The following is a 72089-nucleotide window of genomic DNA, read 5'->3' as shown; positions in this document are numbered from 1 at the left end:
GGATAATCAAGGATGTCTCGCCTTTGTTCGGACCGAGAGATCGAGCCGCAGATCCAAACATATCGATACTTGGGAGAAATTCGTGCAGGAACTCTGCCTTAAGAAGCAAATTACGCTGGAATACTGTACTACCGAGTTGATGACTGCAGATATATTGACGAAGCCGCTAGGTCCAATGAAGCATGACCGCTTCTGTGGCCTACTGGGATTGGAATGACAGTGGTGTGATGAAGGTTGCTCATCGAGGAGGAGTGTGGAAAGCGATGATTACCTTCACTATTTGTGCGCGCATCCACGCACCCCTCAGTTAGGTCAATTCAACAGGCAACACTGCTACACAGAATATTATAGTTTCGCGCTTCACGTTTAAACAAAAGCAAGCATAAAAGTCCTGTTCGTATAAATTCAGGTCCGCGTGTTTATTAGTCTGCCGGTTTTTAATCCGAATTCCCATACGTTGCATATTCCGCTAGTTGCTACTCTGCATTAGTGTCCGCCATCAGGTGCTACACCGGTGTAGTGCAAAAAAAGAGACTGATTCCCCTCAGGTTTGAATGAGTGTAGCACAGACTACACTGGTGTAGTGCAGAGTCAAAAACGAAAACGCCATTAGTTTATCTTCCAGTGTATCCACAAGTAATAGTGAATAAATGTCGTTTCCACGCCCACGATAACAACTTATATTACATGCAAAACTGTTCTTATTTACTTACCAAATATTTTGAGGAGAAAAATTTCTTCAACTATTTAGCTAAAAGCAACAAACTGCAGAGCGAAAATACACATCTCTGATCTCTCAGAAAAAAACGGGTGATGGAGCAAATGCAGCAGCTGGTCGCTGTTTTCCGTGACCACAATCTCACTCACTTTTCTCAGAGATGGCTGAACCGATTTTCATAAACTTAGTCTCAAATGAAAGGTACAACATTCCTATAGGCTGCTGTTGAACTTATAATGGATCCGACTTCCGGTTCCGGAATTGCAGAGTGAAGAGTACGATTACGCAGACAATGTCGATTTTCAAAATTCTGTAATGAATGTATAATGGTGAAAACTTTTTCAAAATGTTGCCACATCTACTTAGATTTGTAGTACTAGGCCACTAAAGCCATCTCTTTGGTCACATTGGCCACCATCGTCGGTTCCGGAAGCCCCGGCGAAAGTATCCAAATTTTAGAATTACAGTCTCATTGGTTTCCCGTAGATTCGACCAAACTTGGTCTCAAATGAAAGGTGTTTTATCCCCGTAAATGGCTATTAAATTTCATCTCGATCCGATTTCCGATTCCAGAGTTATGGGTTGTGGGGTGCGGTCACTAAGCAAAATCTGTTTCAAATCGAATATTCTAGAGAAATTGACCATTAGAAGGTAGAAATTGAGCAGCTTCTAGCGCTGCGAGGGAAGCTCCTATCTTTATGAAAAAAGATTTCGTGTTTCTTAACCTTACTGTTTTCAAGGAAAAATAATTCTGTCACCTCTCGCATGAAAATTCGTTTGATGGGCTCTGTCAAACAAACCAAGTCAATCGTCTTAGATTTCAGAATGGCGCCAATCGTCGATTTTTGGCTTCTACTAATCAATACCTTTCAAATGACAACCATATTGATAATGGTTTTTGATGTTTTGTGGTAACCGGAAGCCGCCATCTTGGATTTCAAATGGCTCCAATCGTCAATTTTCGCCTTCTACTAATTCGGAAGCCGCCATCTTGGATTTCGGAATGGCGCCAATCATTAATTTTTGCCTTCTACTAAACACTACCTTTTAATTGACACCCATATTGATAATGGTTTTCAATGTTTTGTAGTAACCGGAAGCCGCCATCATGGAACTCAAAATGGCGCCAATTATCAATTTTTGCCATCTACTAATTACTACCTTTCAAATGACACCCATGCTGAGGGTGGTTTTCAGTGTTTTGTGATAATCGGAATCCACCATCTTGGATTTTTAAATGGCTCCAATCATCATTTTTTGCCTTCTACTAAACACTACCTTTCAAATGACACTTATATTAACGGTGGTTTTATGTGTTTTGTTGTAACCAGAAGTCGCCATCTTGAATTTCAAAAAAAAACGCCTATCATCAATTGACGTCATTCAGAAATTTCCCAATTGCCATTATCCAAAAGGAAATGTTACCCGAAAATTCAAAAAAAAAATCTGAAAGTAAACGCAACACTTTTTGGTTCTAATCACCTACATTTTTTAGGTGAGAATTTAGTCACTTTTTTCCATCTTACGGTGACCGTCGTCACTCAAAATGATTATTGGAATCGCTCTGCCAGGTGACTTCTGTCACCTTGGGTGATTATAGTCAGCTAAGTGACTGCGCTGATCGCTTTTTCGCTCTCACCTCACCAAACTAGGTGAGGTGACGCGTCATAACGGTGAGAATACATTATTCTTTTTGTTTAAATTTTAAACTTTTGTTTCATTAAACCTTTAGTAACATTGGAACCTTTGTTATTTTCAATCATTTGCTATATTCGACCTTTTATCATTCAACATTTCGTCGCATCTTTTAGAATTACCCCGTTTACTAAATTCACACCGCTTGAGGTTTTTGCCTGCTTTTGATCAATAGACTCGAAACAATAGAGTAGAATTGTTGCAGCCTAGAACATTTGGTATATAATTGCCAAACTGTATCACTTTGTAGCTGCTATTGTTACTCATTACTTTAACCTGCGTGTGTCAGGGGCAACAAATCTCAATCTAATGGGCCCATCATATGTAAGAGCGAGAAAATATTTAATCACCGCTAGTCGCTGCCATTGCCCTCTAGTAGTTATATTCTATTTTAACTCTAGCGATATGCATTTCAGACATTTCCAAAAAATATGAACCATCAACGTCCCATCATGAGTTCAGTGTGTCTTTCGAGGTCCGATCGGGTTTCGGAATGATGCGGTAGCCGCTATTTAAATGATATGAGCAACTCAACATGAACCCACAATCAAAAAATAAACAACGTTTCAGTACTCACCGACTCATGTTTTGGATCCAGCGCTAATTGCTTTATCCTAAGTTTCTAGGCTGAAATGAATTAACCATTAATTTTAATTGAAATTATTGCATTATGCATTATAATTACTATTCTTTTCCAGAGCCACTTCATGCAATTTTATTCACAACAATAACAATGGCTGTCAAAAACATGACCTACTACTTTGTTTGAAATGGGCTACCCAAAATATAAGTACGAAGCGATGAACTTGAATTTGAGTAGACGTCATTATTCAATTCCTACCCAACACGAAGTTCACAGCGACCAACTCAAATTATGGGTAATCGCCATGTTCAAATTTCTACCTAATTTTGGGTTGCCCATGTATAAACTTCGCAGTGAGCAAATTTAACCCAAAAAATAGGTAACTTTGATTTTCTGTGATAGAGTCGTGCAAGTCGCATGGGTTTGGATGTGTTATTGTCCTAAAAGGAAACAAAATAAATTTTTTTTTTTCAGTAGTTTCGGGCCAAAAAATTGGAAAAGGATTGAGATATAAACTCACGGTATTAATCTTCATCAGAATATGCCTTAACCCGCACATCCCTAAAGATCCCTATTGGGTGCTGCAGCAAATTCTTTATTTTAATTCGGAATAAATTCCAGTTTAGCACAATGCAAATGATTTCAAATGTGACCGAATCGAAAGCGAAGAATGTCGTTCGATGGAAGTGGGAACGAGTAGTACGTTTGAAAAGATCAAATCAATAAAAAAAAGTTAAACTTTTCTGGGGAATGACTTTCTGGGAGATGGGGCATTCTGGGATATGGAATTCTGGGGAATGGTACATTCTGGGAAATGACTTTTCGGGGAATGAAGGGCGAACACGGAATTATTGCGACACATGCAACATAGCATAACTTTTTTACCATTGGGTAAAAATCAACTAAATTTTGCACACTTTCTCATTGATGTGTATTGTTTATATGCGGTGAACCAACGCGAGTCGAGAGAACAAATTCTTTCCAAACACCTGGAATTTCCTGACCTGTCGCACCGGCAGTTGGGAAAAATGTTGAACATTCACCATTCAACCGTCTCCAGAGTGTTGAATTGTTAATTTGACAGACTGCAAGTGCTATTAGTAACACAAACAGCTAGTAGCCTAGCTAGCATTGTTCTTTCTGCTTGCAACCAACCTGATTATATTGATGTCAATGCTGAATTCGCTATTACAACTGTATGCTCGCTATGCTATCCCATTTGTTATGGGATTCGCTATTAACATGGGACAGCTATGCTTGGAGCACCAGATTCTAAAAGCTACCAATTTTGGCCAATCACTGGAGACAAAATCACGCGTAACAATTAATAATAAATTAAATTATTGCTGAGTAATTTTTGTTGTACATGAATAAAACATATCTATTTTCTCGTTACCTATGGCTAAATAACCATTAGAAAGGTTATGAGTTTATGTTGTCGCATTTTATAATCATTTATACTACTTTCAAGCGATCGATTTTCAAGATACGACTCGCACTTTAACCACCCCTTCACCGCGCCATCAAAATATAAATAAGTCATACTCCTAATGAACTAATATTTATTAAAACATTTACTAAATAAAAACATAGACCTGATAGTTCGTTTGCAAAAAAACACCGAAGCACAGTGAATTGGTGTTAAAACTCTATCTTTGATCCTAGTGCTGGTAATTGTTACGAATCACACTCGGCCTGGCGTTGGGTACAAGATAATAACTGCTTGATCTCCCACGAGCATGGTCCTGCCGGAGTGTCTGCCTTGCCCGATACCGGGGCAGCCTGTCCTCTTGTGAATCGGAACCGCTGATCGTTCCGATGAGGGTATGTCCAACGGTATTACCGACGGAGCCGATCGCTACACTACCAGCAGTAGCTGCGATTTGAGCAATTAATCCAGATGCCTGGTGGGGAGCTACCATTGGTGCAGCAGTTAAATTGATCGCAACAAATAAAATCGCTTTCTTCAATCATGGACAAGAAAAATCCAAATGCCAAATTTAACGGAACATTGCCTAATGACCATAGGCGTGCGCAGCCTTTTCCATTAGGGGGGGCTAACAGCTTAAAATATTCCAGTTATGTTAAGCCTTCATTATCAGTTGGATTTCTGGTAGAGATTCGACTGTAAAACAGTTATTTTATTTTGTAATTGAATTTTACGTTGCTTCATTTATTTCTTAAATCTAGCAGAAATTAACATTAAACATTTTCAACTTCCTTGAAAAACATTTCTCGTGGTCTTTAGCGTAAAATAATCGTCAGATTTTTTGCAATATGATTTTTTGAAGTTTATAAAATGGAACATTTTTCAATCGCAGATAGCATGTGCACTATTGATGCAAGGAATTTTTCTACAAATAATTAAAGTTGTGTTTTGGTATGAGTAGTCTGAAAAAAATTTAAAAGCATTTTTTATCATTTGACTTATGTATCCTGCAATAAGCAAGGCCAATTTAAAATTTAAAAAGGTAGCGATTTTTGGAAGTATGATTTAGCATGATACGAAGTATGATTTAGCATAATACGTTATCAGAAAAAAATGATGCGTATTTATTGTGGTAGACACAATGTGGGTTTTTGCGGTTTTTATTCCTCTCGAATGAAAATTTGAACTTTGGGCACGAACCTGCCATTAATTTTTGCACAAGCTGCTGGTCAACATCGCCGGCTGCTTTTTTCCAGTGTCTAGTCATTGAAATAACATCCTTAGCCATGTTTCCATTCAATATATTTAGAGTACATAGAATTGGTTTGGGTGGAATTCCTATATACTTCGATTGTGTGGAATTCCGGGAGGTTAGGGGGTTCAACCCATTTTCATGTACGTTGACGTCATTATCCCAGTACAGCTATTGCACATTCTTACTGTAGTGGTAACTCTCCAAATCTGGCAAAAACTGGGGAGAGCACCGGTGATACCTAATTAGCCGCTAGACGCTTTTCAGACCATTGATGAATAACTCGTTGTTGGTTGTGATGAAAATTGGAGTCTATAACTGCAAATTTACTGCCAGATGATACACTTTTTCCGGCAAACTTGTTCGCAACAACAATTTCATACTTCTTGCCCACTGAGACGTCCAAAAAATTGTTTCAAAATCGTTCAACACAGGTCCAACGATGGACGTTCGTTGAACGGTTATTTGGACGTTGTCCGCATTGGTCCAACGAACGTCCTTCATTGGACGATTTTGAAACCAACCGTTCTTAGAGGGTGGGAACATCTCAGTGATCTTTCAGTCGATCCACAACACCCGAAGCGGTTAGTTCAGTTCCTCATTTGCTTAGGCCTTACTCTGCTATTCAATTGTAAAACAATAGCGTATAGATCATACCATCTCTGATTAGAAATGTCGAGCAACTGTGTTGATAAGCATCGTATGAACGTGTTTTCTGAAGTGAAAAATGATTCTCCAGCAATCACGCTCTCCACAGCAAATATAAGTCTATTGTGGAGATAGAGAAAATGAACAATGCGAAAATGAAGATTACAATGAACAGTCGCAAAGAAGCAAACGATTTGTTGAAAAATTCAAATAGGTTACTCTCGCTTCGAACATTTCCTCCGTGCGATCGAGTAGAAACCGATGGTGTTGTATCAGATCCGTTCCTCAGCACAGCAGATGTAATGCGCCAAGGTATAGGAGTATTTAAGAAACGAAATATTCCCACTGTTGCCGTATTGGAAGCTCGACGTCTAGCGCAGTATTCACTAGAAGACCAACAGTTTTTACCATCGACCAGCATTCGTGTAACGTTAGCGGGTACGGTGCTACCGGACTACTTACAAATACAGCGTGTCATCTTACCCATTCGGATGTTTCACCACAAACCGATGATTTGACAACGTTGTAGGCAAATCGGCCACACAATGAAATACTGTTCCAATCTTATTCGATGTAATAAATGCAACATGAGCCATGAAAATATGGAGTGTCAGATCACGTATAACATTTGTTTCCGATGCGATTCTTCTCACAACAACAATAAAGTATGCCCAGTTTATATTAAAAAAGCCAAAAAACTACGGGACAAACAAAAGAAAATGCTTAAATGGTCCTACGCCAACGCTCAGAACTTGATAGTCGATGATACTAACTCACGTGTTTTGAATGCTGCAACGAAACACCCACGAGAAAAAAGTTTCAGCAAAAAGTGTTCCTCCCATAATCACAAGGAAGAGGCGAAACAACCGAACGCAGAAAAGAAGAAAACCACAAACAACCTTCAAAATCGAACCCACGAAACTCCCACAGCATTGGTCACAATACATCAACTAATCATAAGTGTGTGTGATTCGTTGTATGTGAATGAAAACCTAAAAACTATAATAGTTGCTTTAAATCCATTGATAACTCACTTATGGAAAGAAGTTATAGAACAATTCCCATTACTAGGAGCATTTGTTTCAGCTTAGTTTACCTTAGACAGTAAATGATGTTATGTAACACGTAAACTAAATGACATGTAATTTCACATAGATGCATCGGCTCCGTTAAGTTTTCAACTCCGAGCCGTGTCAAATAAACAAATTAAAAAAAAATCTCAGTGATCTTTGGCAACATTAAACTTATGTCCCGGAAGTTGTTTAAAGTCAAATTTGACATACGTTTCATCAACCTTTTATTGCATTTATTGAGTTTTGAAGTAGAATACTTCTAACGTTTCAACATGGGGTCCCGTTTCAAAAATTTCAGTTGAGAAATTTTCCCAGGTTTAAAATGCGAATATCTTCCGTTCTACTGGACGAAATCGCAATATTTTTGCACTATCTGATCGGAAATTTGTACACGTATTTCGTATTAAATTTTGGAATTACTGCGACTAATATAAATAAACCAAAACAAGGATTTTCAGAAAATCCTTCGGAAACAGCGAGGAAAATGCGCAATTTGCCAGAATATCCCACGCCGAGCCGTCAAAAAGGAGCATGTAAGCGTTTCATTACATACGGGAATGTTATATATACAGGTCACGCGAGCTTGTTTTGTATCAGTGGGTGCTCGCTTACCACACGAGCAACATGCTCGTCCGGACGGTACAATGAGCGGTATCATGTTTGCGTTCCCGTACCAAGCGTCATCGCAAAGTTCTTCGTGATAAAATCCAGGGAATCACCAAATCTGCCATTCGGTGTCTGGCTCGTCGTGGTGGTGTAAAATGCATCTCCGATTTAATCTACGAATGCTGATGGTGTGCAGGAAAATGTCATCCAAGATGCCGTGACCTACACTGAACACGCCAAGCGCAAAACCGCAATGAATGTCGTCTATACTCTGAAGCGGCAGGGACGCACTTTGTATGGATTTGGAAGTTGAAAAGGTAGAACTCACTTGTATCATTATAAAAAAAGGCCCTTTTCATGGCCACCAAAATCATTTCAAAGAATAAGTTTGCATTTTCTGTTTCATGGACTGTTTCTCCCCGGAGAGCAATTTGGGTTAAACCCTAAATTATGATTTATTTCAGTACGCAAATTGCAAATATGGTCAGAAACAAACTGGAGTGAAGTGGAAAACATTTTTAATAAGGCGCACTAAAAAAGGTTTCAATTCTCATTTTACCAAGGTGCCGTATTACATTACTCTCTTTACCCTGAGTGTTCGATAATCTCCGTATTGGAAACACAATTTCAATTTTGTTCTTTATCAAAAATATGTGGTCGACCAACGAAGGGGTGGAGCTACGAAGAACACATATTGAGGAAAACACAAAAAAGGACGAGCTTACATTGTGCTGTAGTCAGGTATAAAAACTCAGCATGCTGTTGCTCACGCTCAGTTCGTTTCCAGCATCAGCATGCAGCAGTTCGTTTGCAGCATCTCCCGCAAAATTCAAACCGCCGTCCGTTTGCTGCTGTCAGAAGAGTTGGCCAAGCACGCCGTCTTCGATGGCACCAAAACTGTTACCATATACACCAGCTCCAAGTAAATTTCGAACACTGCCCAAACAAAAGGCCCTTTTCAGGGCCATCAATTTATCGACAAAGAATGAAATTGAAGTTTTGTTATTCCAAGCATCAGAAAGTGGCTTGTTAAGAGCGTTGGATAGTAAGTGAGCCACTTGTGAACAATACCGTCGCTTTCACGTAGAATGGCACAAAATCAAAAGTTATTTGTGATTTATAGACAGTTTAGAGTAATGATTCAATTTACAAAAATCGAACGTTTTCTAACGTTTCGATATACGTGCTATAACGCCACATATATGTCGGTCGCTGTCAAACTCCACACGCTCATTCAAAACTACTCAAAATTTGAGTTTCCACCACTCAATTTCAAAAACCGGGGCAAACTGTCAAAAAATGAGTATCGATTTGAGTAGAATTGACTGAACTCTGGAGTAACCATGAAATTATCAACTATTTGAGTGAAAAAAAAACTTACTGGTGCACGAAGTGGAACAGCCCGCACACAAAAAATTGAAAATAGTTTCAAATGTTGATTCAACAGAAAAAAAATCAACGAGGAGACATTCGGAAAACTAAAAGGTAAGTTTTCGCAAGTGTGGTTTCTTTTTTAAAATAACATACCTTCTTATTTTGCATATCCAGTAGCACGAATTCCTAATTACAGGAAAAAGGAGAAAGGACCTCGGAATAAATTTATAAGCATCGTATTAACAACTAGAGATACAGGTAAGTGGAATTTTATATACAGATTAATGCGTTTGTTAGTATTATTAAAAATACAGATCGGTTAAATTTCAAATTTTGTCTTTGCGTAAAAAGTACTCAAAATTGACATTTTGTACCCGAACTCAAAACTGAGTAAGTGAGGAAAACTCAATTTTTGACCATGTGCACTTTTTATGGAATTGAGTGGCTGGTCACTCATTTTTGAGTTATTTTCAATGAGCGTGCATATGATGGTATAGGGTTGCCAGGAGGCTGTTGCCAACTGCTTGCGGAAGCCTTTCCTCCAGTGGGTAAGTCCACTCAAAAAATAATTCACTTTAGTTTTACGTGATTATTCATTTAAACACATATTTTTCACTTGTCAACATACATTATGTGATTCCTATAAATTACATTTGGCAGTCATCTAGAAGTTATGTGAATAGCACATAATCTTTAAATGACGACAATGGTTTATAATAGACCTTTCTTGTCCGACCTAACCCCTATTTTTCTTATTTTTGATCGAAAGATATCATATTTTTAAGACCATTCACGGTAAAATGAGATTTTTAGGACCTTCCCTGATTTTTTAATGATTTTTTGAAAATTGAAAATTGCAAGAATGTTGAGTAATATTTTCACCAAATCAAGAATGGTGAGACTCGAAATACCTGTTTCGGCAGCACTGTTTTGCAAATTTCAGTTTGCTTTATCGGCAACACTGCAAATGAAGTGGTGAATCGCGATACTACCCTCTAAGAACGGTTGGTTTCAAAATCGTCCAATGAAGGACGTTTGTAGGACCAATTTGGACAACGTCCAAATAACCGTTCAACGAACGTCCATCGTTGGACCCGTGTTGAACGATTTTGAAACAATTTTTTGGACGTCTCAGTGGGTAAGTTCATTACTTTACGGTGACGTCACAAATGAACTCGAGAGTGTATCTTTGACAGATTGCTATAGAACATTGCATGGAAATGTATAACCTCACATTTCTGACAGTTCAGAGAGTTTGTTTACATGGACTCAGAAAATTTTTGATTTCACCCAGAACAAAGCTTGGTTCGAATTGCTTTTATATTCTAAGACCATGTAAACAAGCTCGCTAAACTGTCAATCTTGCAATGTCCCATTACTATTATAAGGTCTTGAAAAAATTATTTAAATCTGTAAAACTAACTCGATGCGGTAATGCCCCCCAAGAAAACATTCCATCGCACCATCTATATTTACGTGAGTGGAAAATTCGAGTTATACATATTTCGACGTAAACCTAATGGGTTAGGTGCCATCATTGCAGGTGCCCAGTAAGGGTAATGTAACACTACGAATCAGTAGTAGCCGATTACATCGAGGAAGCACTCATCCAGCAAAAACTATCCAACGGATTCGTTCCGGAAAGCGTTGGATCGCGTTCTGATTGAAAGATTCCACGTTTTGGTAGTTGCACCCTAGTACCGAATTACGATTCCAACACGGTATTCCCACCGGTATCATAATCGAATTTGGTACCAGATTGTAAATCTTTGAAAAATAACTTAGGACTCGAGGTTTTGCTTACGTGACACGGCGACCAACTTAACATGCTGAACTACATGCTCTGGCTATAGTGTTCGACATTTTGAAATTCGCGCTATGCGATAAGCACGAGTTTGATAAGGGACGTTTTAACAAACTGCTTCAACGGCTCAAATTAGTGAAACAAGATGAAACCAAGAAAAAGTTTTTAATTTTATGTAATTGAATAATTTCATAATCCCACAGAAATCTATTGGTTTGAATATTAATCCGGTAAAGGAATCTTCCTTTCAACAAAGCATCACACCAAATTCCCAAGGAAGATATTAACTAAGACATTGAAACGTAACCGTATAGCTTCTAATCTAATTTTGCTCAGTATTAACATTAGTCTGTATATTTCATCCATGGAACTATAAAAAATCGACTAATTCATCAACGCGGCGCTGCTGACGGAATCAGACTGTTTAATTCAAAGATAGGGATGTGATGTAGAGGGTACAGCATTTTTCAAGAACTTTTTTTTAAATTGCTCCATGCAAATGCACCGTATGCGACAAAGATTTTATCCACAACATTTTAGCCTATCTGCAAACGTTCATACGGGTGACTATCGTCACTAGTGTCAAGTGTTTCTTTGCTAACGATTTAGATATTTTCAGACGGAATATACTAGTAGCCTATCATAGACAGGAATATATCAAGCAGAATGATGGGAAACAGGCAGAATTTGTTATATCAACCATAATTTCACCAGGACTTCGGGAATTCGAGATATGTGAGAAGCGTTTCTTCCGAAGAAATAACTTTTTCGGATCTATTTGTGATATCTGCTCAAATATATTCACTAGAAGCGGGTGCAGCAAATGTATTTAGAAATAGAAATGTACCGTGAGCGGCGACAAAATCCCTCAACGCTACCCCACCGATCACATGCGGATAAATAGGATAAGCGATCGTTTAAATGCGCGTGGGCCAAAAATTTGCACAGACAGCGATATGCTCCTATATATACGACTAGTGAACCTAAATGTGATGAGATTAGATTGAATATTTTTCTACGAAAGTTATCTTCGACTAACCAGGCTTTCCAGTCACGAGAAGGGACCGCGTCAGCATCACATGCGATGAATATGCATAACTGACGGTCATGGTGTTGAGCGGCTGACCCTGAAATCTATCCCAGACCCGTATTCGTTCGTCCAGTCCGACCAATATTGCGTAACTCGGGGAACAGGCAAGTGCGACGATTGAGTCGTCATGGGCTTCAATTTTGTACATACAGGCACCTATAGATAACCAATTAATTTAATTATGTAGATTTAGGCCATACCGTAAATTTGGCTGACATACCCCGTATCAAGTCCCACACACATAGCACACCATCCTGGTAACCAGATGCGCCCATATCGGCCTGCCACTGGCCTATGAAAATACATGTGATAGGACCGCAATGGCCGTTTAGGGTGAACTGCAATAGGTGGCTATCGAGCCGGAACTATTATAAGGTCTTGAAAAAAATATTTAAATCTGTAAAACTAACTCGATGCGGTAATGCCCCCAAGAAAACATTCCATCGCACCATCTATATTTACGTGAGTGGAAAATTCGAGTTATACATATTTCGACGTAAACCTATCGCTATCGAGCCGGAACACTTTAACAGTGTGGCCCTGGTTGCCAGTCATGACTGTACCGCCCGCCACTTCCAAACATGTCGACGGTGACCCTGCTGTGAAACTCCATGATACTCCTCGGATACGTGATGTTGAGCTGGCAACGCTGTGGACGGATTTGAGCCGGCGGATAGCGGAAATAAACTAATGCTTCCTGCCGAACCGGTGCGTTCGTGGGCTAAAAAAGAATAAGAATTAAGGCACTTGATGAAATACTCATTACAGACTGAAAATTAAATGACTTAGAATATGCAGTATTTAAAAGAAGTAAAATCTTTCTGTTCTGCGCCCTAGGTGAGCTAAAAAAATTGCTTGAAACATAGAACTTACTTCGCCCATATGCAGACGTAAATCCCCAATCGATCTGACAACCTTGCGTGTACGTTTCCAGTCTCAGAAAATCGATTCTTCCACTCAACCGTGCGACTATCACTTTGTCACCGGCGAGCTTTATGTTAGTTACCCCATTGTTGTGGGTGTTTTCGGCTTCATATATACCCGGGCCCATATTATTGGCTCGAATCAAAACTCGTCGAAATGTCAATTGACGATAGGTTCATCCGGAGTGTTCATTTGTGTTTACATTTTGCTAGCGTTGCCAATTTTATTTTGTGTCCAGCACCCAATGTGGCTACGCCACATCGTTTTTGCGCGTGCTGTCCGACTTCGCTACCGCTCAGTCGGACTTCAACTAGGGATAGCCCCTATGTTTGAGCAAGCCGGGCAAACGAGTGGATCACAGGTTCGCTTGCTTCCGATGGCGGGTCGGTGGCCACCTCGCCCGGCGGATCCTCAGCGGCTTTGCGCCGCTTCGGTTCCTAGACCTCGGTTATGCGGCTAAGCCGCATCGGAATGGTGCCCCTTAAACATTCTAACTTGAATCGGTTGTGTCACCGGAGCCGGAATACGAATTAGAACCAGCCAGCATTCCGGCTGAGTTAAACTGGGAAGATTAGTAAAAATGAATCTGGAAATAAATTTTTTTGGCAACGCTCCAGCACTCCGTTGATTTCACCACCTGGGCGCCAGGTTGACGATATGAAATGAACTATGTTTACTTTCGACAAGTTTTGATTCGAGCCAACAACATCCAGCCTATATACCCTGCAATGAAACGTCCGTCAATAGTTGTAATAAAAAACAAATGACTCCAAACAATTTACCATAAAGTTACCAGTCGTTCCCTTCCAGAACTCCAACCGCCTGAGAACATTCGCTAGCGCTCATCTGCTCCCGGGATGGGATGAAGCCGTATGATTGGACTTACTCTCCACCGCTGCTACATCATAGCCCTTGGTCGAATTATTCCACAAAAACCGAATTTGCAGATCCGCACAAATACAAACCTTTTAGGCATACACTATTATCATTTGTGAAATGTTTCTCACACTGGACGGTAACACGAAACCATTCTGGGTTAATATTTTCCTGCATCTCATTCTGATGATTGTGCCTGGTGAAGTTAAACTGTAGTTTTTTCTTCAGCTTGAAAGCAAAACTGGTCGGCGAACTCTCAGGAAACGGGAGACAGCTGATGTTTTTGGATTCCTTGGCAGGATGAAATACATCACGGCTCACAGAAAGTATATGTAAGCCGTGGAAATACATTATCAGATAGGTAGAGAAAACAGGAAAAAACAAAAAAGATGTCATCGATGTTTGAAGAGCACTTTTCACTTTCAAGCAGCGTTGTCAGACGGTTTTGTATAATAGGTTTGTTCTAGTACACAGAAGCTGCTCCGGAGCAAACAGAAGCAAAAAAACTTGCTTTTTACTCCAGTTTGCTAACGGAAGAAGAAAAAAGCGAACATAGGAACGATTTTCTCTCTGTTTGCTTCGGAGTACTTCCACTTTCTACTGGTACTGGAACAAATCTAATATCGGTATAGTTCTAAATAAAAATAAGGTATACATCGGTGTGAAGATGTATGCTAACCAAAAGTTACCTGCAACTGCAAATTATTGGTTTTAAATTATAAATCATTCTAATGTTATGTAATCAAATCTACTGAGCTCAATCGATTTCAGAATCGGTTGTTGAGCTTCATTTGAAGTTTTGATAGTAACCTGGCAGATTGCTGAATCAATTTCCGGATGATTTGATGTGGAAAGGTTTCTAAAAAGGCCCATACGTAATATTAATTGATCTTATTATATGAAAATCGTTATTTTTTGGTAAGAAAAAAGAAATCGGTATTTTTAGTAACTTTATTGGTATTTAAATTAAAAATCGGTTTAAATATCGATAAATCGGTATATTCTGCAACACTGTTTTGGGGTTCATCTACGTCAAAACAAAGTTTTTGACAAATTCGAATGAACTCTTGGAGTTCATACCCAGTAAAAGAAACGGCGAATAGCCAGATTAAAATAGATGCCGGCGAGCGGTAGGCTACTGGAACTTTGTTATAGGCTACCCGCCGTAACTTTATTTCATATTCCCCACTGGAAGTTCATCCAAATGGTGTAAAAGTATGGAGAATCAAGGTAAAATAGGACAGGGGAATACAGAGTAAAATGGGCAGTTCGAAGAATTTTTGATTTTTTCAATAGTTAGAGACACCAAATTAACGTGACAGTATTCAGAATCGATCCAGCGATGAAAACGGAAGCTGTTCTGCATATAAAATTTTTTGACGAGAAAAGTCTATTCAGCTTACATGAATTTCATGTGCGAAAAAATCAACCGTGAATATGGCCGACAACTTACTGGTTGGTGTTCTATTTTCATAATTCGGTTTTCTCAACACAAGTTTTCCATTTATTTATTCTGAGGATAGATAAATTTCATTTTCCTTTTCTATAATTTCAGGGATCGAAGGATGTATGGCTAAATTTTCGTTCAACAAGCTCCTGGATAAAATTTGCAAGTAGGGGATGGTGATTATGAAATACTTTTCAACCAGTTATGTGCTCTGCAACATGTTGAAAGTATAAGTTCTATTGTAAATGAATCGAAGAAATAAAAACAAGCAGTTTATTTTTTAAATGTTAAAAATTAAAACTTATTACTTATTACTATACGAATTTCAGTATCTGCTTCATCAGGTAAAAATTATCTGACGTAATGACTACATGAACACAATCATGCTTTACATATTTGACGCCAGGTAATTTTATATGTGATTTTCAGTTCCCAAGCATGTGAAAAACACGTAACTTTGACCTGGTGGGTTATATAACTATTATGTGTTGCCCCAGATACTGATTTATCGACCCATCCTATTAAATGTACGTGAAAAGTGCGATGGATGAGATTCATATATGTTTTCACGTGAAAGTAACGTGATTTATTTTTTGAGTGTACGAGCGGTTTGTTTGGTACAGGCCATGTAGCGAAAAATGCTGATCTGCTACTTCTCTGATGCTGGTAGTAGGACGACGGTCAAACGCTCGTTTGCGTGCTTTCATTCATAAAAGTTCAACAATATTTTCAAAGAATGTTGCAAATTGTCATCTTGATAATTCCAAAAATACTCCAAATAAACTATGAATGTGCTAAAGTCGACAAAATCGCATAGAAATTGCTTATTCCAGAGCAGAATTTACCGGTCTAAAATGCATTCTACTTCACTCCGGTTATGTCTCTGACATTACCAACCCATCTTTTTTTCAGATCATGATCATACGTCATTCAGACCCGCGATTTTAGCCATAATGTTTTGCTTTACGGTCCAGTTTGATTGCTTGATAGCGCTATACTTGAAGAATACTTCCCACATCCATGCCCGAAATTCCTGTATTAGCTTTGAAATGAATGTAATGAACATATAGAGCTGGGGTGGGCGTAGCGTAGTTGGTAAATCGATTGTCTTGTACGCAGTGCACCTGGGTTCGAGTCCCGACCCCGCACATAGGGTTAAAACCTTTATAATCGAAATAAAAAACAGGTTTGGATATTGTGATCATCATACTCGGGTTTTTATTTCTTTTGTGAAAAATTAATTCTTGCTTCTTTCCCATCGCTTCACAATTTAAGAAAACATTAAATTTTTTGCGCAAGGTCAAGGTCTCAAGAGAAAGACACTTACAGTGTTGCAGTCAAAAGCTTCCGGAACAGACCACAAAGAGCACTGCACCGGATAAGAAGAAGCATCGTTATTCTACATTCGTTTGCTTCAAATGTTTTCAACTTGGACCTTTTTGTAAATTTTAAGAATTATGTTGGGAAAATTTTGTTTAAAAATCAGAGTGCAGCAGAGTGCAGAGTCTCAGCATACGAGCTATATAAATTTTAATTTTTCTTAAAGATCCTAAACTCAACAATGTGAAAAGTTTTATAACTGAACAAAAAACCAAAAATAAAAAAATCAATAAAAAGTACTATTAACTAGTGGAAAAATCCATAAAAAATTCATTTTGAGATATAAAAAAACAACAAAAATTCGTATCTCTTTTGAATTTACGTAATCAGATTAAAATATTTACGAAATATAATATTTCTCTTTCAATCTCGCCAGGATTTGGTAGTGGATTATAGTTTACTGACGACGTAAATTATAGTGCATTCGAAAAAATCTGGATGACTTTTGTTAATCTATTAATTGTGATATATTATCTCCACTGTAGGATTTATGCTTAAAAATAATTTTTATCTCGCTTTTAAATTTTGTTTTATGATGGGGCCTATTCTCATAGTCACGTCACTTAGTGACTAGAAGGAAATTTTCTTCAATTCACTAGGTGACGTGATTGTGAGAATAGGGCCCGAAATCTATTTTTTAACGTTTTCAGTATACTCGGGGTATACATAAGAGGCGTTGCGAAAAATTTGAATATTTTTTTATTGTTTTCGCGATTCATTTTTTGGAATATCATTTTCAGCATCCTAAAGCATTCCTGTATTAGCTTTGAAATGAATGTAATGAACATATAGAGCTGGGGTGGGCGTAGCGTAGTTGGTAAATCGATTGTCTTGTACGCAGTGCACCTGGGTTCGAGTCCCGACCCCGCACATAGGGTTAAAACCTTTAGTCAAAAGCTTCCGGAACAGACCACAAAGAGCACTGCACCGGATAAGAAGAAGCATCGTTATTCTACATTCGTTTGCTTCAAATGTTTTCAACTTGGACCTTTTTGTAAATTTTAAGAATTATGTTGGGAAAATTTTGTTTAAAAATCAGAGTGATTCTCAGCATACGAGCTATTTAAATTTTAATTTTTCTTGAAGATCCTAAACTCAACAATGTGAAAAGTTTTATAACTGAACAAAAAACCACAAATAAAAAAAATCAATAAAAAGTACTATTAACTAGTGGAAAAATCCATAAAAAATTCATTTTGAGATATAAAAAAACAACAAAAATTCGTATCTCTTTTGCATTTACGTAATCAGATTAAAATATTTACGAAATATAATATTTCTCTTTCAGTCTTTCCAGGATTCGGTAGTGGATTATAGTTTACTGACGACGTATATTATAGTGCATTCAAAAAAATCTGGATGACTTTTGTTAATCTATTAATTGTGATATATTATCTCCACTGTAGGATTTATGCTTAAAAATAATTTTTATCTCACTTTTAAATTTTGTTTTATGATGGGCCCTATTCTCATAGTCACGTCACTCAGTGACTAAAAGGAAATTTTCTTCAATTCACTAGGTGACGTGATTGTGAGAATAGGGCCTGAAATCTATTTTTTCAGGACAATATATTGAATGAATTCTGACCTCACCTCAATTCTCACCTAGATTTTCACCAAAAATACGTTTTCAATTTATAAAAAAATTTATAAAAAAATCTCTATCTGTAGTATTGGGTAAACCTCTAATGGGTTTATAAGAAAAATGAAGACAAACAATAACTTTTGAGCAACTCCAAGAATCAAGAAAAAAATAGAAAATCCTCTTTCTGTAGGAAAAAAATTATTATCACTTTTCGGGCTATATGAGTGGTCCAAAATAGATTTAGAAAAGATAGTTAGGAAAAGAATCATTTTTTTCGAAAACATTGCTATAGGGATCTTTAATTTGGAAAAATTGTGCCAGTTTTTCATATGTATTGGTAGCGGGTGTCCTTACGAGTACACTCATATCATTCTTACACCTTAATTATTCTTTTATGATTTTTAAATTTAAAAAAACCAAATTAAACTCAACCAGCAAACTGACAGTTGTCCTACTAAATGACGTATCTGCAAATATCTCGTTCGCCTCATTGTTAACCAGGACAGCACCCCACACAGCATGATCTCGACATAAATCTTTCATTAGGGCTTAAACCGCTAATGTAAACAAACTGCGTTTTCGTTATTATGACATTATGCGACAAAAATACTACAAGATTGAGGTGAAAATTAGTTAAAATGGTTTTTAGTTCGATTTATAATTAAAGAAAACAAAACGGCGAAACATGCATTTTCTTCGAGATTTCGACTTAGGCCCTTCTTATCATATGGAATATAAAGGCTAAACTTACATTTTTTGACAGAAACGGGCGTACGGTTGTTATTCACAAAATTATTCTTTAAATGGCGGTTCTATTATATAAATGATAAGCAATATCTACTATATCATCATACTATGTAGCATAGTACTATATCATGTCTACTCGATAGTTGTTGCACATAAACATTCGAATATTTCGATATTTTCATGTAATTCGAAGAAAAGATGCACGCGCCCTTTCATTTACATTGGGTTTTTATGCGCCCAGTTGCTGAGCCCTATTAAAAAGTATACTGTCAAGCTCGCCCATTTTCCCAGCCCTACTCAGCAAGACAAAGTCAGTTTAGCCCATTTACCGCGCCCTTCTGAAATTATGTACACAGTTTAGCCCTTCCGCAAATGGTGGTTGCTGAAGGGCGAAATCACGACTGGGATGCAAATTGGACGTAAGCATTTTTTTTAGTTTCTACCCACTAAAAGCACATAGGAATTAAATTCTTTGTTATATTGTCATAAGGTTTAACCAAAGATGCTTCCGGAAAAACATGGTCATAAAGTAATTTATACCTACAATAAGAACTACATTTAAAAAAGCATCGCCGAATATTGAAACTGATTTTTCTCCATTTGAGTACATTGCGACTTTGGCCCTAATGAAAGATCTGTGTCGAATCTGGTACTTTGTCAATCCGCTAGCAACCTGCCATCCCAGTAAATTTTGTAGAGCTCAATCGGCCCAATTATCAGGCCGATGATCGGGCCGACTCAGCCCGATAACGGGCCGATCAGAGCAGGATATCGGGTTTATATCCTGCAATTTTGCACCATTTGCATAAACCGCGTCAACCTTCAAATATGCCAAACGCATCGACGTAATCGGACCGACGTGAGCCCGATGTAGAACTATAGAAAATCGGGCGATCGTCGTGCTCATTATTTTCGTTTTCTTCTTCTTATTTTAAACGTTTGGGTTTTCTTTTTTTCAAATAAAAACAAAAACAGCAATATTTTTTTGATTCAAACTTTTTATTAGCGTCAGGCTTTTTAAAATATTAGTTGCAAATTATATAATTTTTTGATGTAGGCGTGTGATTAATACCTCGAATCGCATTATTTTCCGATAAAATGGTATCGCCGATAAACGCCGTCCGATTCCGTACGTACCGAAATCCAAGCACAGGAAAACGATACGTGGTATTTCCGATGATTTGATTTTAGCAGTAACCGGTTAAGTGGGCGTCCCAAACGCAAATTATGTATCGGATTGATGTGCTGTAACCGGAGCCGAGCTGACGGTAGTAGTTGTACTTCCGAAAGCAAATCCCGTGGTTTACTTCGGTTGCTCTATCGTTTTTACATTTTCCACCGGTTTCGGTGGATCAATTTTACCTAGGACAGGATCCTTGATCGGGGTATTAACTATTGCTGAAATACCGCTCATTATCGGGACGGAAGCCGTTTCTTCTCTTCAACCTTCGGTGTTGCATCCGCGGTGTCTATCGTATAAAATGAACCTTGCGATGGCGTAACTATAGGCGATTCCTCGTCTTCATCAAAATCATCACTCAAGCAGCTCAGAATCAACGATGATTTCGAGCGCTCGAACCTCTTCAAAACAACCTTGGCATAGGCGATTTATCTTTGGCTTAATGAAACTGATTCGTCCGCCTACTTTATCATCATCATCCTTATCTTCACTGTCTGTGGACGTGGGTCGAACCACCGTTTCGTCATGTTATGGACGTTATATTTCTTGTTAAACAACGTTAGTTTTAGTGGCGGATATTCCATCAGAGGCAGTTGAAACTCCGGAACAATTCTCGTAATCTGTGGCAAAGGAGCGGAATCAATCCTACTTAATTTTGCCGGTTTGCTCGATTCAATCATGCTAACTGGAACCGTCGCATTCAATGTTGCCGGCGTCGAGAAAGACATCCACATTTAATCGTGCCGGTCAGTGCGCTACGTGTTCCACTTTCGGAGTGTTCATCACCAGGCTCGAGCTAAGTGAACTTGAGATATTATTTTTACTACATAATTTCTTCGTCTGCAGCTGCTGATTCGCCGACCCTCGACACGGGTGCGAAGCCGTGTATGTAATTTTCCGAGCTTGCTTCGTACCAGCTTCGCCTGAATCAACCTCCGATAGTTCCTTACATTGTTTCTTAATCCAATCGGCATCCAGTTCTGTTGAAGGCGCAATCACACTATTTTCCGCATCAATCTCATCCTCGTGTCTATGTGTTCGGACCATCTTCAGATGAGGTTCCGCCGGAATGAGCAACGATCCCTCCCGTAAAATGTTCCACCTTGTGTTAGCCTGAAACACGGACTTCTCTGACGGGGAAATCCGAACCAATGGTAGCTATCGAAGAATTGTTTCTCCTCCACCACACAGGAAATCGACCCGGCTTCGAGTACAGGCTAGTCATCGATTGACTCCTATTTAACGGCGATTGCGTTTTATCGTGGTACGTTACCAACCGGTTAACCAATCCTCGGCTCTGAACATCCGTGTAAATCCTGCAAAATTAAATTTGAATTAGAACCTATAAAGGACGTGTAAACTTGCAAACTCACTTAGGATCAATCAATCGATCCATACTGGACCCGGACGCCGTTCAGCTGCTTCTAAAATTTGTCCTGCTATTTTGCAACGGAGAGGTAGGCTTCTTTTCCCAACTCCAACCTGTCGTACCGGACTGTCGTAAAGATTCCCCCGGATACCGCTGCTGTCCAGCTGTGTCGACTCTGCCATCGGACTACTCAGCTTTCTGCTCAAATTTCCACTGCTCAGTTCCCCTCGGGCACCGCCGCTGCCAGCGATCCCTCCACTAGCAAAGGCGAACGACGTATATCGGCTGCCGTTGTGGTTCATTTCCTGGAAAGAAAAAAAAGTTTGGTAATTGGGGATCCAAGAATCAGAAATGTAAACAAACCACACAAATTACCCACGAAATAATTGTGCAACGATTAGATTATTAGTGGTTCAATAGGAGCTCCGGAGTAACGCTTGCATTTTTCGACCACTACTAATTGTCCTATAGCTCGGTGCTGGTCGTATCCTTCCGAGTTTTGTACAATTTCCATAATGCAAGGATATAAAAACACGACGGTTTGTGCTATTCAAGGAAGTCAGATTGCCAGGTGATACAGACTATTACTATACTGAAAGTTTTTCTAACCGACAAAGTTTATCGTTACCATTAATTTGAAATATTTAGACGATCGCAAAACTTTGAAACTTGGAAAGCATTTGGACTCGAACGAGTTTGCATGACACTGGTTTCTGGGCAGGTTAATGAGTCTGGATTAGTGTCCAGGGTGGACTATCATGGAGATCAGGTGTAAACAATTCTACCAAAAAAAGTCCTGAATAAGTGTCACGAAAACGAATAAATTACCGAATTCCATGATCACGTTCAACACCTGAAAAAAAACGAATCTGTGAATAAATTTGAATAGATTATACGAATAATACGGTGCACTGTTTTGGCTGTTTATCTAAGGGATCAGATAGATTATCGGGGTTTAATGGGGTAGTAGTCTGATGGGACTGGTGGAGAGGGATCTAAGGGGGTTTAACGAGTTGGGGTTAGGACATGGCGGTGCGATATGTGAGGGAGTAACCCTTCGCCGCACACTCCAGTTAAAACCCAGGGTACATTTTTCTCGAGAGTTGTCCTACTGGAGCAGTAGAGCTAGGGTCTCGACAGGGCTCTCAACAATACAATTGAAAACCAGACGGGAAATGTTACCCACTAAACTGCTTAAGGCCAATTGCAGTGGGCCGTGATTCTGAATGTGATATTCATTTTACGGTTCAGATATGTGCGGGCGTAGGGAGTTCGCGATTGCGTGTATCATTGTGAAGGGTTTAGGCGTTTGTACATTAACGTTTTCGTTCGCGTGTGTTTCTATGTCGCGTATGTTAACGTGTATGTAACTTCGCGTGTATAAATTATATTTTATGACCGTGTGCCTTTCGCATATTCGCATGTGTTCTTGGATGATCGCGGATCGTGAATCAGATACGTAATTTTTGATGTACGGTTCAAATGCAAGAAGAAAGTGAGTTTTTCCATATCACTAGAGTTCACTAGTGTCGCCATGGAACGTGTTGTCTAGTGGATATGAACAACCAAAAATAAAATCGAAAGGACAGAACATGTTTCGTAAAACCTGCTTCAAATGTTTTGAATGTGAAATTCTTATATAAACTTCAAGCATAAAAATCGAACTGAGGTTCTCCTCTGTAAGAGTCGGATTAAATAACCTTCAGTATAAAAACCGGATAAACTAATCGATTCTTACAAAGTAGTTTTTTAGCCGACTTTTTATTTTGAACGTCGCGATATACGGATACTCTTGCATACGAATTATTTAATTTTAACCGGTTTTTAAACTGGAGGTTCATCCTTGTCGAGTTTTGCGGTTGACAACTTTTTTAGCATTTCTTATGCTGAAGGATCTCAGTCCGATTCTTACGATTGAAGTTTATTTCTGATCTTTACATTCTAATAGCGGGTTAAATGAAACATTTTCTTTCCTTGTGATTTTTATTTTCCGTTGGTCATATGGACATTATTTTTTGATTGGTCCAACTAAATGTATGAAGTTAAGGGACCCACGTAGACCGAAATTTGAGATTTTTTGAACCCAGCACCCCCCTCTCCCTAGTTGACTTAAGTAGACTTTTGCCAACCCCCTCCGCCTCTAAAGGCTATGTAGACTTTTCGATTTTTTTTATTTGTGGAAAAAATGAAAATAGCAAGAAGCACATTATACGGTCAAATAAAAATTTAACCTGAGACGTTCAGATTTCTTTCAAGCTTTTCAAATATTAAGAACAAAAACCAACATTGATGAATAAAGCTTTTGACATTGGTTTTTTGTGTACTACTGCTCAAATCAATTAGTATCAATTTAAGGAAATATAAACTCAAAATATTTTTCTCCGAAATACAAGACTTGTATGTCGAATTTTATAAATTTCTTACAGTTTTGAGAAAGGTTTCCGTTTTAATTTCACTATACTATAATTTGGACTTATAAGAACACCGTGTAATATAATACAAGTGTGAATTTAAAAGTGCTTTCAAATATTTGTATAGCGAAATACTTCTTTTCTAAGTAAGTCACACAAGAATGTTTCAAAAGATATATTGCTATAACTAATTCAAGTTTAGCTGAAATGCTACTTTTACCAACAGTGCATGATTGCTAAGCTAGCAAGTGCTTTTTGAGCATTAGTGGAGCGTAAAAATTGATAAACTTTAGCTAACAATTTGCAATTATACTGTCGATGTTAAGTATTATCTAGACTGAAATATTTAACTAAACATGCACGCAAAATTTCAATTTTCGTGAACAAATTTCAATATTTCTAAGATAATGGGATAATTTGAATTGTCTTATTCGATTAAAGGGACGAAACTATCCAAATCTTTCCGAAAATATCTATTTTTCTTATGTAATCAATAGTCATATTTCCTAAGTAAGTATTATCGCTAAGTATTAAACCTTAACTGCGAATATTTATATAGTAGAATCGGATTGCCAGGATTTGCACCGGGTCAAAACGTAAAATTTAACGGGTGTTTCAAGATTTCGAAATTAGTGTAAACGATTGCAAAAGAAATTTCAAACTGATCAACTCGAGTGAACGCTTTGTTGTAGAAGTTTAACTACACAGCTTGAGTCACCGAAATTATTAAATAAAAAATTTAAAAAATCAGACTACCTCAAAATCAAAAATCGGGCGTTTCTTGTTATCATGGTGGTTTTAATGCTTAACTTTGACCATTTTTGAACTTTAACTGGTTCATACATTTAATGGTCCATGCGTGTCTGCTAGTGGTGTCTGAGATGATAATTCACGACTGCAGGATTTTACAGTCAAAATCTTTTACGGAGAGGAATTTTGGGAGATCGTCTTTAGAACTGTCATTTTGTGTTATTCCTATAATTCTACAACAAAGCGTTCACTCGAGTTAATCAGTTTGAATTTTACTATATCTAAATATACGCAAGAAAGGTCGTTGCTTTGTCCAATTATGTGGGTTCTGGGTTGAGTGGTTGCCTAAAGAGAAGTTACTTCGAAGTGTCTGCATAAATACATCTAGCTGAAGTCGACTAGTATGTTGAACCCAATTCGCTTTAAATCCCATTAGTAATACGAAAATTACAAAAAAAAAAATATCAAAATCTACGCATATTTTTTGCAAATAGACCACCCGTCTCCACCCTCGTACACAAACATAAATTTTAGCTAGACCACCCGTCCACCCTATGAGTCCACGTTTATGAACGGCCCCTAAGTTACTAGGACGGAGGATAAAGATTTCCGGACGAGACCGATTCATGCTCGCGCGAACACGGCCGTTTGTGTGTTCGTGTTTGTAACTTCATAAATACTAACACGTTCTTCTTATTACCGGGATATTATCAAGTTTGCGCGATCGCGAACGTAAGTGTACGTATATTATCGCGAAGGGCGTAAGCGTTCGTATGTAAATGTGTTTGTCGCATGTGCTCGCATGCATAAATTCTTTTTTTTTCGAGAGTTGTCCTACTGGAGCTGTAGAGCTAGATTCTCGGAAGGGCTCCCCGTCAAAATCACATGCTACAATTTGCAGACGAGACAGGCAATGACGCCCAATAGAACACTGCTTTAGGCCAATTGTAGCAAGCCGTGATTCTAAATGTGATATTCATTGTACGGTTCAGGTATGTCGGGCGTAGGGACTTCGCGATCGCGTGTCTCATCGCGAAGGACTCGAGCATTTGTACGTTAACGTATTCGATCGCGTGTGCGTTTGTATGTCGCGTGTGCTAACGTGTATGTAACTTCGCGTGTATAAATTGTTTTTTAAAACCGTGTGCCTTTCGCACATTCGCGTGTGTTCTTGAATGGTCGCGCGCAGACCGTGAATCTAATACTTTATTTTTGGTGTACGGCTCAGATGCTAGAAGAAAGTTAGGTCTTCCATATCACTAGAGTTCCCGGACATGTCGCCGTAGAACGTGTTGTCTAGTGGATATGAGCGTTATTTTTTGATTGGTCCTACAGAATGTATTGACCTAAGTTATTAGGAAAGAGGGTAATGGTTTCCGGACGTGATCGCAACGGACATTTGTAGGTTCGCGTTTGAAACTTCGTAAGTGCTTAAACGTTCATCTTATTACCGGAGTGTTATGTTGTTTGCGTGATCGCGGACGTAGGTGTGCCTTGTTAATCGCAAAGGGCTTAAGCTTAAATTCTGCAATGAATGTGTAAAGGTGAACATTTTTCCAAAATATGACCACAACTGTTTCGATTGGTAGTATTAGGTCATTAACAGTCATTCAAAGTCTCTTTGGCCACATTGGTCACCATTATCGGTTCTGGAAGCCCCGGCGGAAGTATCCAAATTCAGAATAACAGTCACATCGGTTTCTCGGAGATGGCTAGACCGAATCAACCAAACTTAGTCTCAAATGAAAGGTGTGGCGCCCCCGTAAATGACTATTTAATTTCATCCCGATCCGATTTCCGGTTCCGGAATTACAGGTTGTGGCGTGCGATCGCATAGCGAATTGCGATTCAAACCGATACTCCGACGAAAGCAAAAAAGGTAAAAATTTCGCTAACATGTCTCTCAAACAACTTAAATTTGCAGTTCTAGGTCACCGATGGCCAACCAAACTTTCGTTGACTACATTGACCACCATAGACGGTTACGGAAGTGCCCGGAAAAAGCGGCCATCTTTCAAAATTAACGAACTCACATCAGTTTCCCGGAAATGGTTGGGCCGATTTTCACAAACTTAGTCCCAAATGATGATATTCTCCTATAATCCCCACATATGTCTAAAATTTCGTACGGATCGCTTATATGGGTCCGGAAATATAGATTTAACCGTCCGGTCACATATGAAATTTTCATATAAGCCAGAACTCGAAATTTTTTCAAAGGGAAATTTCAGAAATCGAATTCGTATTTTTGATGCCAAACTTCTTCAAAATGCATGAAACGCCGAGATTTCATGTAACCTCGAATTTTTTTTTAAAAAAAAGATCGACTTTTTGGGACTTTGCCGATTTTGCACCTTTTTGCCTTTCTCAATAGAAAGGTATTGCAATTGCTCTGAAAACCGACTTTTTAACGGAGGCCCGGAGGGCCGAGTGACATATACCATTCGATTCAGTTCGTCGAGTTCGGCAAATGTCTGTGTGTATGTATGTGTGTGTATGTATGTGTGTGTGTATGTATGTGTGTGTGTATGTGCGTCTGTGTGTGTGTGTACGCGAACACAATCTCACTCACTTTTCTCAGAGATGGATGAACCGATTTTTACAAACTTAGTCCCAAATGAAAGGTGCAACGTTCCCATAGGCTGCTATTGAATTTCTAATGGATCCGACTTCCGGTTCCGGAATTACAGGGTGATGAGTACGATCACGCAGAAAATGTCGATTTTAAGAAATTCTGCAATGAATGTATAATGGTGAAAATTTTTCCAAAATGTGACCACAACTGCTTCAATTTGTAGTACTAGGTCATTAACAGCCATTCAAAGTCTCTTTGGTCACATTGGCCACCATCATCGGTTTCGGAAGCCCCGGCGGAAGTATCCAAATTCAGACTAACAGTCACATCGGTTTCTCGGAGATGGCTAGACCGAATCAACCAAACTTAGTCTCAAATGAAAGATGTTGCGTCCCCGTAAATGGCTATTAAATTTTATCCCCAACCGACTTCCGGTTCCGGAGTTACGGGTTGTGGCGTGCGATCACATAGCAAATTGTGATTCAAACCGATACTCCGATGGAAGCAAAAAAGGTAAAAATTTCGCTAAAATGTCTCTCAAATAACTTAACTTTGCAGTTCTAGGTCACCGACGGCCAAACAAACTTTCGTTGACTACATTGACCACCATAGACGGTTCCGGAAGTGCCCGGGAAAAGCGGCCATCTTTCATAACTAGCAAACTCATATCAGTTTCTCGGAAATGGTTGGGCCGATTTTCACAAACTTAGTCCCAAATGATAGCTATATTATCCCCACAGATGTCTGTAAAATTTCGCACGGATCGCTTGTATGGTTCCGGAAATATAGACTGAACGGTCCGGTCACACATGAAATTCCCATATAAGCCGGAACTCAAATTTTTTTTCAAACGGGGGACCCCATGAAATTTCAGAAATCGAATTCGTATTTTTGATGCCAAACATCTTTAAAATGCATGAAACGTCGAGATTTTATGTTATCTCGAAAAAAAATTTTTTTATAGTAATCGACTTTTTGGGACTTTGCCGATTTCACACCTTTTTTCAGTTCAATATTACCGTAGCTGTTTTTTCTTTTTCAAAATTTTAGAACTCGAATGATGATTTATTTTCCTGTATATAGTTGTCATGTGATGTACAATAATAAAATGTAATATATGCATTTAAAAGCTTTTAATGAATATAAACAACGCACACATTCTCGTGATTCATGATTGAGAAAGGCACAATTGCACCGCTAGGTGGATTAAAATAGGTTTTCAATGCTGTTTTTTCTTTTGCAAAATTTTAGAACTCGAATAATGATTTCTTTTCTTGTATATAGTTGTCATATAGTGTATAATAAAAATGTAATACGTACATTTGAAAACTTTTAATGAATATGAACAACGCAAAAATTCTCGTGTTCATGATTGAGAAAGGCACAATTGCACCGCTAGGTGGATTGAAACAGGTTTTTTTTAATTGGAAATTGAAGGCATGGGCCTAGTCTGCTGATATCAACATTGGAAACATCCGAAAGTGACCAATTCATGATCGTGCGAGCGCGAGTTTTTAGGTTTACGCTTGACCCCGCGTTTGAAAATTTATAGGAGCTGATACATTCACTTTATCACCGGGATGTTATCATGTTTACGAGATCGCGGGTGTAGGTGGCGGGGATGGTCGCGAAGGGCTCATGCATTTTCATATTAACGTGTTTGTCACGTGTTTGTCGAGTGTATAATTTTGATTTTATAATGATGTAGCGTGTATTCTTGTTTGATCGCGCGCGGACCGTGAATCTGATGCTTAATTTTTAGTGTATGGTACAGATTGTAGAATTGTAGATTCCGTTTCCCCAGGAATTCCAGGTCATGTCACCATGGAACGAGTTGTTTAGTGAATATGAGCGTCACGTTTTTATTAGTTCAACTGAAGGTATTAGTCCAGACTGCTAGGACCGAGGTAAGACTTCCGGATGTGACCGTTTCATGATCGCGCGAGTGGTGGGTTAATGTCTGAGACCGCCTTTGGAAGTTTAGAGGTGCTACGTTTACTTAACTACCGGGATGTTTTCATGTTGGCGAAATCGTAATTATGTGTGGTTTATTGCTAATGCATGGTCGCTTTTGTGTTATCGCGAATGACACGAGCGTTTGTACCTATATGAGTATAGATAGCGTATAGTAGGTATATACTAATAAAAGGAATCATACCATGCCGAATAAAGAAAAAAAGATACAAGGATCTTGATTACAAGTGTATGGAAAAGCAAACTAATACAGGTCCAAAAGAAAGAGACCAATGAAGTAGAATAGGAAAACACATGTAATATGCAATCAAACTCGTCTAAAGGCAGCAAATGTTGTATATTTACCATTAACGACGATTGCATTTTGTTAGACTTTCATCATGTGCTGGCCGGAACGGATGATTCACGTGCGTCGGTAAATTCATTATACCCTAATTTATCCAATCTAACCTCGAATGAATAGAACCAAATGCACAAATTGAATACCGGAAGTATTATACGCTAGTTCCGCATCCATTCCCTGACCCAAATGTCACAAATACTCAGACGAACACATACACACGATTAGTACATAGCAATTATACACTAGTACGAAAAACTACGATTATTACAAAACGACAACTTCCGGTTCACATGCTAGAAGAGAGTGAGTTCTCCCATTTCACTAGAGTTCCTGGTCATGTCGCCATGGGACGTGCTGTCCAGTGAATATGAGCCTCATATTTTTTATTGGTCTAACTGAAGGCATGAGTCTAGGCTGCTAGGATGGAGAATCGATTTCCGGACGTGATAATTCATGATCGCGCGAGCGGTGGGTTAATGCATGAGACCGCGATTGTAGATGTATAGGTGATAAAACGTTCACTTAATTACTGGGATGTTTTAATGTTGACGAGATTTTATCAGGCTATGCTGACCGGAAATGGATAATTCACGTGCGTCGGTAAATTAATCGTACTTTAATATATCCAATCCGATCTTCCCAAATGAATCGAATCGAATGCATGAACACTGGTAAAAAGTGACCAACGAATCCTAGATATGATTACCCACTATTTTATCATATATGTCAGTTCCGCATCCATTCCCTGACCCAGCTGTCACAAATACTCAGACAATACACAGATAGGCTTTCGACTATTGTACACTAGCACTAAAAACTACAATTATTGCAAAACAACCACTAATAGGCTTCTACTTTTGCATTAATTTTATAAGCATTTGCACGATAACGAAGTTGACTGACAAATTGGTACACTATGACCCCACTGTGTCCACCAACACTGCATTAAACTGTGAAACAATGTTTGCAAACACGGCTCACAACAAAACCCAATCACGTACAGGCTTGTGGTTGACTGTTAGTTAGGGCTGGTGACGAGTATGAAAAAACACAAAACATGAAAGGTCCATAAGCCCTCTAGGTCTCCTCGATGCACCACTATCGAAGCGTAATGCAATAACCATCTTAAAGCAGTTGTCTGTCAGAGGTTCTATGAAACTGATGCACAAATATACTTGATGATGTTTGCAATACCGTCAAACCCGTCAATCTAGGGGAGGGTGCTAAACCAAGAGTACCCATTCAGGTAAAAAAACGACTGAATCAGGTTGATAATTTCCGGAGTGATGACAAAATCTTTCTATATAAAAGGCAAATATGTGCCAAATCAATCAAGTCCGAAACATTCTGAAAGTCTAAATTCCAAAATTCTGACATCCTAATATTCTAGAATTCTAATATTGTACTATTCTTATACAATGAAACCCGTTTTTATCAGCCTCTTGGTGAAATTTGGACTGGCAGAACGGGGACATTGACATATTTTTCCGATCTGTATGTTACACATCCTTGCTCTCACTTGAGTACTATTGCTCTAAATTTTCATTTTTTGCGCAACTCAGTAACCTCTAGCTAATTGAATGTCTTTCAAAAGTAAAAAAAGAAATGTGGCTACATATTAAACTTAAGAAAAAAGGAAAAAAAATAAAATTCTAAAACCACAAAGTTCTAAAATTCTAAAATACAAAAATTCTAAAGCTCTAAACTTCTAAAATTCTAAAATTCTGAAATTCTAAGATTCTAAAACTCTAAAATTCTAAAATTCTAAAATTCTAAAATTCTAAAATTCTAAAATTCTAAAATTCTAAAATTCTAAAATTCTAAAATTCTAAAATTCTAAAATTCTAAAATTCTAAAATTCTAAAATTCTAAAATTCTAAAATTCTAAAATTCTAAAATTCTAAAATTCTAAAATTCTAAAATTCTGAAATTCTAAAATTCTAAAATTCTAAAGTTCTAGAATTCTAAAATTCTAAAATTCTAAAATTCTAAAATTCTAAAATTCCAAAATTCTAAAATTCTAAAATTCTAAAATTCTAAAATTCTAAAATTCTAAAATTTTAAAATTCTAAAATTCTAAAATTCTAAAATTCTAAAATTCTAAAATTCTAAAATTCTGAAATTCTAAAATTCCAAAATTCTAAAATTCTAAAATTCTAAAATTCTAAAATTCTAAAATTCTAAAGTTCTAAAGTTCTAAAATTCTAAAATTCTAAAATTCTAAAATTCTAAAATTCTAAAATTCTAAAATTCTAAAATTCTAAAATTCTAAAATTCTAAAATTCTAAAATCTAAAATTCTAAAATTCCAGAATTCTAAAATTCTAAAATTCTAATATTCTAAACTTCTAAAATTCTAAAATTCTAAAATTCTAAAACTCTAAAATTCTAAAATTCTAAAATTCTAAAATTCTAAAATTCTAAAATTCTAAAATTCTAAAATTCTAAAATTCTAAAATTCTAAAATTCTAAGATTCTAAAATTCTAAAATTCTAAAATTCTAAAATTCTAAAATTCTAAAATTCTAAAATTCTAAAATTCTAAAATTCTAAAATTCTAAAATTCTAAAATTCTAAAATTCTAAGATTCTAAAATTCTAAAATTCTAAAATTCTAAAATTCTAAAATTCTAAAATTCTAAAATTCTAAAATTCTAAAATTCTAAAATTCTAAAATTCTAAAATTCTAAAATTCTAAAATTCTAAAATTCTAAAATTCTAAAATTCTAAAATTCTAAAATTCTAAAATTCTAAAATTCTAAAATTCTAAAATTCTAAAATTCTAAAATTCTAATATTCTAAAATTCTAAAATTCTAAAATTCTAAAATTCTAAAATTCTAAAATTCTAAAATTCTAAAATTCTAAAATTCTAAAATTCTAAAATTCTAAAATTCTAAAATTCTAAAATTCTAATATTCTAATATTCTAAAATTCTAAAATTCTAAAATTCTAAAATTCTAAAATTCTAAAATTCTAAAATTCTAAAATTCTAAAATTCTAAAATTCTAAAATTCTAAAATTCTAAAATTCTAAAATTCTAAGATTCTAAAATTCTAAAATTCTAAAATTCTAAAATTCTAAAATTCTAAAATTCTAAAATTATAAAATTCTAAAATTCTAAAATTCTAAAATTCTAAAATTCTAACATTCTAAAATTCTAAAATTCTAAAATTCTAAAATTCTAAAATTCTAAAATTCTGAAATTGTACATTTCTCATATTATGAAATTTTAGAATTCGAAAATTCTGAAATTCCAGAATTCTAAAATTTTAAAATTCTGGACTTCTAAAATACTAAAATTCTTAAATTGTAAGATTCCAATATTCGTGATTTATGAATGGATGTTTGTATTATTAAACTCAACTTCATGATGGTCACGACAGCTGCCGCATGCATATGAGCAGAACACGAAACGTAAAACCAACTTGCTCAAGTTTACTTACCCACTAGGTGCCATCCTCAGTACACCTTCCTCGAAAATCTTAGTGTCTTCTTTTTGCACAAGTCGTCTAGTTGACCATAACAACTAATTCGGCAGTTTTTCCTGCCAGCCATTCATGGAAATTGAGCACACCATTCCCAAACCACGTCATGCCACATCCTGAAAGTTTTAAAAAAAAAACAATTCCATATTGAAACTGACTGATAATATCGCAACGCAATTTAACAGCGTTTTCATTCTCATTTGGTACTACACCGGTGTAGTGCAAAAAAGAAATAGAATTATACCCAAAGTTGAATGAATGTAGCATCAACACCGGTGTAGTGTGCTGTCAAGAACTAAAATGCCATAACTTACCATTATCCTTTGAATCCATTATCCTGCAGAATCTGTTTTATTCTCCACCGACTTGCGCTTGCTGCAAATTCTGATCATCGCAAACAACCAGATGGTACAAGCGTTTTAAATAAGTATATCATCGTTAATATTTCCTATCGAATCTTGATCCGCTTGACATTCTCCACACGATTGCATAATTTAAACCATGGCAATAGAGTCGGATCCTTGGTCAACTTCAGCAGAATCAGAAAAACCTTAAATCACCGTTTAGCAAAAAAAATTCTCATCACCGATAACCAGATAGCCTAAACAATGTAACATCCTCTCGGATTGTAGCTTTGGTATGACCACTCTGCAGAAGTGCTATGGACTTTCAACATAGGAGCTTTCGTGTTTACATCACCTTGATCAGTTTTCATTTCCTCGGTTCCTTCACCGCGCTGTGCGGCAGTTTTGTGGTAGAAACTAACATTTTTGATACAAACCGATTGAAGCATCGATTACCATTGTCATTCTGGAGGAAGATTAATGATGGGAAAAGATCTTTGAAAATTTCAGTTTTGCAGTTCAGGTCGTTAAAATGAGCTTAAGTTTGATGATATTGAGAGCCGCTATAATGGAGCGATCCCGATTTTCCAGATTTATTGTCAGAGCCAGCAGCTCCTTGATTTGCACCTCCAGCTCCTGCTCGTCACATTTCAAGACCAAAAGCACATCGTATAAGTATACATTCACAAACAGTGCTCTGATCGGTTCGGAGATTTCCTTCAGCGAAGATCCCAACGTATAAATTCTTTGTTTTCTCTAGCCAATAGGGATACTGACCAAATCGAAAACAGGTCAGCTCGGTAATTTCTTTTCTACCAGTAATCCACCCTTCTAATAAGGTTGTTGTCTGTCCAAATAACATACTCAATACCGCTTTCGGCAATTAACTTCAAGAAGGCTGCCAATTTGAGCATTTTTTTATCCTCTTCGGGATGAGTGTTGACACTAGCAGGCAAAGTCGATGGTAATCCAAAAATTTTGTGATAATATAGAAACTATAAGTAAACCTCACTTCATAGTAACACATTCAACCGTACCCTTGAAACACGGAAGCACAATCCATTATGGTTCATGAGTAGTTGAGAACAGATTTTTGGACTGATTCTTCTCTGTCGGTTGTTTACAGTTGTCAAAAGAGTTGACCCATAGTTTGGATGTTCTTTCTTGGAAACTCCAAACAAATAGGTTGTCATCCTTTCCTTCAACTGAGCACTTTCTCCACAAATACCTCGACGGAACAGAATCTTTACAACACTTTTGATTGGAGTGCGGGACGAATCGTCCTCTTTCATCATGACGGTGTCCTTTTCTCCCTTAGTCAGTACGGTATCGCCAGGAATTTTTGGTTGCTTCCTCCAGTCGAAAATCGCCTGAGCCCTACCAAAGGCGCCTCTTATCGGGCGTATGCAATTAGACCGGTTCCTGTGACAGATGATCAAAATAGGAAGAAACGAGTTGGACATCGTATTCACAGTCGGACAAACGATAGCCAGTTGAGCCAATGTATTGTATGCCGCGTTTTGCACCTCATTGGCTTCCTCGGAGCCTTTCCCGATAAGTTTTGAAACACCAGTCTGCAGTGTTTTGAATAGTTTGTTAATCCGGCTTGCCACTGAAAAAAAGCTTTGCTGTAAACTCAATATACAAGTGAAACCGTTACTTACTTTTTGATACATGAGCAAACTGCAGCCTCAGAACTTTACACTGACAGGACAAGACCTGGAACCGTTGCCGGAACATAATGTTCAGATCGGTACTGACTGTTACGTACGCGGAAATTCTGTTTAAATTCACAATGGCCGGCGTTGCCATCGAGAACCTGGTATTCCCGGTATTCCTCGAGGCCGCGAATTAAATAATGTTACGTTGCGGCTTGAGAAAAAATGCCACCACACAACAAACAATGGTTTTTTTAGGTTGCTCTAGCTGCTCAAGTTCATCAGCACGAAAAAAAAGAAAACAAAAACGCATTTGCTCTAAGCCGAAAAATGAAAGAGCGAGAAGGAGAATCTTTTGATTATCAGAAACGCGCGTACAGATCACGCTCTCTTTCGCTCTAATGGCTTGGAACGGTAACGTCAAATGCAATCCGCCATATTGGAGCACGATGCGCACGATTTTTGAGGCACTGGGATCCCAAGTTTCATCTGCAAACTATGGTACACTGAAAATTGAAGTTACCTATTTTTTGGGTAAAAATTGCTCACTGCAAAGCTAGTATTCCGGCGACCTAAAATTAGGTACACGCCACCAAAAAAGTACTGAACGGTGACGTTAAAACTACCTAATAGTAAGTAAACCGTATTGTTTACATTTTTTAGGTGAATTTTACCTCTGTGATTAAGTTTTTTCTACCCAGCGAGTCAGTTCTATCCACGAACTTTAAACTTAACGTTGGGTGAAAAAAAGATGTGTTTTTGTGTGATAGCTTTCAAACGAAAAACTCCAAAAATAAAGTAAGACTATTAAACTAATATACATAATTCATGATTAATATAGTTTCTGCATTTTTCTAGGCATATACATATACGTAGTTGAAGGAAAGAGGATTTTCAGAATTTTCCACGGAAGCTCCTGAAGAAAAGTTATTGAGGCCTTCTTTTATTTAGCGGAATTTACCGAGAATCGACATGGTAGGACAATACATCCTCAGGTAAATCTATTTTAGTTACTTAATAATAATCCGCACTTTACTACACCCGTAAATCTCACTGAAAAATCGTTCTTTCCGTTGAGTGATTTTCACCTAACGATTAGTTAATACACAGCAACTCAAAAATCAGTTATGCTCTTTTACTTATTTTTGACTTCCTGCATGGAAGCAAATATTATAAAGAAACAATATGGTCCACTCCTCTGTTTTACAAAAGACATCACACTAGCGCCACGGTGGCACAAAAGTACACTAGTACACTACAAATTTCGTGATTAGCAAATGACAGATTTTCATCAGTAGTTGCCCACGATGTAGCAATCCAAGGTGGAGACATTAGAAATCACACGCATGACGTCATTCTCACGAACACAAATTGCTGTAAGGTCGGTTTTAATGTAATCATCGTTGTTATTTTGTTGTTGGTTGCTATGTTTAGTGTCGTTACCTTCGTAATTCTTTGTTAAATGCTATAAAGGGTCATTGATAAAAAGTAACGAAAATCGGTTCAATTAGTATTTTTTCGTGCTAAGTTCAAGAAAAGCGATGGGCAGAACGGAATGTGCAGTGTCTGGTTGTGCCAGCTCAAAAAACGGCCCGTCATCTTTGTCATTCTTCCGTGTAAATGCTGCAAATAGGTAATTCATCGAACGGAACTATATATTAACGTTACAGTTGAAACCTGTAAAATCCAACTAGCGACAATCGTTTTTTCTCTTGTTTAGTGCTAATTTATGATGCCGGAAGTAGCGCGCTGTATGGCGCATCATTGTACGAATACAGCGCACTGCTTCCGACGTGATTCCATTGTTTAGAACCAGAGAAAATACGATTGTCGCTGGTTGGAATTTCCAGTTTTCAACTGCAATCAGAATATCATACAGAACCATACGCTGAGCAAGTATATATTGTCACTATTTCGAAATACAGAGAAGCAGAGGCATGGAAAAGATTTTGCTGCAATGCTTCCCTTAGCAAAAACAGTGTTATTAGCTCACTGCATTTTCGGGATTCAGATTTTCTTAATCCACACCACAAGTCTCAAGGGTAAGCATTGGTTCATTTTGATTTCATGAATTTGAATACAAAAACAAATCCGAACTTCAGGTTGTATCTCCATGCCCGCCCGTCTTTACTACCCGGTATTTCAGAACTATTCGATGCATCAAAAAGTGCAACCGATTATGTTCACGCGATGGAAGATGAGAGTGATATTTATTTCGTAGACGAAAATAATGTTGCATTTGAAATGGAAGTGGGTGAGAGTCCGATAGATTATTCGGTTCCATGTATTTGGAAGAAATCTCCACAAACCCTGAGCTCCAATACTTCCGTCAAACATGACCATGATTATTGTGGTAATATTGAGAAAATCATACTGTGTGTGGAACGGCTTGTCCTAGTTGAAGAGCAGAATCGCGACCTTAAAAAGAAAATGCGGATGAAGCAAAAACAAATCAGCGCATTGAAAACTAGAGTACGTACTCTAAAAATGGAGAGAAACGGATTAAAAGCTACCTTAGCATCGCAGTCATCGAAATTGATTGATCCGGTACTATTGGCACTACAAAAGAACAAAAAGAGGAAACAAAGGGGGGCCAGGTATTCAGACAAAATGCGGAATATGGCGGTAGTATTACATTATTGTTCCAACAAAGCTTATCGCCAGATGCGAAAGTTTTTTACCTTGCCGTCTGTTGAAACAATAAAACGTTGGCTTTCGAAATTAGAAATCAAAGAGGGATACTCCACAACAATTTTGAAGCTGCTGAAGTTCAAGGTGGCCGGTTTACCAGAAGATGAGAAGCTGGTTACCGTATTCATAGACGAAATGAGCGTATCCCAACGATTAACGTATGTCGCAAACTCCAAACCCGATTACTTCATGGGTTTTCCAACAAAACTTGATAAAGAATCGACAAATTTGAATCAGAGGGCCAGTACAGCTCTAGCAATTATGGTGAAGTCCATTAAGTCTGGATTCAAGCAAGCTATTGGCTACTTTTTCAATCCCAGCTCACTGAATACTGATCGTCTTCGGAACATTGTAGACGAGGGTCTGAAACTAGTTACTGAAACTGGGCTCATACCCAAACTAATAGTTTGTGATCAAAATTCCACAAACCGTTCTCTTTTCAAATTATATGGAGTTAGCTCAGACCGCCCGTGGTTCATTTTCCAGAAGAATAAAATCTTTTGCGCATACGACGCCCCTCATCTGGCCAAATCTTCACGAAATAATTTATTGAAGCATAACGCTGTGTCGGAGGGGAAAATTTGCAGTTTCCAACATATCATCGATTTGTTCAATGAGGATATCAAATGTTTCCCTCGGTTGGTTCCAAGATTAACTGTGAACCATGTGCAGTTAGCTCCATATGCAGAAATGAATGTCAGCTTAGCTACACAAACACTAAGCTCATCTGTAGCTGCTGGATTGAAGGCCTATGCAGAATTCAAAAAGTTGCCAGCAACATGCTTGAATACGGCAGCTTACACCGAGTGCTTTGATAAACTTTTCGACTGTGCAAATTCGTCCACTTTCACCGAGACGAAGGTATGTTTAACTATGTATAATATGAACAAAATCTAAATATGTTGTTCACAGGACCTTAAAAGACCATTGCAGCAACATTCCGCTCACTGGGAATTATTTGGTTTAATGAAGGATAGATTGAAATCGTTACGATTTATTCCCAAGGACTGCTTCGATTTAAAAACGGTGAAATAGTTTTAATTTATCCAAACAATAATTTTAAATTTACAACTATTTGATACGCTTTCAGGAAGGACAATTTCCCAAGCTGCCGATTCAATCTCGAAAGCCTTATTTCATTGACTGTTGGCTCGTTTACATCTCAGCTATTGAAGGATTATGGAAAGATCTTCATGAAAATCACGGATTTTTGTTTCTTAGAACAAGGAACTTATCGCAAGACTGTCTCGAACATTTCTTTTCCCTAATCCGCTGGAAGAATTGTAATAATAACCACCCAGATCCAAGTAAATTTGCATCAGCATTCAAATCGCTAGTTATTAATCAAATGATGGCACCGAAGAAGTTGGGAAATGTAGAGGCAGATCTTGATAAGTATTTTATAAACACGACAGAAATGTCAAAAGTAAAAATAATTAGCATATCAGAAGTTAAAAAGAATACATTGAAAGAAGCTGACATACAAAAATTAATCAATCCAATAGTGTATACTACACCGCCGGTTGGGTTGCATCAAAATTGTTACATAAAGACTATCAATAGAGTGTATGGAGATACTCGTTTGGTGTCAAAAACTAACTTAATTCTACTGAATCATAAAAAGTTCAGACCTGATTCAAAGTTAAACCCACCAGGTTTAGGCATATTTAAGTTTTGTAAAAAATTGGTAAGCGTTTTCGATAAAAACTTTGAACATTTTTAAAAAAAATCAGTCGTAGGCGTTAAGCATAAACTTATAAACGTTAGATTTTGGTCATATGAGGCTCAAAGCGAGCAAAATCATCTAGTTTACAACACTCTATGTGTTCCATGTGCTAAAATGATTGCCAACAAATATTTCAACATGTTAATCAAGGCAAAACTGCAACAGTTGAATATGAAGATCCAGATCGTTGAACAACAAAAACGAAGAGATAAGAAGAACAAGAAGTTTGCGACGAAGCGCAGAAAATTAAACATTAAGACATAAGTCTAACTTGCCAGTAGCTTTCAAATATTAGTCGATACACACAAAAGATAAAACAATGTAATTTTATTTATAGATTTATTTATTTATAAAAACCAGTGGCTCATGATCTTTTTTTCATTTTATGAACTGTAAATAGGGATCTTTAATTTGGAAAAATTGTGCCAGTTTTTCATATGTATTGGTAGCGGGTGTCCTTACGAGTACACTCATATCATTCTTAAACCTTAATTATTCTTTTATGATTTTTAAATTTAAAAAAACCAAATTAAACTCAACCAGCAAACTGACAGTTGCCCTACTAAATGACGCATCTGCAAATATCTCGTTCGCCTCATTGTTAACCGGGACAGCACCCCACACAGCATGATCTGGTACTTTGTCAATCCGCTAGCAACCTGCCATCTCAAGTTTCATCTGCAAACTATGGTAGATCTGATAAGGCTACCTATAGGGTCGTGCAAGTCGCATGGGTTTGGATGTGTTATTGTCCTAAAAGGAAACAAACTAAAAAATGTTTTGACATTAAAAATGTCTTACTCCACTATCTGTGGCTAGGTGTCATTCTAAAATCTAAACTATCTCCCATGTAACGAAACTATGTAAGGTTTGCACGCTTATAACTCCGATATTACTAGATGGATTTTAATCATTCATACACCAACCGATTCAGAAACACCTAACTTAAATATTGGTAATAATTTAATATCTCCCCAATAAAAGTAGACTTTTGGAAATTGGTAAAATTAAAAAGTTCACAAAAAACGGGAAAAATACCATTCGTGAGGCAGATTTCTCAGACACAGCCGTCAAAAGAGGGCAGCTTAGTTGCTCAATGAAACACGAAAAGTCATAAATAGAAGCAACGCATGTCCGTTTAAATCAGTTGTTGCTCTTATCCCACACGAGCAACGTCGTCTCCGGGCGATGCAATAAGCGCTATCGATTTTCGGTAACGTTGGCATTTGCACACACTCGCACCTAAGTGACTAAACCATATACGGTTAGTTTATAAATAGAGGTGACGCGTACCCGTTTGAATCAGTTTTTGTTCTTATGTCGAACGGGTAAGATCATGGCTGCAGCGTCTGGGCACTACAATAAGCGGTAGACGCTATGCATTTTCGGCAGCGGTGGCCGTGTGCGGATTTGTCGGGTACCAGCATGGTGTCACAGAATGATTTGCAAAGTGGGTGGGCGGGGTGGTTTGGATTTATTTCAATACGGTGTGTGCTGCTTAAGAGTGTTGCGTTTGAAAAAAATATATTTATTTTATGCATGCGTGTGCGTTGTAACTTGTTAATCCATGTTTACGGCGCTTTGTAGCTGCGTAGGGTAAAGAGCCAATTGGTTTTCATATTTCGGTTATATGTTTTTTATCAGTAAGGCATCTGACAACGTGCTTCTGTAGTTATTGCACTGTTCAGCAGCGTAGTATTTTATATAGGAGAGTACACTCAGGTTTTTTACGCGGATTTTGAAATTTACGCGGTTTTCATTAACGCGTTTTTTTTTTAAATTTACGCGGTTTTCATTTACACGGCCTGTATCCCCTGCATGAAAAATCTGAGTGTAATTGCATCGGAAACAATCACATTCCCAGCAGAACTTTTTGTTTTCTAATTTCAAACACTTTTGTTTCGTACTGCACACAACTGAAAATTTTAAAACAGAACTTACCGTCCCAGCAGCAGTTGAAGCGGGTGTTCTTTTTCGATTCAAATTCAAGCCATGTCTTAAGCGTTACTGGACTTAAAATTGTTTTCCCAGTTTAACCAGTCAGAATATCTGTCCTACCCTATGTATTTAAAACACAGTTCTAATTGCGTTTTAAGGTATACAACAAATACGGTTGGGTATACTAATTTAAATTTTAAAATAAATCTGTTTTAAATTATGAAACAAACCGCTGTACTGAAGATATAATTATGTCAGTCCTATTACCACATAAAACACCTATATAACATAAAACGCTGCAGAATTGGTTTAATAATACAATGTTTACACTACAGAGTTATAACACGTTTTAATAATTAGCAACAAGAAAAATGTCACCAAGATAGCATAAAAACCCGTTTTAACTGGTAGTGCGAACGTTGCATAACAATGTAATTTATCAAATAATTTCATTTTTCCACCACTAATCGATCAAGAAATACTTACACTTAAGATTGTTTACTTAAGTTCATTAGTACATTATTGAAAATTTAAATGGAAAATTAAATTTCATATTTTATGGAGAATCTGTATATTTCCGTTGGCGGGCGTGGGTTTCCTCATCACAGCTCTCAATATGGAACTTTTCTTTTGAATATATTTTCTGGACAGACCAGCCTATTTTTACTAGATGGATCAGCCAAATAATGCCAATCACCTAGTGAGATACTTGATTAATTAATAGATTACTGTTAAAAGACCTTCAATAAATTATGTTTTAATGGGGAGGGTATATAGCAAATTGTAACATATGAAAACAGGTGAGTGAACAAGAACGTGTGTCGATATGTGTGATAGATAAAAAAGCTATATTTTTAATGTCACCGTGGTCGTGTCCTGTACACAACCCTTTAATTTTTTTCAATAGTTTCGGGCCAAAAAATTGAAAAAGGACTGAGATATTAACTCACGGTACTAATCTGCATCAGAATATGCCTTAACCCGCACACCCCTAAAGATCCCTATTACGATCTTCAACACTGGATCGAAAAAGAACTACCGCCTTAAACATTCTCGTCGAAATCCAATACATTCACCTTGAACAGCTTAGATTCTACAATGCCACCTACGCTATAATTTGCTTCACCGTGTGCTTGGAGCCTTTTCATCGTACCACCCCTATGGTACATCTGCGTTGACTGATTTATGCTAAAGTAAGGTGACGTGCGGCTTCGTCACTACGCAATTCCATTTTCGCAATAGGTTTTTTTTCACTGAAAAGATAATCTGATGACGTCATATGGTCACCCTTACGAAAAATATTTTCACTCACGAATCGATTGATTTGATTTTTGACAGTTCATTTTGCATTACACGTTAAACGCAGGAGAGCTACAAATGATTGTTTATTATGATTAAAATACTTTTTCGGCACGAGATGGCGCAAGTTTTATGTCTTTTACGATTCGTATGGGATTTGCGAGAGTGGACTATATTGTTATTTATAATATTTGATGGAAGGCCTTAGTTGGGTTGAAAGTACGTAATATTCAGTACTTTTTGGTGGCGTGAGAAAAACAAAAATGGCTGCTACCCAAATTTTGGGTATTGAACTCACAACATTTTTGAGATAATACTGGGTAGAGTTCAACACATACCATTAACCCAAATTTTAAGTTAATCGCATTGCATGTTTTAACCCAAAATTCGGCGAGACTCCATTCGTAAAATTAATAGGGCCCCTTACACGAGGCGCTAGTAATGTCATTACTGAGCAGTAATGTCACTTTTAATGAACGTGTAAGGCGAGTAATGATAGAATTCCCATACAATTCCAGTAATTACACTACTTAGTAATGACACTTTTATTGCTCGTCTAAGGGCCCCTAATGTGACAGATACTTGTTCTCCTCCCGCTGTTTTGGTTTTCCATTTGCAGAAAATGGAATTTTTAACTCAAAATTCACTTCAGTAATATTGTTTTCTGCACGTCTTAATGGTTTTTTATTGTTTTCGGTTGATTTGCTGCGATCGGGGCTCAGATTGCATTTTCAGCGGAAGGAAAAAAAGATACGAAAACAAAATGATCTTTTTAAGCAGTTTGATAAAGACAGAAACACAGGTATGTTATTTTCATTTGTAATTTATTTATCAGCAGAACGAAAACTTGCCAGTTACATAAACTTTGTATCAAGTCAAGGAAAAATGGATATTTTAATTATTACTTTTCAGAAAAGTTGTTCATTTGTTTTATGTAAAGTAAGGACACATTGTTTAAACCGCTATGTCCACTACACCGTGGCGTGCCCGGGACTGTACACGGCAAGGATCCATATGCGTGTCAATTTTAGATTAATGAGTGCATTTCTACGAGATAATCTCACCAGAATCAATATCATGGCACACGGACGGGTCCTGATCCTGTTCAGTCCCGCAAGCGATACGTTTCTAGCAAATCTAATCAATGCACTTCTAACGGCCAATTTCTTCACTGGATGAAAACCGGTTTTCGCTGAAAACCAGTTTTCAAGTTGCTGGTGATCAATTAGCCGAAAACCGGTTTTCAACGAAAACCAATTTTCATCCAAGTTAAGAAATTGGCCGTAAGCGAAAGGGCAAAACCAGTAAGCGGCACCGGTCGTGCCAATCAAGCGAAAGCTTAATTTGGTCCTGTAAAATCATTGCACTATCGCTTTCATCATAACATAATCTGCCGCTATACGCATAACTGTCCCATGTGCTATGGGATTCCCTATACATATGGGACAATTATGCGTAGAGCGGCAGTAATCCAAAGCTATATTTAAGGGATTGTTAGGAAAATTATGGCTGTTAACAAGTTCTCTAATTGCTCCGTGCATTGAGAAAAAGTACGCTAATTTTACACAGTAAAGATATTTTTCGTTTTGGTCGTGTATTGGATTTCTTGCTGTCATTCCCTCGGTTATTCCCGTTATTCCGCATTTGCCTGCTGTATCCCGGTGAAACCATTCGGAATTTGATTTGGAATCCTGAATGGAGTTATTATGGATTCCAAATCAAATGCAACAACCGATTCTGAGTCGGAATCGGTTGTTGCATTTGATTTGGAATCCATTATGACTCCATTCAGAAATCCGAACCGGTTCCGGAATGAGTTTAACTGGGATTTTTCTATTGGGCGCCTTTCGCGATTTTCATTTCTCTTTTCCAATATTTTCAATGCACTGGTAAACAAATCGTAAACAAAACTGCCCAATTATTCTTAGAATAAACAATGTTTTTTTTTATTTCAGCACAGGAGTAACCAGTAAAATGCCAGTCAGTTGTCCAGTAGATTCCACGAAGTGATTGGCGGTGGAAATCGCATGGGTAACGGAAGCAGTATTATTTTCTGTGGTGGTCTAACCGACAGGCGAGCAAAAGAGATAGTCTGCATAAACTGCAGTGGAGCAGCTTTGATCTGCCTGTTACTGAGAACTTCTACGAGTTATCGGAGCAAGTGCAGAGTACGTTCGAATAGCTCCCGAAATATTTATCTGACGGGGTATGAGATTACCGTTAAAGGCATCGAGAGATCGCCTTAGTATAAACGAGCACTTAATCGTTGATGATATGGGTCTCGAGTATCAGAATGAATGCGACGCAGGGATGGTTCAATCGTACTGTTTTAGTTACCTCTCGAGATTTGCCCGGGCTGGTCACAACCGATTGCCAAAGGATGAAAACCAACATTACTTGCGTCTTTAGAGGGGTATCGAAAGAACCACAAATTCGTGATCGGTTCCCCCACGAACGTGGGATCATTAACTTACATCGATTCGCCTACCTGGATCTTAACGAAGCTAATGGCAAGCGGGTTATGAGATGTGCACCCCAAATTCGTCAGATTACGGGTTCGATCCGGTATGATGGTCTGCTACTTGGCCCAAGCAAGCTCGTAATGTGAGAGGAATTTCGCATAGAATGCGTTCGTATTAATATTGGATCGCTTAATCTTTCGGCCAATCGCAATTGTCAGATCATGGATATTCGTGAAACAAAACGATGCTGTCCGTCGAAAGGATACACTGCAAAGATAATATTACTCGCATTATCAGTCGTAACGGCTTTTCTGGCTAAGTTTTGAAATGGACACCAGGGTATGCGTACCGACCGTTTACTTGGTAAGTGATAAGGTTTCCGTGACTCCAGGGCAACCAGTGGTTGAACACGAGGTTTTCCTATTTGCGATTATTTATAAGTTGTCAGTATATTGCCATGTAGTGAGTCTAACTACGAGGCTGGCCCTATTTCAGCGTTAAAGGGGCATCTTTTTTCTTCACAAAGTAGACTATGGTGTTAGTCCGAATTTAGAGCCGCGTTGAAATCTGACTTTCTCTATAGATGTCAATTCCCACACAAATTATACACGCCTGCAATTCCGTCTCTACCGGCTTGGGCTTTGATAACGATGCTCACAACTCACTTTGTCATGGGTGTTATTAATCAAGCCGAGTTGACCAACTTGTAAGGTTAGATGCTGCTTAATCAATTTGGTTGGCCTTAAGAAAGAAAGTATTGAAGATATGTACATATTTATTTCTCCATTTGTGTCAGAGTTGCAGGGTTTGTGATTTAACATGCTTCCATCGAATAGATAAATTTTTCTCGTATGTTGCTTTGGTGGAAATCGGAAACGCCCACTTCTGTGAACTTACCTACCAAAAAGCTCCCCTACTAAAAAGCTCACTGAATACAGACTTCCACCTTAAAAGCGCTTTCTAGATAAAGCTCACAGCCTGGTGGCGGGAATCGGAACTACTGGAGTTGCCATAATTATCGAGCAAATAAACTTTTTTTTTTTTAAATTTTGCATAAGAAACACAAAATGACTATCAGCCACATATTGTTTAGTCAATTGCCCATACTTTTAGCTATATCCTGGTATAGTTGGTTATTCCAGGAAATGCCCGGGTGCTGAGAAATTAATTTATTAGTAGAATTATAATTAATCTACCAAAAAGCTCATCTACCAAAAAGCTTCCTTACCAAAAAGTTTGCTTGTCATACTGAATGATATTGGCTCAAATATTTTTAATTTTGAGTGAGCCACAAAAATTGTCCAGTAACCGGATATCGTCTAGTCGATTGCACATACTTTTAGCTATCTCCTGGTATAGTTGGTTATTCCAGGAAAAGGCCGGGTGCTGAGAAATTAATTTATTACTAGAATTATGATTTATCTACCAAAAAGCTCATCTACATAAAAGCTTCCTTACCATAAAGTTTGCTTGTCATACTGAATGATATTGGCTCAAATATTTTTAATTTTGAGTGAGCCACAAAAATTGTCCAGTAACCGGATATCGTCTAGTCGATTGCACATACTTTTAGCTATCTCCTGGTATAGTTGGTTATTCCAGGAAAAGGCCGGGTGCTGAGAAATTAATTTATTAGTAGAATTATAATTTATCTACCAAAAAGCTTCCTTACCAAAAAGTTTGCTTGTCATACTGAATGATATTGGCTCAAATATTTTTAATTTTGAGTGAGCCACAAAAATTGTCCAGTAACCGGATATCGTCTAGTCGATTGCACATACTTTTAGCTATCTCCTGGTATAGTTGGTTAGTCCAGGAAAAGGCCGGGTGCTGAGAAATTAATTTATTAGTAGAATTATAATTTATCTACCAAAAAGCTTCCTTACCAAAAAGTTTGCTTGTCATACTGAATGATATTGGCTCAAATATTTTTAATTTTGAGTGAGCCACAAAATTGTCCAGTAACCGGATATCGTCTAGTCGATTGCACATACTTTTAGCTATCTCCTGGTATAGTTGGTTATTCCAGGAAAAGGCCGGGTGCTGAGAAATTAATTTATTAGTAGAATTATAATTTATCTACCAAAAAGCTTCCTTACCAAAAAGTTTGCTTGTCATACTGAATGATATTGGCTCAAATATTTTTAATTTTGAGTGAGCCACAAAAATTGTCCAGTAACCGGATATCGTCTAGTCGATTGCACATACTTTTAGCTATCTCCTGGTATAGTTGGTTATTCCAGGAAAAGGCCGGGTGCTGAGAAATTAATTTATTAGTAGAATTATAATTTATCTACCAAAAAGCTCATCTACCAAAAAGTTTGCTTGTCATACTGAATGATATTGGCTCAAATATTTTTAATTTTGAGTGAGCCACAAAAATTGTCCAGTAACCGGATATCGTCTAGTCGATTGCACATACTTTTAGCTATCTCCTGGTATAGTTGGTTATTCCAGGAAAAGGCCGGGTGCTGAGAAATTAATTTATTAGTAGAATTATAATTTATCTACCAAAAAGCTCATCTACCAAAAAGTTTGCTTGTCATACTGAATGATATTGGCTCAAATATTTTTAATTTTGAGTGAGCCACAAAATTGTCCAGTAACCGGATATCGTCTAGTCGATTGCACATACTTTTAGCTATCTCCTGGTATAGTTGGTTATTCCAGGAAAAGGCCGGGTGCTGAGAAATTAATTTATTAGTAGAATTATAATTTATCTACCAAAAAGCTTCCTTACCAAAAAGTTTGCTTGTCATACTGAATGATACTGGCTCAAATATTTTTAATTTTGAGTGAGCCACAAAAATTGTCCAGTAACCGGATATCGTCTAGTCGATTGCACATACTTTTAGCTATCTCCTGGTATAGTTGGTTATTCCAGGAAAAGCCCGGGTGCTGAGAAATTGATTTTAATATTAATTGAGTAGAAATATATTCCACTTACTAAAAAGCTCATCTATAGAAAAGCTTCCATAATGAAAAGTTTACCTATCATACTACACGTATCCGCACCCTGGTGGCGGTGACTGCGTTCGCTAGCTTCTAGTACAGCATATTGCAATCTTGAAGTTATATATCGCTAATATAGTGTTACTTGAGTGGATCAGCTCGCATCATTCGTTGGCTGTCTGAGGAAGAGAGATGATGGTAACCGGGATTATCGTATCCCAGATTTGTCTGTAATGTTACAGATTTTTTGCATAAATCTGGCATTTTGAAGAAAATTTCACAGATTTCCAGATTTTTGAAAATATTGTGATTTTTCACAGATTTCCTGGAAATTCATCACAGATTTTTTTCTGTTTTAGTCATCACAGATGGTAAAGATTGTTTTGACCGAAACACAGATTCCAATGTGGCATCCCTGGTGGTAACCCAGATTCTGAAGCCATATAGAAGGTTGGAATCGATCGTCTCCGTCTGTATAATGATGGGTTGTATTGTTGTAATTTTGCGAAAGGATCGACATAACGCGATTAATAATTGCTATTCTCGTTATCCGATTGACAAGTACATAGTTAATACGTTTTTTCTTCATTACTCGTTTCATTACTCGTTCAATATTTTATCAATACTCTAGTTAAGCTTTATAAGAGACACAAAATGACCATTAACATTGTAATATCTGACGTTTAAAATACGCACAATGAGATCACACATGTTTACACTACCACCCTCGCCTCAGGCCAAGAAGCGGTTTGTTTGCCAACCAATTCGTCGTGTAAAAGTATTGTTTGCCTCCCAATTTAAACAAAAAAGCGGCGCAACCTGCTGGATAAGTCTATAGGGAAGTGCCACACCAGCCTTGAGAAAAAGCAGAAAAATGTAACCTTTTTATGCAGTTTTTCATGAGACTAATTTTCCTTCAAAATGCATGAAGTTTTACGTCTCCAGCGTAAGGTACGCATTGTTCCCATAACTTCAACATAAATGGATGCTTGAAATAAGAAACAGTGTATAAGGCATTTGGACCAGCCGGGAAAGCAGTTGTTTCACAGCGTTTGTTGATTGACATCATTTTTTGCTGGATTTTTTTCAAAATGATGAAGACAGTTGCATTCGAATATCTTTTGGGAGCGAAAAACGCATAACTGCAGCCGGTGTTGCTCGGCATGAAACAAGTGGATAATTACCTCATCGAAAACACACAAAATCCTTCTAATAAATTATTAATTGTCTTTAATTCTAATTATAAGGTGTCTTGAATGGGCTTCCATTCGTCATGAAAACATCTGGTAACTTTATTGTACATCTTCCATGTCAAATACGGTTGATGCTACAGTTGCTGTTGCTATTCATCCCCCTTCTGAATGTCTTTCCGAAACATAAGGACCATCCCGCACAAAAAGCACAATGTTTCCCTAGTTTCAATTGCTAAATTTAATATTTTTTTTTTAAAATGCCTAACTGTACTACTAGTTATTAAAAATAGCTCTAATTGACCACCTTATTTGTAACGAAAAATCAATTATTCCCTCATATATATCGAGCTACACGCAGAATTTTATTTATGCATCGATAGCATACTTTTCTATCTGCCTTTCGTTTCTTCTGCTGTAAATTTTATGCATTGGACATATTCGGTCTATCCACTCATTGAAGTACTAGAAGTATATGCTAGGAAATTGCATAAAAATCACAGCAGAAGAAAAGAGACGGGAATAGAGAGTATGCTAATAATGCATATTTTTTTATTTCTAAGTGTGTATTCCTAGTTTTAAGGTAGTTTTAAAAGTGTTCCCTCAGCTTCAATATAAAAAATCAACTAACTTATATCCGAAGAATATTTCCTTGTCCTGATACTAGGTGTGAACCAACAGACTACCGTATTCAATAAAATTACAATCACAAAAAAAATATATATTTCACCGCGTTAAAGTATTTAAAATGTAAAACGAAGAAGCGTGCTTTGCGAAACCTAAGACTAAAACAAATGAACTAAATAAATGTACATTTAATGCACATAAAACCCATAGATTTTTTACCCGATAGTCAAACCGAACACGCTTATACATACATGAACTCGACAAGTTCGCCTGCAGATTGAGTTTTTTCTTTCTCTCCACTGATGAGTAAAGCATTAACGCATTTTGCTTTGTAGGTAGGTTTCCGGTGATGTACGCATCCGGTGTATGTGTGTATGTAGGTACAAGTAGAATGTCAGATATGCAATGATTGAATGTTTTCTATATCTGTCCCGTTTATTCTGTTGAGGTGTATAGGCAGCTTCTAGAACGTGCTGTGAGTCTGGAATAAGTGATGTTACTCCGGAGCAAAAAGATACTTGCTCGTTCTTACTCCGGTTTGCTACCAGAAGAAGAGAGTACAGCAATGATTTTCTCTCTGTTTGGTCCGGAATACTTCCGATTTCTCTTGGTTCTGGTTCAAATCATTTATCTTATAAGAACCAACTTTATTATTGTACGTTTCATTGGAGACGAGCCATTCAATCATTTTGATGCGACGAAGTGACATGGCGCATTTGATAATAATTAAATGCTCAAAAACGTCGAAAAACAGAGTGTCGACTCATTTCTGAAAATGAAATTCCCTGATTTTCCAGGTTTTTCCAGACCTTTTTATAAATTTTCCAGAGTGCTCAAATAAATCAAATTAAATTCACATTTTTCAATGTCTATCGTTTGAGCTTACAACCTGTAGTGCATTTTTAGTTAGTTTTAAACATTTTGTATCTTCAATTTCAAATAAACCACTTTTGGTCTTTTAACTGCCATGTAATTTAAATATTTCCAAATCTTAACAAGTTTCATCCTCTAAAGTTTTAAATAAAAACATGTTTTCTAGATCACAAGGCCTGATTGTGACGAATCTTGGATCAATGCATTGCATACTCATCGTGGCGCTTCTGGAAATCACAGACCAACAGACATAACACTCGAAAACAATGCTTCGCCTAATATAACGATTATTTTAAATATAGTTTTGGTTGGGGCTGTGGTCGTATTTGCGATAAGGCCGCGCCTGGCATATGCACAAGTAAGCTGAGGATAGACCACTAGTGAAAAATTGTTACCAGGCCCGAGGGATAACCGACAAGCAAATGAGTGTATGGGACCGTGTATAAAAGGAGGAGCTAGTGTTCTGGAAAAAATGGCGGATTGACTTTTTAGGGATGAATTTCCTCATAGTGTTATGTATTTTAGTCTGTGTGGAAATGGTGATGAGTCCGGGATCTTCCGTTAAGTAGGTACCGTTTTAACATACTTTCTCATATTCCAAATACCCTTGAAGGTGGTCGTAACCCATTCTTACGTCAATTTGCAATGTAAAGTTTGTTCGCGACAAAATATAGAAACCTAAAAACACATAGATCTCTTGATATATTCAATCAAAAATGAAATATTTTTCACAAATATGGACGTATGACTTTTTTATCTAAAAATACATAATTCGTTGACATGTTAAAGGCGCTTTCAAAAATGAGTCGAAAGAAATGCGTGTTAGAAATAAAATGTGCGGTCCAAACGGAAATCAAAAGATATCTCAATTGGAATAGTTCTAAAAAGCTTGGCTAATCGGCAAGCTCTGTTCGCACTGTTTCCAAAACGTCTAATAAGGGATTGTCGTTGGGTTGGGACGCTGTATAGGTTGGGACAGCTCGATATTTTCGTTCCTATGCAGTGTTGCCATCTGTTATTTTTAGCACATACTAGACTCGATCGTAGCTCACTTTTTATACAAAGTTGAAGTTTTGGTTCATTATTGTCACAGAGGCACTAAGCAGTGTCAAAAAACGAGCGAAAAATCTTTTGTTGTGCTGATTTTTGCGCCATCCATCGCCATGTCGTATAGGTTGGGACACCATACAATTACGCATGCGTACAAGATTGCGTACAAGTTTTACATGTAAAAACTGTGAGTCAGATTAACTTTGTCAAATGGAAGTAAATAAGTCTTTCAGTTACTTATTCTTATTCTAAAATACTTATTAATAAATAAATATTAACCAAAAAATAAATATAATGCATTAAAGTTTAAATTGCCTTTATTTAAATTGTTTGAAGTGTCCCAACCTATACGACACTTTTTTGTCGTTTTGCCGTCATTTAGAAAGTTGATCCTGAGTCTTATTTAAAATTGCAAGTAAACATTTTCCATTCGCAGACATCAAGCCACATAATATATCTACAAAATAGTGTACTACAAGCTAAAAAAATATTGTCATGGAAACAAGATATCAGCCTCTAAGCAAACCCGTCCCAACCTAGACTACATTCCCTTACTCGATTGCCATCAGCTATAAATAAAAGAAATGCAAAATACAATCTTAAGAAACGACTAAATGGATTCGATAGTGAGATAAACATTCTGTTCGTACACTAATAAAATAATAATAAAATAAAAACGTCAAACGTGTTTGTACATAATTCGAAGCATCATTAAAGAACGAAGTCATTGAAGGTATTGATTATTCCGAATTATAGTGATAGGCAGAATATGAGGGCTTAACACTTCTTCGAAATTTGTAACGTGGATATTCTACCAATTTTTCCTGTATCGCAATGGATTACAAAACTTGGACGTAGAAGACTTCAATTAAGCTTCATGGCATGAAACGAAATGAAGTATTAAAGTAATTCTGAACGATAGAGAAGTCTAAGCTTCTCAAGAAATAATTGGTTAAGCCGGTCTTCTGCATCAGTAGGTGAACCAGTAAAAACTTCATACCAACAGGAAGGTAGAAAGAAAAGACAGACAGGTCTGCGAACAAATTATAGTAACCGGTTTTTGGTAAGTTTACTTGTGATTTGAGACAAACTGTTTTTTAGTCTCTCATTTGCCTGCTTTTGATTTTTCCCAACAATTCGTCATTTCAGAAATTAAGTACCCTCTAAACTGCCGTTAAGATCGTATTCGTTCCATGTTCTATGAGATTCCTTACATACATAAGACAATTATGCGTTGAGCGACACTGAAAAGGTCAGTTGGACATTCCATCTTGGAATATAATAAATACAAACAAATAAATAAATAAAGCGATTTTAATGCAATCTGGCAATAGCAGCACACAAAAAGGACACCAGTGTACATTCTATCTCTGCTCAAGCTAGTGCTATAAGAAAGTTAAGCAATCGACAAGTAACAGTCGCCGGGATCTAACGTGAGTGATAATATACTACTGATGTTATTTTTGCGATGATCGTTTGTCCGTTTGTTGTGAGATGAGTGAAGCTTCGCAGCAAAAGGGAGGCAAACTTCGGTTAAATACACTATTTCTCGAGTACTTTTTCAAATGGACGTAAGTAACAATGAGAGATTCTCTTTGAGGTCTTTCTCTTCTGTTCATTACTCGGCCATTTCAACATTTACTACTCTACTCTTTGCATAATATTGTAGTAAAAACCGTCGGCTTTCGATATGTACTGGAAAATTAGTACAAAGTGTTGTAATGACGTCGTAATAAACGAAAGAGAAAGTAAACAAAGAGAGGCTCTCAATGTTACTTACGTCCATTTGAAAAAGTACTCGAGATTTGTTGATTTTAAATATTGTCGTATCCGCCCGTCTGTTAGTGGAAGGTGATATTGAAACTGGAGCTTGCGGAAGTCATCTTCATACAGTTCTATTATATACGGAAACCCATATTGAAAACGTTGAATTGTTAAGCGGAGTTATTAGCATTATTAGCATACTTTCTATTCCCGTCTCTTTTCTTCTGCTGTGATTTTTATGCAATTTCCTAGCATATACTTCTAGTACTTCAATGAGTGGATAGACCGAATATGTCCAATGCATAAAATTTACAGCAGAAGAAACGAGAGGCAGATAGAAAAGTATGCTATCGATGCATAAATAAAATTCTGCGTGTAGCTCGATATACATGAGGGAATAATTGATTTTTCGTTACAAATAAGGTGGTCAATTAGAGCTATTTTTAATAACTAGTAGTACAGTTAGGCATTTAAAAAAAAATATTAAATTTAGCAATTGAAACTAGGGAAACATTGTGCTTTTTGTGCGGGATGGTCCTTATGTTTCGGAAAGACATTCAGAAGGGGGATGAATAGCAACAGCAACTGTAGCATCAACCGTATTTGACATGGAAGATGTACAATAAAGTTACCAGATGTTTTCATGACGAATGGAAGCCCATTCAAGACACCTTATAATTAGAATTAAAGACAATTAATAATTTATTAGAAGGATTTCGTGTGTTTTCGATGAGGTAATTATCCACTTGTTTCATGCCGAGCAACACCGGCTGCAGTTATGCGTTTTTCGCTCCCAAAAGATATTCGAATGCAACTGTCTTCTTCATTTTGAAAAAAATCCAGCAAAAAATGATGTCAATCAACAAACGCTGTGAAACAACTGCTTTCCCGGCTGGTCCAAATGCCTTATACACTGTTTCTTATTTCAAGCATCCATTTATGTTGAAGTTATGGGAACAATGCGTACCTTACGCTGGAGACGTAAAACTTCATGCATTTTGAAGGAAAATTAGTCTCATGAAAAACTGCATAAAAAGGTTACATTTTTCTGCTTTTTCTCAAGGCTCGTGTGGCACTTCCCTATAGACTTATCCAGCAGGTTGCGCCGCTTTTTTGTTTAAATTGGGAGGCAAACAATACTTTTACACGACGAATTGGTTGGCAAACAAACCGCTTCTTGGCCTGAGGCGAGGGTGGTAGTGTAAACATGTGTGATCTCATTGTGCGTATCTTAAACGTCAGATATTACAATGTTAATGGTCATTTTGTGTCTCTTATAAAGCTTAACTAGAGTATTGATAAAATATTGAACGAGTAATGAAGAAAAAACGTATTAACTATGTACTTGTCAATCGGATAACGAGAATAGCAATTATTAATCGCGTTATGTCGATCCTTTCGCAAAATTACAACAATACAACCCATCATTATACAGACGGAGACGATCGATTCCAACCTTCTATATGGCTTCAGAATCTGGGTTACCACCAGGGATGCCACATTGGAATCTGTGTTTCGGTCAAAACAATCTTTACCATCTGTGATGACTAAAACAGAAAAAAATCTGTGATGAATTTCCAGGAAATCTGTGAAAAATCACAATATTTTCAAAAATCTGGAAATCTGTGAAATTTTCTTCAAAATGCCAGATTTATGCAAAAAATCTGTAACATTACAGACAAATCTGGGATACGATAATCCCGGTTACCATCATCTCTCTTCCTCAGACAGTCAACGAATGATGAGAGCTGATCCACTCAAGTAACACTATATTAGCGATATATAACTTCAAGATTGCAATATGCTGTACTAGAAGCTAGCGAACGCAGTCACCGCCACCGTGCGGATACGTGTAGTATGATAGGTAAACTTTTCATTATGGAAGCTTTTCTATAGATGAGCTTTTTAGTAAGTGGAATATATTTCTACTCAATTAATATTAAAATCAATTTCTCAGCACCCGGGCTTTTCCTGGAATAACCAACTATACCAGGAGATAGCTAAAAGTATGTGCAATCGACTAGACGATATCCGGTTACTGGACAATTTTTGTGGCTCACTCAAAATTAAAAATATTTGAGCCAATATCATTCAGTATGACAAGCAAACTTTTTGGTAGATGAGCTTTTTGGTAGATAAATTATAATTCTACTAATAAATTAATTTCTCAGCACCCGGCCTTTTCCTGGAATAACCAATTATACCAGGAGATAGCTAAAAGTATGTGCAATCGACTAGACGATATCCGGTTACTGGACAATTTTTGTGGCTCACTCAAAATTAAAAATATTTGAGCCAATATCATTCAGTATGACAAGCAAACTTTTTGGTAAGGAAGCTTTTTGGTAGATAAATTATAATTCTACTAATAAATTAATTTCTCAGCACCCGGCCTTTTCCTGGAATAACCAACTATACCAGGAGATAGCTAAAAGTATGTGCAATCGACTAGACGATATCCGGTTACTGGACAATTTTTGTGGCTCACTCAAAATTAAAAATATTTGAGCCAATATCATTCAGTATGACAAGCAAACTTTTTGGTAGATGAGCTTTTTGGTAGATGAGCTTTTTGGTAGATAAATTATAATTCTACTAATAAATTAATTTCTCAGCACCCGGCCTTTTCCTGGAATAACCAACTATACCAGGAGATAGCTAAAAGTATGTGCAATCGACTAGACGATATCCGGTTACTGGACAATTTTGTGGCTCACTCAAAATTAAAAATATTTGAGCCAATATCATTCAGTATGACAAGCAAACTTTTTGGTAAGGAAGCTTTTTGGTAGATAAATTATAATTCTACTAATAAATTAATTTCTCAGCACCCGGCCTTTTCCTGGAATAACCAACTATACCAGGAGATAGCTAAAAATATGTGCAATCGAATAGACGATATCCGGTTACTGGACAATTTTGTGACTCACTCAAAATTAAAAATATTTGAGCCAATATCATTCAGTATGACAAGCAAACTTTTTGGTAAGGAAGCTTTTTGGTAGATAAATTATAATTCTACTAATAAATTAATTTCTCAGCACCCGGCCTTTTCCTGGAATAACCAACTATACCAGGAGATAGCTAAAAGTATGTGCAATCGACTAGACGATATCCGGTTACTGGACAATTTTGTGGCTCACTCAAAATTAAAAATATTTGAGCCAATATCATTCAGTATGACAAGCAAACTTTTTGGTAAGGAAGCTTTTTGGTAGATAAATTATAATTCTACTAATAAATTAATTTCTCAGCACCCGGCCTTTTCCTGGAATAACCAACTATACCAGGAGATAGCTAAAAGTAATCGACTAGACGATATCCGGTTACTGGACAATTTTTGTGGCTCACTCAAAATTAAAAATATTTGAGCCAATATCATTCAGTATGACAAGCAAACTTTTTGGTAGATGAGCTTTTTGGTAGATAAATTATAATTCTACTAATAAATTAATTTCTCAGCACCCGGCCTTTTCCTGGAATAACCAACTATACCAGGAGATAGCTAAAAGTATGTGCAATCGACTAGACGATATCCGGTTACTGGACAATTTTGTGGCTCACTCAAAATTGAAAATATTTGAGCCAATATCATTCAGCATGACAAGCAAACTTTTTAATGTAGAATACATTTAAGGTTTCAATATAGGGGTCCCGTTTCAAAATATCGGCTGCGGCGCCGCGTCAGATTTTGAACGTTAATAACTTTTATCATACTTAACAGAATGATTTGATTTTTAGACCAATTTGTTGCAAATATGTTCCTCTATGCTGTATTAAAATTTGAAGTATGTATATCATGTACTAATAACAAAAAAAATGTGTTTTGAAAAATCTTTCGAAAACGACTCGGAAAAGTGAAAATTTTCAGCCCATCCCGCACAGAGCCGTCGTTATGGTAGACCTACCGAACAATAAAATAATGAAAAGTTTATATATAGGTCCATTACATGTTTGTTCGTATGGTTATTCGCATTGGGTTGCTTGACGAGAGCACTTGGTGGGGGAAAGACGGCATATTCCTTTGGTTAGGCCATTAGAAGCCGGACGGAAAGGAAAGGCTCATGCACGGCACGAGAACGAGCGAGAAAGCGATAGTAGTGCATATTAGCGCGATTATATAAATATCTGTCGGTCGGTTTTTCTCATCATTCGTATTCGTTCAAGCACTAGCAAGCAGCCAGTCCACCGAAGAAAAGCAGTCGGCGATGACGACGGCGGAAAAAGTGCCCCAGCTACTGGTGACTCATCGCAACCCGATCAGGAACTGTCGCCCTGCAAGAATTTCGCCCCAACTAAAGGGCAACAGAGTAGGCTATCGTTCCAGCGTCTGGGTCGTGAGATTGTGCAGGACTGCAAAGTCGAGCTACGCTTACAAAGCTCAGTCGTAATGATGCCCCGAGAAGCCAACGATGCCTTCTTGGTCGGTTTGTTCGAGAATGCAAAATAGTGCTTTCTAGCTCACCGTGTCCGCGGGGAGTGCGTCTGAATTATGCTCCCGCAATAAAACAATAAACGGTTCTTTACAGGACCAATTAATTGTGTTCTAATAAGAGTTAAACTTAAATTTACATTTTATGGTGTATAACAAATAATTTTCAGAAAGCAATATAAGAAATACGATGTGTGGAAAGAAAGAAAGAGAATTTAAATTATCCTCTCGCTCGTTTTCGTGCACTGCTTTTCCATTCCTTTCTGCTGCTACTACCATCATAACTAAAACGAATGTGCGTGTTCCCCCACCATCTCATGACCAGTGTTGCCACAATTGCATGTCGCTATTACAATTTGAATTATTTTATTGATCCTCTCTAGTATTGATAAAATATAGAACGTGCAAAGTACACTAGTCGCATGCTTTTATTCGAACTTTTTGGCAGCCTCCGTTGATTAACTGCATAAATCGATTTGTTTGTGCAGCTCCTTGCTAGTAGCAAACTAAATAGCCTTTATCAGCGCTAACAAATAACACGAAAGAATTTAAATTTGTGAAAATCTTTTCCTTCCTTCTTTTCAAATCTGCAACATTCTTTGAAAATATTGTTTGAATGTTGTTATTGAAAAACTGAACATGCAAGTTTGCTAGCATTGGCCACTAGATTGAAGGCGATGGAAAGACAGAATATTCGTTTTGGTTATGCTAGTATTGGTAGCCGAACGGAAAGGAAAGGCGCAGGAATGGCACGAAAACGAGCGAGAGAGCGATAGTAGTGCTTTCTCGTATATGAATATTGGTCGTTCGGTTTTTCTCATCATTCGTATTCGTTCAAGCACTAGCAAGCAGCCAGTCCACCGAAGGAAAGCAGTTGGCGATGACGACGGTCGGAAAAAGTGCCCCAGCTACTGGTGACTCATCGCAACCCGATCAGGAACTGTTGCCCTGCAAGAATTTCGCCCCAACTAAAGGGCAACAGAGAAACTAATCTGCGTTCTAATAAGAGTTAAACTGGCTCACCGTGTCCGCGGGGAGTGCGTCTGAATTATGCTCCCGCAATAAAACAATAAACGGTTCTTTACAGGACCAATTAATTGTGTTCTAATAAGAGTTAAACTGAAATTTACATTTTATGGTGTATAACAAATAATTTTCAGAAAGCTATATAAGAAATACGATGTGTGGAAAGAAAGAAAGAGAATATAAATTATCCTCTCTCGCTCGTTTTCGTGCACTGCTTTTCCATTCCTTTCTGCTGCTAATACTATCATAACAAACGAATGTGGGTGTTCCCCCACCATCCCATGGCCAGTATCACCGCTAACAAATAAGACAAAAGAATTTAAATTTGTGAAAATCTTTTCCTTCCTTCTTTTCAAATCTGCAACATTCTTTGAAAATATTGTTGGAATGTTGTTATTGAAAAACTGAACATGCAAGTTTGCTAGCACTGGCCACTAGATTGAAGGCGATGGAAAGACAGAATATTCGTTTTGGTTATGCTAGTATTGGTAGCCGAACGGAAAGGAAAGGCACAGGAATGGCACGAAAACGAGCGGGAGAGCGATAGTAGTGCTTTCTTGTGTTTTCATATATGAATATTGGTCGGTCGGTTTTTCTCATCATTCGTATTCGTTCAAGCACTAGCAAGCAGCCAGTCCACCGGAGGAAAGCAGTTGGCGATGATGACGGTCCGCAAAAGTGCCCCAGCTACTGGTGGCCCATCGCAACCAACTACCGATCAGGAACTGTCGCCATGCTAGTATTTCGCCCCAACTAAAGGGCAACGGAGCAACTAATCCGCTGGCTAACATTCCAGCGTCTGGTTCGTAAGGTTGTGTATTACTTCAAAGTCGAGCTACGCTTACAAAACTCAGCCATAATGAAGCCACTGATGCCTACTTGGTCGGTTTGTGGGCGTAAATTACAATAAAAGCAACGGTTCTTTTCAGGACCAATCAATTGTGTTCTAGTGAGAGTTAAACTGAAACTTTTATTTTAAGGTGTGTAGCAAATTTTCAACAAGCAACATAATACGTTGGGTGGAAAGAAGTAGCTTGCACACGGAACAAAAATTTAAATTATCCTCTCGCTCGTTTCGTGCACTGCTTTTCCATTCCTTTCTACTGTTATTATCAGTATTACCAAAACGAATGTGTTGTTGCATGTGTTTAAGAGAAACGTTGAAGTCGCATGCTTCTATTCAAGCTTTTTGGCAGCCCCCGTGAACTAACTGCATTAAATGGTTTTTTTGTGCAGCTCCGTGCTAGTAGCAAACAAAATGGCCCTACCAGTGTCTGATTCGTGAGATTGTGCAGGATTTCAAAGTCGAGCTAAGCTTATAAAGTTCAGCCGTAATGGTACCCGAAGAAGCCAGTCTTGTCGTTTTGTTCGAGGCTACAAAACAGTTCGCCAGGCACGTAACTATCATGCCAAAAATATCCAACGATCCAGCGCATCACCATCAACACCAACGCCGATACCAAAGGTTCTTTTCAGAACCACCATTATTACCATAGAGAATTATTTGAAAATTTCCCATTCAAACGTGATTCTGTTGAATATTATTAGATTTAAATTGACGTCTCGAATTGAAATCACGACGCTCCGGTTATGTGACAGACATTACCCACCCATCTTTTTTTATTGTGACCACGACACCCCATTTCAATATTTCTGAATGAACAGAAGGTCGAGTTTGGAAAGTTTGTAACTTTCATTGTATTTAACCAAATTACACAATGTTCGCACTAATGATTCAGAAATATGATCAGGAATCTTCTGTTAGATTTGTAAGTATGTATAATTTACATGAATAAAGAAAAATTGATTTTCAGGAATCAATTATTATCTGTTCTTCCATTGGCCAGTACTACGCGACTTCCTCATGCTAACAATTAATTTCATCGTTAGCCATCTCCCTCACCAAGGCCAACAACGCCAACAAAACCGGTCCTTTTCAGGACCACCATCATTTTTGTAAAGAATAATTTGAAATATTCCTCGCCCAAATCACCTTTTGTCCGAAAATTCCAATGAGTATCAACATATTTGAAGAACGTGTTCCTTATGTATTCTACATCTCTCCGGTTATGTCGCAGACATTACCCACCCATCTTTTTGGTAAGGAAGCTTTTTGGTAGATAAATTATAATTCTACTAATAAATTAATTTCTCAGCACCCGGCCTTTTCCTGGAATAACCAACTATACCAGGAGATAGCTAAAAGTATGTGCAATCGACTAGATGATATCCGGTTACTGGACAATTTTGTGGCTCACTCAAAATTAAAAATATTTGAGCCAATATCATTCAGTATGACAAGCAAACTTTTTGGTAAGGAAGCTTTTTGGTAGATAAATTATAATTCTACTAATAAATTAATTTCTCAGCACCCGGCCTTTTCCTGGAATAACCAACTATACCAGGAGATAGCTAAAAATATGTGCAATCGACTAGACGATATCCGGTTACTGGACAATTTTGTGGCTCACTCAAAATTAAAAATATTTGAGCCAATATCATTCAGTATGACAAGCAAACTTTTTGGTAAGGAAGCTTTTTGGTAGATAAATTATAATTCTACTAATAAATTAATTTCTCAGCACCCGGCCTTTTCCTGGAATAACCAACTATACCAGAAGATAGCTAAAAGTATGTGCAATCGACTAGACGATATCCGGTTACTGGACAATTTTTGTGGCTCACTCAAAATTAAAAATATTTGAGCCAATATCATTCAGTATGACAAGCAAACTTTTTGGTAAGGAAGCTTTTTGGTAGATAAATTATAATTCTACTAACAAATTAATTTCTCAGCACCTGGCCTTTTCCTGGAATAACCAACTATACCAGGAGATAGCTAAAAGTATGTGCAATCGACTAGACGATATCCGGTTACTGGACAATTTTGTGGCTCACTCAAAATTAAAAATATTTGAGCCAATATCATTCAGTATGACAAGCAAACTTTTTGGTAAGGAAGCTTTTTGGTAGATGGGCTTTTTGGTAGATTGATTATAATTCTACTAATAAATTAATTTCTCAGCACCCGGCCTTTTTCTGGAATAACCAACTATACCAGGAGATAGCTAAAAGTATGGGCAATTGACTAAACAATATGTGGCTGATAGTCATTTTGTGTTTCTTATGCAAAATTAAAAACGCTTTTAATCCACCTAACAGTGTGATGAGACATTTCTTATAACTCTTATCACTCTCTTCGGATATTATATCGTTTGAGAACATTTAGAACTTGATGCTTCGCGATGTTTTTGATAACACATACTACATGGGAAAGTGGCAGGACTCAGAGAATCGCTCAAATCAGCATAGGACAACATCAGTGCTAGAAATCTCAAATCAAATCAATGGGAAGCGAAAAAATGGCCCATAAAATAGACATAGATACGAATTATTGTTAATGCTCTGTTAATAAAATATCTAAATTGTGGTGGGAAAACTGAATTTTCCTAAAGGGGTTATATATTGTACTGAGCCAAAAAAATCGCATTTTTTTTTAATCGATTTGAAGTTCATACTTTACCCTTTGGCGATTGTTTACTTTTTCGGTCCCACCTATCAGCATTGAAGTATCGTTCTTACGTTTTTTTTACAATAACTACAGTTCTACACCACCGATTTCGTCCGGGTTTTTTTCAATAGCGATCATTGTTACTATTTACAGCTGATATCAGCTTGATAATCCTAAAAAAATACGAAAATGACAGTTTCGCTTCTAAACTACTAGCAAAAAAAGTATCGCCCTGTTTGTTTGCATGGAGCGTGGAGGACGAAACTTTAAATAAACAAACAAAAATACAGTTTCGCCCGTTGTATTTTTTGCTGTAGTTTAAGAAAGCAATATCGTAGAATCAAAATTTTTAGGTTAATTGGTTGCGTTTCAAAGCCCTCATTCGCATGTATGAAAAAAGCCTTATGTTTACATTTGTAAGTATCGCCATTTTCACAAAAAAGGGTTGAAATGAAATCGCAGCTCCGGATATCACGCTATCTCTGAAGTGCATGCGTGCATAGTTCCAAATTTTACTTCGACATCGACTTTTTCTAAAGGTGACTTCCCAGTAGTATCCTTGATTTGAATTATTATCGCTAATCCTAATGCCAAAGAACAAATAAAAACCTCTCGAAAACGAAACGTTTGGGAAAATCATCATCATTACTGGAATTTTCATTTTCACGAAACTTTTCGATAACCTTCCGTCACTTGCGTTAATGCACTGTGTGCACAGTGCACTGAAAATCTAGCGAAATCGTCTTAGGGCACCAGCGGGTCTAATTCAGAGCTATCTGCGCGGCGAGTAAAGTAAAGAATACTAAAAATTAATTTCTATTCCATAATTTTCAGTTCAGCAATTCGAGAGATCGTGCTCACCGCAAGCCATGAAAAATAGACTACGTTGTGAAGCGATGGTCACTATTTATTAAAAAATCACGGTTAAATAAAAAAAAACTATACTATTAAAAAATTTCAAATAGTTTATAATTTTCACAAAACTTATTAAGAAAAATTGTTTAATAATCTTTCGTAATATTGTGTAAGAAAAAAGCTGAAAATTTCAGTATTTTCTCTATCTGCAACATATACCAATTACCAATTAATTGGTATACGAATTGGAATAGGTTCGCCAAATTTTGGAAGAAGTCTATAAAAAACCCCTTGAAAATTACCTAAAAATTGTTGTAGTTCGATTCAATAAAAAATCCCCAAAAATGAAATGTACCTATTAATGTGAAACACAGTGAATAATACATACAATAAAGACCCATTTTTATCAGTCTCATGGTGTATTTTAGGCTGACAAAATGGGGACATTGACTAAATCGGGCAATTTTTTTTCTTTATAATAAACTGAAGCTGTTAAAATATTCTTCCCGTCCCTTGATGTAGTCTGATAACTATTTCTGATTATGATGAACATTTTATTTTTGCATATTTCCATCTTCATGATAAGGAAAACATGCTCAAGAAAGGATTTACTCGAATTCAGTCTTGTTCGTCTGCTAGAGCCCATCAAACATATGTTCATATTTGGCTGATAAAATCAGGGTTTCAATGTATTATAATAGATATTCAGCATTCGAAGAAGTTTCTTGTGAACGAGTGTAGAACGACTTTGTTTCTACTTACTTGAAGTCAGCGGCGTAGCCAGAAATTCGGTTTGGTGGGGGTTTGGTGAAAATCGATCATACTGTCCAAACGGCATAATTCCGAAACCGTAATTTTTGAAGTTTTAAAATTATGCAGAATTAATTTTTCAGAAAATGGTAATAGAGTTCGTGTCTAGCGAATTTGTTGAGACTTTATTGTAGTCATGAATATTAACCTGAGAAAAATCACCATAAATACTTCTTGGACGATATACCGTCAAAATTATTTTATCAAATGATGCGCTGTTTAACGTTTGTAAAATTCATCGAAGATACTAAACCTCCGAAGTTGGTGGTTTCAAAATGATGCTATCTTGACCTTAAATTACTGTTTTTAAACATTTGACCTATACATATGATTGGTCATACAACAAAAATCAAATGCTCATCAAAATCGATCAGAACCTGCTAGAATCGAATGGAAATCGTTATTTTTCATAAATTTCTCTCTACATTCGGAAAGTGTTATCCTCGTTATTAATCATATTACGTTTTCGTCTCAACTCGACGCATTCCCAAAAAAAACCTGTCTTAATCCACCTAGTGGTGCAATTGTGCTTGTCTCATTTGTCCAGACTACGATTCTATGGCTGGTTATGTTCAATACAATGGTGGAAATGAATATTACATGTTCAGTACGATTTGCACATACATACAATGGATCGACAGCCACGATCTTGAGATACTATGTGATACTGAAACGTCGCTTGAAACCAGGGGCGGATCATGGAGAAAGATCCGGGAGCTCCAGATCCTGCCAAAAATTTTCAACTTGTTAAGAAATTTTAAACTAGTTTTAATTTTAAAGTAGCTACCCCTCACTGCATACTCCCTCCGGGCCGGTATGATTGACGATTTTTAGAGTGATTGCATAATCTTTCTATATGAGAAAGACAAAAATGTACCAAAGTCCAAAAAAAGTCAAAATACAAATTTGATTTTGAAAATTTTTCATTTCAGTTTATATGGGAATTTGCTGTGTGGTTGCACTCTTCAACTCGTAACTCCGGAACCGGAAGTCCAATCAATAAAAAATTCAATAGCAGCCGATGCGAAGGTTGTACCTTTCATTTGAGACTAACTTTGTGCAAATCGGTCCAGCCATCTCTGAGAAACAGAGGTCACATTTTTTCCACATACACACATACATACACACACAGACATTTTCCGATCTCGACGAACTCAGTCGATTGGCATATGACACTCGGCCCTCCGAGTCGGGATTAGATTGACGAATTTTAGAGTGAATGAGAAAGGCAAAAACATTTTTGGCAAATGCTGAAAGTTATGCATTTTTTGGTGAGCAGTTCTATGTTTCATAGACATTAAATCAATTTTAACTTCTCTTCCTATTAAATAAAGACCCTTATTACAGTACATCTCTACAAAAACGAGATCAATTTGAAAATAAATCTGAGGACTATGATTGATTACAGAACTCTGTAATTTTCTATTGGAATGTTTTCAGGCAGGAATTTGATATTGATGCTATTAGACAACTGTGAAATGAAGACCAATAGATCAGGTACATATCAGGACCCCATTCCGACAATTTATCAAAAGTCCTCATGATGTTTACAACAACAGGTTATCAATCTACGGATCAGATAATTGTTATTGTAATATTGAATTAAATCAGTCTGCATCAATAAATTTTCAACTTCAATCCAATTTTTTTTTTGGGTGTGATGGGGGGGGGGGGTTGTATGGTGTTAAACCCCAAAACCTTCTCTGGGCTACGCCGTTGCTTGGAGTTATTTATTTGGCTTTTCATTTTCCGATATGTTTCAGATCGATCCGATGGTCATTAGTTAGAAAAATTGCAGTCAGAAGGTTCGCACAAAAGAACATTTTTGCACTGATAAGTTATCAAGTTCCTTCCAGACAACTTGGAAGTGTTCGGTGCGGTGATTATTTCTAGCGGTTGTAGATAGAAAAATGAAATACAAAATTCGATTTGTCGAAATAATGTTTGGCTTATTTCAATGGATTATTTCTATATTGAATAATAAATAGGCGACAAAGAGTAATCCACAAACAACAAGCCATAACTTTTAAAGTATTCAAAATAGATATTTGAAGTCTTCAGTAAAGTTATTCGCAAAAGTAAGAGCTACAAATTTGCTGAAGGCATCATTTCGATATAATCACTTCCAAGAAAATTTGTGAAAATATCTCACTCATAGGGGGATTAATCAGCAAAAGCACAATACCAAAAGAAAGGGCATATTTCCTCCATTAAATTCTCCGAAGATACTATTGACCTAAAATAAGCCGTTTTGGCGTTAATAATAGATTACATGTTTTTGGTCATATTTCTGGCAATGGGAAATGATAAAAATCTTTCGTCCGCATTTAATGTTAAATATCTCTTTTGATAATAGTCCGATTTCAACAATCTATAGCTTGTTCGAAAGGTATTCGTTAAAGCTGTCTAAAAACATATAAATTGTTAATCTATATTGTCAATTTCGGCAGATAATTCAAAAAAACTGTAAAAAACGCCATGTTTACGCATTTAAACATTCATATCTTGGAAACTAAACATCAGAATCAAAAACAAATTAATAGCGTTCATACTGTTTTTTAGTTCTTTCATTTAAAGTTGGTTTGGATAAGATCGGTTCAGCCATTGCTGAGAAACACGAATGAGAATTTGTCCGTTACATACACACACACACAGACACACACACAGACATTGTCTCAAATCGTCGAGCTGAGTCGATTGGTATATAAGACTCGGCCCTCCGGGCCTCGGAAAAAATCTTGAAAGTTTGAGCGAATTCTATACATTTCTTTTATAAGAAATGTAAAAAAAAAGTTTATTTGCTCGATAATTATGGCAACTCCAGTAGTTCCGATTCCCACCACCAGGCTGTGAGCTTTATCTAGAAAGCGCTTTTAAGGTGGAAGTCTGTATTCAGTGAGCTTTTTAGTAGGAGCTTTTTGGTAGGTGAGCTTTTTGGTAGGTAAGTTCACAGAAGTGCTAAGCTCATATATTTCCAAATTTATGTCTAACATGACAATCCATGGAATCTTAGTATTCATCAATGAGAAAGACACAAATGCACTACTGGATCAATTGAAACCAGGAGGGTGTCACTCCTGTCATTCTCTATGGAGATATACAGACTTTGACAGTAGTCAACATATGTGGGCCTAGCTGCATCTAGGCCCATGTCGCCTGTGCAATAGCATTGGGTTGTTTTGATTTGAACAAAGGCAGATGTTGGCTAGGACAAAATGGCTGCCTAGCAGGAGGCTGATTGAAACAGGTTTTTTATATAATTACGTTTTGAGTATTATTTATTGTGTGTGAATGAAGAACAGTGAGCCTAGTTATGTACGATATGCAAACTAGACTCGATGGACTATCCAAGACAATCTTGGATCGCATACTTCTAGAACCACAAGTTGCTTCAAGCTGTTCTTAACTCCTATTCGACAGTTTTCACGCCACCACCTGTATTGCGGCTTAGTAAGGCCAAACTGATGTTAAGGGGGGTCAATTAAGGTTATCTGGCGTATTTTTGATAGCCACATTATTAGCGTTTTTGCTTTAGAATCGGCAGACAGCCTCTGTTGATTATGAAATTAGGGAGTATATGTGTAAAAGAAATCAAGCATGATTTTTGAAAACACCGTAACTAACAAATGTAAACAAACTGAGATTATCACTCCCCCGCATTCTACGCATCTTAATGTACAAGCTGACAAACATTCGTTTCATTATTCGGTAATGCAGCTGAAAAATGCGCAATCGAAATAATGACGAACAAACAACTGACATGTCAACAGTGCATAAATACAGTTTCGTCATGTTAGTTACGTTAGGTTTGGTACTGCTGTAACACTTACGTTATTTTAATTTAATCGGTTTTTTGTAACTAAATCATTAAAATATACTACAATCTTTCTACTAAAATGCGCAATATAGGTAATGTTTCTATAAGGGGAACAAGAGCACGCAGTTCCTTAATTCTAGCCAATATTTTAGAGAAAAAGAATGCAAGTAATGTTATTCTAAGCACAACTAATGCACTTTCAGAACATTTTTATTTTTGATTATCTAAATCTATCCTACAGTAGATCAAATCTAAATATTTGTGACAATGCGAGCAAAAATGAGACACTAAAATCGACTAATTGAAAAATGTCGAAAGTGTAAGAGTGATGCTCAGAATAACGTAACCTTTATTTGTCTTCAACACACTGCTCAAAAGTGACAAACTACAAATGTTGGTTGTCCTCATTGGCATACTGCCTCGGCCGAACAGTTCAGTTATAGAATTGATTAAAAAATGATAAGATTAGTCACCACAATTGACGACTCTGAAATAACGTAAGTGCAACAAAGATACCAAACCAACGAAACTAAAACGACGAAACTGTGAGCGTGATACAAATAACATCGTAACTTTAATTTTTCTTCAATCCGCTCTTTTAATTGTCTTGATCGCGAATGTTCGTTCCATTCAATGGAAAGGCGTCTTTGGTGAGCATTTTGGATGAATAATTGGTGTAAAAATCGGCATGGTTTTTAAATAACATTTAAAACAAAGTTTCGAAAATGTCATCGCCGTTTTCTCTGTTTGGGTGAAGTGCGAGTTTCGCTGTTTTCAAAAATCATGCTTGAAATATACAATGTCTTTTCTCTTCAGATAGTTGGTATTCGCGCCAGCAAAGCTCCTTGGGCGTCTCAAATACCAGTTCGGAAGGAAACAGCGACTTCGATTGCAGCGATTCCGGTTCTATTAGGCGATCAACCAACGGTATCGAAACACTGGAGACATCTGGATTCTGCTATTGTCTACACTTTCGACCACGAGTATGAGGCTGATTCAGGAAAGAAGTGCAAGACTGGTATAGGTAGTTTATTATCCAGAATTTATTTTTATGACTTTATAACTCGACCAATCACAGCGGCTCTTGGTCATGAGGTCGATGTGATTTGGTCGAGTCTAGTAGAGTTTCATGGTGTTTATTCTTGGGAATAGTAAACATATACATTTCTCACATTTTTATGTGGTTTTTTTTGCAAAACTTTAAAATGCCTTCACACGTCTATTTACTCAGCATAATGACAAAAGAAAAAAAAACAGGATTCGCCTGATCGATATCCTAATAACTCTAAGTCTTTATTGATCACATATCAAATTCCGTTATACGATGAAGAAGAAACAGCACAGTTGTAGGAAAAAGTATTCGCGGATTAACACTGCTAGTATTTTTAGGCAGGGTGTCATAAACGTGTGAGGTCATATCGTCTGAAGGGTGGTCCGTCAAAAGGACGGGATCTTCTGACACACTCTTGTTTTCGGATAATATGGCGCAGCCTGGTGCGTCAGAATGTCCCAGACATTATGACGTGCCCTGCTTTGGGACCTTATGACCTGGGAAGTTGTGACGTAGTACCTGTGCGTCAAAATATCCGAAACAATGCGTGCGTCATATTATCCGGAACTTCATGATGCAATACCTCTGCGTCATAACATCCCAATATCAGTATGCGTCATAAGATCCTGGACATTATGACTCAGGATACTTTCGGACGTTGTTACACTAGGGTGATTGAAGACTGTAAGACGTACAGTGACACAATTTAATATTCGTACACCTCTAGTGTATATGTTTAATATTGTTTCATAATTGTTTGCGCTATTTAATATAACTGGGGGGGGGGGGGGGGAAGGGGAGGAGTTGCTTCTCTAATCTTCCGGTCATCACATCGCATGCTTTGGTATTCTTAATATGTATGACAAACATGAAGATGTGACACAAGGTGCCAAGAGCGCACTAAAATCCTGTCAATCCTATTTTTCATTGGATTGTCTGCTCTAAATATATCACCAGGGGACCATTCATAAATGATGTTGGATATTGACAATAGGGGAAGAGCGTCACGTAACGAGATAAAAAAACTAAAAATGAATTTTAGACGTATCAGCGGATCAGGGATAAAAAACGTACAACATTGTTTATGAATGGCCCCCAAACAAACGAAGAATATTCCATAACGAATATCACGTAACATCGGTGACAGAGCATTGGGATCAAGGCCAAGTCCCCCTGGGTCGTGCAAAACTGAGAAGCAACATCAATTTAGGCACAGATAGCAGACGTCCATTTATTTTCATTTTGTTTTGTTTTGTCTTTTCATTTGTTTCTCCTGCTACGATGTGTACGGGAGAACCGGACGACCAAGGAAACGGAAAGCCAGTGGCCCAAACAGATCAAGAACAGGAGGGAGGACTGCGAACAGGGAAACCGACAACAGAGGAGAAATCGTTTATTTATTTATTATAGCCACGATACTAATCACAATTGTTTTGTTTTTCTTTTTTTGCTTTTCTTGTTTCGTTTCATCTTGAGAAATGACAATGACACTGTACGAGATGGCGCTGGGCCTGTGGCCTGCGACTGGCATGGTCCATTCTCATTGATTCGGAAGTCTTCTTGGCTGGTGGATAGATATGTGCTCCTACTTGCAAGTTGATCAATTCACTTGGGTGGGGGACATGTGGATCCTACTAGTTGTCGACTCTTTTGATCGTTAGAATGAGGCTAGTTCAGGAAAGGAGTGCAGGACTGGCACCTAAGAGATAGTTAATTATTCAGGACTTGTTCTTATGATTACTAAACTCGACCAAGCACACCGGCTCTCAGAAATGATAAGCAACCCTTTTGGGTCGGTGTGGTCTATTCGAGTCGAACCAGGCGGACATTCGGTTCGAGCAAACTTTATGGTTAATAGTGGATAAATATTTCTTACGCCTTTATTGCCAGAGATTCTTTTTGCGAAATCCTAAAATACCTTCACTGGTATAGCTACTCAGGATAATAATAATAGAAAATTAAGGGTTTGCCTGGTCCATAATGTAATGAATATGTATATTGACTAGAACTGGGATAATCGAGTTATGTTATAAGATAGAGAAGAAACAGCACAGTTGCAGGAAAAGTATTCGCGAGTAAGGACTAATACTGCTAGTATGTTTACCGTTTCAATTAATAGTCGATTGATCTGCTTCGGACCTAGGAGACAAAAGGAGATTAGGAAGAGACAGAAGCGGATTCAATGCAAAATTTGCCAATATGACGTTGACCCCAAGGCGATGGTAGGATTATTTTTCCATAGGATGACAGACTAGATGACACGACGTTACACGCTCTGAACTTGCGCCAAATAGTTTGTATGTATGTATGAAATTCGCGGACATCACGGCTGACTGCGATCTCTAATTTACTTAACAGTCGATTGATCCGCTTCTGACCTAGGGGACCCATGAGGAGATTAGGAAAAAATAGAAGCGGAATCAATGCGAAGTTTTAATTGCATCACTGACGACTTAGCACGCGTTGTTAGGAGCAGGATACATTGGACCAGATAAAATAGAGAACTTGACGTTACGTTAAGCTGCAGTCCCATCTGCCCGATAACAAAAACAAATAAAAACAACTAATCACAATTATTTTGCTTTTCTTGAGTCGTTTCAGCAAACGAAAATCTCTACTATTTCTTCATTTTCTGACTCCAACTATCCTCTATGTAATGTATCTGAAACTTGTGGGACTGGTTAACAGCCGGCGCCT

The 72089-nt window shown here is 37.3% G+C and overlaps 4 long non-coding RNA genes across 5 annotated transcripts; 2 read left to right on the top strand and 2 right to left on the bottom strand.

The window, feature by feature from the left end:
- Nucleotides 1–12226: 12226 nt before the first annotated feature.
- LOC131676342 (uncharacterized) lies at nt 12227–13301 on the bottom strand. The gene is made up of 3 exons (XR_009303141.1): nt 13146–13301; nt 12493–12993; nt 12227–12428 (listed from the first exon to the last, which is right to left on the bottom strand). It is a non-coding gene; the product is annotated as an uncharacterized LOC131676342 (long non-coding RNA).
- Nucleotides 13302–20244: 6943 nt separating this feature from the next.
- On the bottom strand, nt 20245–35602 carry LOC131678051 (uncharacterized). Of its 2 annotated transcripts, XR_009303568.1 has the most exons (6): nt 35325–35602; nt 33631–35272; nt 33275–33432; nt 22409–22633; nt 21785–22326; nt 20245–21727 (listed from the first exon to the last, which is right to left on the bottom strand). It is a non-coding gene; the product is annotated as an uncharacterized LOC131678051 (long non-coding RNA). The 2 variants fall into 2 exon arrangements; XR_009303567.1 differs by having other exon boundaries at nt 21785–22633.
- Nucleotides 35603–43558: 7956 nt separating this feature from the next.
- LOC131678049 (uncharacterized) lies at nt 43559–53534 on the top strand. The gene is made up of 3 exons (XR_009303565.1): nt 43559–43774; nt 44928–45797; nt 51243–53534. It is a non-coding gene; the product is annotated as an uncharacterized LOC131678049 (long non-coding RNA).
- An 8192-nt stretch (nt 53535–61726) lies between these two features.
- Nucleotides 61727–66134, top strand: LOC131678050 (uncharacterized). The gene is made up of 3 exons (XR_009303566.1): nt 61727–61874; nt 61931–62088; nt 62145–66134. It is a non-coding gene; the product is annotated as an uncharacterized LOC131678050 (long non-coding RNA).
- The last annotated feature ends 5955 nt before the right edge of the window (nt 66135–72089 follow it).

Source organism: Topomyia yanbarensis, chromosome 1 (genome assembly GCF_030247195.1).
Source record: "Topomyia yanbarensis strain Yona2022 chromosome 1, ASM3024719v1, whole genome shotgun sequence".
Taxonomy (NCBI): domain Eukaryota; kingdom Metazoa; phylum Arthropoda; class Insecta; order Diptera; family Culicidae; genus Topomyia; species Topomyia yanbarensis.
The sequence above is the reverse complement of the archived record's forward strand: the minus strand, read 5'-3'. Positions and strand labels throughout refer to the sequence as shown.